The following is a 72,089-nucleotide window of genomic DNA, read 5'->3' as shown; positions in this document are numbered from 1 at the left end:
AACATAGTCAATAACACAGTAGGGGGGAAAAGAAAGTCTATATACAGTGTGTGCAAATGGAATGAGGAGGTAAGGCAATAAATAGGCCATAGTAGCGAAGTAATTACAATTTAGCAGATTAATACTGGAGTGATAAATGAGCAGATGGTGATGTGCAAGTAGAAATACTGGTGTGCAAAAGAGCAGAAAAGTAAATAAAAAACAATATGGGGATGAGGTAGGTAGATTGGGTGGGCTAATTACAGATGGGCTATGAAAATAAGGAGATGACAATTAAGTTACAGGAGATGATCATTACAGGTAACATTTAGGCTACAGGAGATGATCATTACAGGAAACATTTAGGCTACAGGAGATGATCATTACAGGAAACATTTAGGCTACAGGAGATGATCATTACAGGTAACATTTAGGCTACAGGAGATGCTCATTACAGGAAACATTTAGGCTACAGGGGATGATCATTACAGGAAACATTTAGGCTACAGGGGATGATCATTACAGGAAACATTTAGGCTACAGGAGATGATCATTACAGGAAACATTTAGGCTACAGGAGATGATCATTACAGGAAACATTTAGGCTACAGGAGATGCTCATTACAGGAAACATTTAGGCTACAGGAGATGATCATTACAGGAAACATTTAGGCTACAGGAGATGATCATTACAGGTAACATTTAGGCTACAGGAGTTGATCATTACAGGAAACATTTAGGCTACAGGAGATGATCATTACAGGAAACATTTAGGCTACAGGAGATGATCATTACAGGAAACATTTAGGCTTTAGGCTAGGAGATGATCATTACAGGAAACATTTAGGCTACAGGAGATGATCATTACAGGAAACATTTAGGCTACAGGAGATGATCATTACAGGTAACATTTAGGCTACAGGAGATGATCATTACAGGTAACATTTAGGCTACAGGAGATGTCATTAGATGTAACATTTAGGCTACAGGAGATGATCATTACAGGAAACATTTAGGCTACAGGAGATGATCATTACAGGTAACATTTAGGCTACAGGAGATGATCATTACAGGAAACATTTAGGCTACAGGAGATCATCATTACAGGTAACATTTAGAGGTTCATTTAATTTAATTCATTTTAGCTATGCTGCTTGTAAAATGATTGCAGTTTTTCCCATAGATAAACAGAACATGGATGCTCTATGTACAGTATCGCTGACCCTGGATAAGTTAGCGACTGAGCTAACACAGCTAACCTTTTTAGGTCAATAATATTCCGTTTTTATTTTAAAAAATTGTTGGCTTTATAATCATGAGAGAAAGTGAACTAGTTAGTAACTAGCTAATTAGTTGTAGCTAGGTAGCTTAGAACGTTAGCTGACTTTTCTTAAAACAAACCTCATTGTGGCTTGCTACTTCTTATCTCTCATGCTAGCCTTTACAGCCAAATATCACTTCAGAAACATCAACATTTAAAATATTGATACAGTCAGCATTGTAGACCATTTCCCCCCTCTTGCTGCAGCTTTAGTTCATTTAGAAACAACAAAGAAATGTTGTGAAAACCAGCGTGCTGCAAACGTTCTAAAATAGTTTGTCACCAGTGGTAGTTTTGTTTATAATATATAATAATAATATAATAATATAATAATAATATATAATAATATATGCCATTTAGCAGACGCTTTTATCCAAAGCAACTTACAGCCATGTGTGCATACATTCTACGTATGGGTGGTCCCGGGAATCGAACCCACTACCCTGGTGTTACAAGCGCCATGCTCTACCAACTGAGCTACAGTCCTCTGTTGCTCCTACGGCACAAATCTGCTGAGCAATTTTGGAGCTCCGCCTAAGCAAGGCATTTCATTGGTTTGACGTGTTGCGAGGCGTGACTGATTTACACCAGGTTCCGACCAGTCTTTAGCTGATTTCTGCCATGGAACTTATTCTTCTATGATATGCCGCAACCTACTGTGCTGGAGTTTGCAATCAATCATGGTCTTCCTAATTCTGTACCACTAAGACAATTTAATTTTAAAAAACAGGATAAATCCCTAACAGGACCAGCAGATGCACTACTGTTCCCTGGTTGTCACACCCTGACCTTAGAGATCCTTTTAATTCTCTATTTTGGTTAGGACAGGGTGTGACTATGGGTGGGCAATCTAGTTTTCCTATTTCTTTGTTTGGCCTGGTATGGTTCCCAATCAGAGGCAGCTGTCTATTGTTGTCTCTGATTGGGGATCATACTTAGGCAGCCTTTTTTCCACCTTAGTTTGTGGGATCTTGATTCTGTATAGTTGCTGTCTAGCCTGCAGAACTGTACGGTCGTTTTATATTTTGTTGTTTTTCGGTGTTCATTTGAATAAAAGTAAGATGTTCGCCTACCACGCTGGTTCGCCTACCATGCTGGTTGGCGGAGCCAGGTTTCAGACCAGAACCAACTCCCCGCACTCGCTTAAAGGAGCATGCGACCGTTCAGGCACCATGTTATGTGGTGATACGCACTGTCTCCAGTGTGCATTCACAGCCCGGTGCGATCTCCTCGCACTTGCCGTGCGAAAGTGAGCATTGAGCCAGGATGGGTTGTGCCGGCTCAGCGCTCGTGGTCTCCAGAACGCCTCCTCGGACCAGGATATCCTGTGCCGGCTCTACGCACTGTGTTTCCAGTGCATCCCCCCAGCCTTGTATGCCCTGTGCCAGCGCCCCGCACTTGCCAGGCTAAAGTGAGCATCCAGCCAGGACGGGTTGTGCCAGCTCTACGCTCCAGACCTCCAGTGTCGCCTCCATGGCCCAGTATATCCTTTGCCAACTCCACGCACCAGGCCTCCAGTGCGCCTCCGCAGTCCGGAGCCTCCTGTGAGGGTTCCCAGTCCGAAGCTTCCAGTGATGATCCATGGCGCGGAGCCTCCGGCGACGATCCACGGCCCGGAGTCCCCGGCGACGATCCACGGTTCGATTCCTCCGGCGATGATTCATGGTCCGGAGCTTCAGGCGACGATCTCCGCACCAGAGGCGCCACCGAAATTGCCGGAGCCACGAGAGGAGCGGGGTCTGCGTCCCGCACCGGAGCCACCACCGAGGGTAGATGGGGGGGGTACTGTCACGCCCTGACCTTAGAGATCCTTTTAATTCTCTATTTTGGTTAGGTCAGGGTGTGACTAAGGTGGGCATGACTAGGGTGGGCAATCTAGTTTTCCTATTTCTTTGCTTGGCCTGGTATGGTTCCCAATCAGAGTGTCCCGTCATCCCAGGATCAGATAGGGCCAAGTAGTGGAATAGTGGTGAGGTTTTAATGGGTGAAGGGTTAGTTGGTATAGTGTTGAGGTTTTAATGGGTGTAGGGTTATTTGGTATAGTGTTGAGGTTTTAATGGGTGTAGGGTTAGTTTGTATAGTGCTGAGTTTTAATGGGTGTAGGGTTAGTTGGTATAGTGTTGAGGTTTTAATGGGTGTAGGGTTAGTTGGTATAGTGCTGAGTTTTAATGGGTGTAGGGTTAGTTGATATAGTGTTGATGTTTTAATGGGTGTAGGGTTAGTTGGTATAGTGTTGAGGTTTTAATGGGTGTAGGGTTAGTTGGTATAGTGCTGAGTTTTAATGGGTGTAGGGTTAGTTGGTATAGTGTTGATGTTTTAATGGGTGTAGGGTTAGTTGGTATAGTGCTGAGTTTTAATGGGTGTAGGGTTAGTTGGTATAGCAGTGAGGTTTTAATGGGTGTAGGGTTAGTTGGTGTAGTGTTGAGGTCTTAATGGGTGTGTAATGGGTGTAGGTGTCATGTTTTGTCATTGATTATCATGCCTTGTCCCTGTTCTTCTCCTTCTATTCGTTTCCCTCTGCTGGTCTTATTAGGTTCTTTCCCTCTTTCTATCCCTCTCTCTCCCCCTCCCTCTCTCACTCTCCCGCTCTCTCTTCTCTCTATCGTTCCGTTCCTGCTCCCAGCTGTTCCTATTCCCCTATCAATCATTTAGTCTTCCCACACCTGTTCCCGATCCTTTTCCCTGATTAGAGTCCCTATTTCTCTCCTTGTTATTCGTTTCTGCCCTGTCGGTTCCTTGTCTAGAATTCACCGTGCTGTGTTTGTGTATCGCCCTGTCGTGTCGTGTTTTCCTCAGATGCTGCGTGGTGAGCAGGTGTCTGAGTCTGTTTGGTTCAAGTGCCTTCCCGAGGCAACCTGCTGTTCACCTGCTGTTCAAGATCGAGTCTCCAGTTTGTCCTCGTCTTTTCGAGTGAAAGTTGTGTTTTTTTGATTGTATTTACTTTACTGGATTAAAGACTCTGTTTTCGCCAAGTCGCTTTTGGGTCCTCTTTCACCTGCATGACAGAAGGAACCGACCAAGGAATGGACCCAGCGACTTCAGACGCTCGTTACACTGCCGTCGAGATCCAAGGAGCCATGCTCGGCAGACACGAGCAGGAATTGTCTGCTGCTCGCCATGCCGTGGAGAACCTGGCCGCTCAGGTTTCCGACCTCTCTGGACAGTTCCAGAGTCTTCGTCTCGTGCCACCTGTTACTTCCTGGCCTGCCGAGCCTCCAGAACCTAGGGTTAATAACCCACCTTGCTACTCCGGGCAGCCCACTGAGTGCCGCTCCTTTCTCACGCAGTGTGAGATTGTGTTCTCTCTCCAACCCAACACATACTCTAGAGAGAGAGCTCGGGTTGCTTACGTCATTTCACTCCTTACTGGCCGGGCTCGAGAATGGGGCACAGCTATCTGGGAGGCAAGGGCTGATTGCTCTAACAAGTACCAGAACTTTAAAGAGGAGATGATTCGGGTTTTTGACCGTTCAGTTTTTGGTAGGGAGGCTTCTAGGGCCCTGGCTTCCCTATGCCAAGGTGAACGGTCCATAACGGATTATTCTATTGAGTTTCGCACTCTTGCTGCCTCTAGTGAGTGGAACGAGCCGGCGCTGCTCGCTCGTTTTCTGGAGGGACTCCACGCAGTGGTTAAGGATGAGATTCTCTCCCCGGGAGGTTCCTTCAGATGTGGACTCTTTGATTGCTCTCGCCATCCGCATAGAACGACGGGTAGATCTTCGTCACCGGGCTCGTGGAAGAGAGCTCGCATCAACGGTGTTTCCCTGCTCCGCATCGCAACCATCTCCCTCCTCTGGCTCAGAGACTGAGCCCATGCAGCTGGGAGGGATTCGCATCTCGACTAAGGAGAGGGAACGGAGGATCACCAACCGCCTGTGCCTCTATTGCGGAGTTGCTGGACATTTTGTTAATTCATGTCCAGTAAAAGCCAGAGCTCATCTGTAAGCGGAGGCTACAGGTGAGCGCAACTACTCAAGTCTCTCCATCAAAATCCTGTACTACTTTGTCGGTCCATCTACGCTGGACCGGTTCGGGTGCTACATGTAGTGCCTTGATAGACTCTGGGGCTGAGGGTTGTTTCATGGACGAAGCATGGGTTCGGAAACATGACATTCCTTTCAGAGAGTTAGAGAAGCCTACGCCCATGTTCGCCTTAGATGGTAGTCATCTTCCCAGTATCAGATTTGAGACACTACCTTTAACCCTCACAGTATCTGGTAACCACAGTGAGACTATTTCTTTTTTGATTTTTCGTTCACCGTTTACACCTGTTGTTTTGGGTCATCCCTGGCTAGTATGTCATAATCCTTCTATTAATTGGTCTAGTAATTCTATCCTATCCTGGAACGTTTCTTGTCATGTGAAGTGTTTAATGTCTGCCATCCCTCCCGTTTCTTCTGTCCCTACTTCTCAGGAGGAACCTGGCGATTTGACAGGAGTGCCGGAGGAATATCATGATCTGCGCACGGTCTTCAGTCGGTCCCGAGCCAACTCCCTTCCTTCTCACCGGTCGTATGATTGCGCGCCCTCCGAGCATGCGCAGACCAGCTGGCCGGTGTGTTTACGGACATATTCAATCAATCCCTATACCAGTCTGCTGTTCCCACATGCTTCAAGAGGGCCACCATTGTTCCTGTTCCCAAGAAAGCTAAGGTAACTGAGCTAAACGACTACCGCCCCGTAGCACTCACTTCCGTCATCATGAAGTGCTTTGAGAGACTAGTCAAGGACCATATCACCTCCACCCTACCTGACACCCTAGACCCACTCCAATTTGCTTACCGCCCAAATAGGTCCACAAACGATGCAATCTCAACCACACTGCACACTGCCCTAACCCACCTGGACAAGAGGAATACCTATGTGAGAATGCTGTTCATCGACTACAGCTCGGCATTCAACACCATAGTACCCTCCAAGCTCGTCATCAAGCTCGAGACCCTGGGTCTCGACCCCGCCCTGTGCAACTGGGTACTGGACTTCCTGACGGGCCGCCCCAGGTGGTGAGGGTAGGCAACAACATCTCCTCCCCGCTGATCCTCAACACGGGGGCCCCACAAGGGTGCGTTCTGAGCCCTCTCCTGTACTCCCTGTTCACCCACGACTGCGTGGCCACGCACGCCTCCAACTCAATCATCAAGTTTGCGGACGACACAACAGTGGTAGGCTTGATTACCAACAACGACGAGACGGCCTACAGGGAGGAGGTGAGGGCCCTTGGAGTGTGGTGTCAGGAAAATAACCTCACACTCAACGTCAACAAAACTAAGGAGATGATTGTGGACTTCAGGAAACAGCAGAGGGAACACCCCCTATCCACATCGATGGAACAGTAGTGGAGAGGGTAGCTAGTTTTAAGTTCCTCGGCATACACATCACAGACAAACTGAATTGGTCCACTCACACTGACAGCGTCGTGAAGAAGGCGCAGCAGCGCCTATTCAACCTCAGGAGGCTGAAGAAATTCGGCTTGTCACCAAAAGCACTCACAAACTTCTACAGATGCACAATCGAGAGCATCCTGGCGGGCTGTATCACCGCCTGGTACGGCAACTGCTCCGCCCTCAACCGTAAGGCTCTCAGAGGGTAGTGAGGACTGCACAACGCATCACCGGGGCAAACTACCTGCCCTCCAGGACACCTACACCACCCGTTGTTACAGGAAGGCCATAAAGATCATCAAGGACATCAACCACCCGAACCACTGCCTGTTCACCCCGCTATCATCCAGAAGGCGAGGTCAGTACAGGTGCATCAAAGCTGGGACCGAGAGACTGAAAAACAGCTTCTATCTCAAGGCCATCAGACTGTTAAATAGCCACCACTAACATTGAGTGGCTGCTGCCAACACACTGTCATTGACACTGACCCAACTCCAGCCATTTTAATAATGGGAATTGATGGGAAATGATGTAAATATATCACTAGCCACTTTAAACAATGCTACCTTATATAATGTTACTTACCCTACATTATTCATCTCATATACATATGTATATACTGTACTCTACAACATCGACTGCATCCTTATGTAACACATGTATCACTAGCCACTTTAACTATGCCACTTTGTTTACTTTGTCTACATACTCATCTCATATGTATATACTGTACGCGATACCATCTACTGTATGCTGCTCTGTACCATCACTCATTCATATATCCTTATGTACATGTTCCTTATCCCCTTACACTGTGTATAAGACAGTAGTTTTGGAATTGTTAGTTAGATTACTTGTTGGTTATCACTGCATTGTCGGAACTAGAAGCACAAGCATTTCGCTACACTCGCATTAACATCTGCTAACCATGTGTATGTGACAATAAAATTTGATTTGATTTGATTTGATTTGATGATTGTAGTATTGATCTCCTTCCGGGGACCACTCCTCCTCGGGGTAGACTATACTCTCTGTCGGCTCCCGAACGTAAGGCTCTCAAGGATTATTTGTCTGTGTCTCTTGACGCCGGTACCATAGTGCCTTCTTCCTCTCCGGCCGGGGCGGGGTTCTTTTTTGTTAAGAAGAAGGACGGTACTCTGCGCCCCTGCGTGGATTATCGAGGGCTGAATGACATAACGGTTAAGAATCGTTATCCGCTTCCCCTTATGTCATCAGCCTTCGAGATTCTGCAGGGAGCCAGGTGCTTTACTAAGTTGGACCTTCGTAACGCTTACCATCTCGTGCGCATCAGAGAGGGGACGAGTGGAAAACGGCGTTTAACACTCCGTTAGGGCATTTTGAGTACCGGGTTCTGCCGTTTGGTCTCGCCAATGCGCCAGCTGTTTTTCAGGCATTAGTTAATGATGTTCTGAGAGACATGCTGAACATCTTTGTTTTTGTCTATCTTGACGATATCCTGATTTTTTCTCCGTCACTCGAGATTCATGTTCAGCACGTTCGACGTGTTCTACAGCGCCTTTTAGAGAATTGTCTCTACGTAAAGGCTGAGAAGTGCTCTTTTCATGTCTCCTCCGTTACTTTTCTCGGTTCCGTTATTTCCGCTGAAGGCATTCAGATGGATTCCGCTAAGGTCCAAGCTGTCAGTGATTGGCCCGTTCCAAGGTCACGTGTCGAGTTGCAGCGCTTTTTAGGTTTCGCTAATTTCTATCGGCGTTTCATTCGTAATTTCGGTCAAGTTGCTGCCCCTCTCACAGCTCTTACTTCTGTCAAGACGTGTTTTAAGTGGTCCGGTTCCGCCCAGGGAGCTTTTGATCTTCTAAAAGAACGTTTTACGTCCGCTCCTATCCTCGTTACTCCTGACGTCACTAGACAATTCATTGTCGAGGTTGACGCTTCAGAGGTAGGCGTGGGAGCCATTCTATCCCAGCGCTTCCAGTCTGACGATAAGGTTCATCCTTGCGCTTATTTTTCTCATCGCCTGTCGCCATCTGAGCGCAACTATGATGTGGGTAACCGTGAACTGCTCGCCATCCGCTTAGCCCTAGGCGAATGGCGACAGTGGTTGGAGGGCGACCGTTCCTTTTGTCGTTTGGACAGACCATAAGAACCTTGAGTACATCCGTTCTGCCAAACGACTTAATGCCCGTCAAGCTCGTTGGGCGTTGTTTTTCGCTCGTTTCGAGTTTGTGATTTCTTACCGTCCGGGTAGCAAGAACACCAAGCCTGATGCCTTATCCCGTCTGTTTAGTTCTTCTGTGGCTTCTACTGATCCCGAGGGGATTCTTCCTTATGGGCGTGTTGTCGGGTTAACAGTCTGGGAATTGAAAGACAGGTTAAGCAAGCACTCACGCACACTGCGTCGCCGCGCGCTTGTCCTAGTAACCTCCTTTTCGTTCCTGTTTCCACTCGTCTGGCTGTTCTTCAGTGGGCTCACTCTGCCAAGTTAGCTGGTCATCCCGGTGTTCGAGGCACTCTTGCGTCTATTCGCCAGCGCTTTTGGTGGCCGACTCAGGAGCGTGACACGCGCCGTTTCGTGGCTGCTTGTTCGGACTGCGCGCAGACTAAGTCGGGTAACTCTCCTCCTGCCGGTCGTCTCAGACCGCTCCCCATTCCTTCTCGACCATGGTCTCACATCGCCCTAGACTTCATTACCGGTCTGCCTTTGTCTGCGGGGAAGACTGTGATTCTTACGGTTGTCGATAGGTTCTCTAAGGCGGCACATTTCATTCCCCTCGCTAAACTTCCTTCCGCTAAGGAGACGGCACAAATCATTATCGAGAATGTATTCAGAATTCATGGCCTCCCGTTAGACGCCGTTTCAGACAGAGGCCCGCAATTCACGTCACAGTTTGAGGGAGTTCTGTCGTTTGATTGGTGCGTCCGTCAGTCTCTCTTCCGGGTTTCATCCCCAGTCTAACGGTCAAGCAGAGAGGGCCAATCAGACGATTGGTCGCATACTACGCAGCCTTTCTTTCAGAAACCCTGCGTCTTGGGCAGAACAGCTCCCCTGGGCAGAATACGCTCACAATTCGCTTCCTTCGTCTGCTACCGGGTTATCTCCGTTTCAGAGTAGTCTGGGTTACCAGCCTCCTCTGTTCTCATCCCAGCTTGCCGAGTCCAGCGTTCCCTCCGCTCAAGCGTTTGTCCAACGTTGTGAGCGCACCTGGAGGAGGGTGAGGTCTGCACTTTGCCGTTACAGGGCACAGACTGTGAGCCGCCAATAAACGCAGGATTAAGAGTCCAAGGTATTGTTGCGGCCAGAGAGTGTGGCTTTCCACTCGCAACCTTCCTCTTACGACAGCTTCTCGTAAGTTGACTCCGCGGTTCATTGGTCCGTTCCGTGTCTCCCAGGTCGTCAATCCTGTCGCTGTGCGACTGCTTCTTCCGCGACAACTTCGTCGCGTCCATCCTGTCTTCCATGTCTCCTGTGTCAAGCCCTTTCTTCGCACTCCCGTTCGTCTTCCCTCCCCCTCCCGTCCTTGTCGAGCGCACCTATTTACAAGGTACATAAGATCATGGACATGCGTTCTCGGGGACGGGGTCACCAATACTTAGTGGATTGGGAGGGTTATGGTCCTGAGGAGAGGAGTTGGGTTCCGTCTCGGGACGTGCTGGACCGTTCACTCATTGATGATTTCCTCCGTTGCCGCCAGGATTCCTCCTCGAGTGCGCCAGGAGGCGCTCGGTGAGTGGGGGGGTACTGTCATGTTTTGTCATTGATTATCATGCCTTGTCCCTGTTCTTCTCCTTCTATTCGTTTCCCTCTGCTGGTCTTATTAGGTTCTTTCCCTCTTTCTATCCCTCTCTCTCCCCCTCCCTCTCTCACTCTCCCGCTCTCTCTTCTCTCTATCGTTCCGTTCCTGCTCCCAGCTGTTCCTATTCCCCTATCAATCATTTAGTCTTCCCACACCTGTTCCCGATCCTTTTCCCTGATTAGAGTCCCTATTTCTCTCCTTGTTATTCGTTTCTGCCCTGTCGGTTCCTTGTCTAGAATTCACCGTGCTGTGTTTGTGTATCGCCCTGTCGTGTCGTGTTTTCCTCAGATGCTGCGTGGTGAGCAGGTGTCTGAGTCTGTTTGGTTCAAGTGCCTTCCCGAGGCAACCTGCTGTTCACCTGCTGTTCAAGATCGAGTCTCCAGTTTGTCCTCGTCTTTTCGAGTGAAAGTTGTGTTTTTTTGATTGTATTTACTTTACTGGATTAAAGACTCTGTTTTCGCCAAGTCGCTTTTGGGTCCTCTTTCACCTGCATGACAGTAGGGTTAGTTGGTGTAGTGTTGAGGTCTTAATGGGTGTTTAATGGGTGAAGGGGTAGTTGGTATAGTGTTGAGGTTTTAATGGGTGAAGGGTTAGTTGGTATAGTGCTGAGGTTTTAATGGGTGAAGGGTTAGTTGGTATAGTGCTGAGGTTTTAATGGGTGAAGTGTTAGTTGGTATAGTGCTGAGGTTTTAATGGGTGTTTAATGGGTGTTTAATGGGTATTTAATGGGTGTAGGGTTAGTTGGTAGAGAAATGTTTCTTCCCTTTTCCCCATCCTCTGTCCCTTTCCTTTTTATGTCAAGGTAATCTAGATTTTTAGATTTATTAAGATCCCCATGGCAACAGCTAGTCTTTCCTGGGGTCCGATACATAACAAAAAAGACAATAGAGACAAAAGAAGATGTGGCAAAGAATTTACATACATTTAAAAACATGAATGTGTGTGTGTGTGTGTGTGTGTGTGTGTGTGTGTGTGTGTGTGTGTGTGTGTGTGTGTGTGTGTGTGTGTGTGTGTGTGTGTGTGTGTGTGTGTGTGTGTGTGTGTGTGTGTGTGTGTGTGTGTGTGTGTGTGTGTGTGTGTGTGCATATATCAGTACATACACACAACAAGTCACATAGGGGACAGTTGTTTTTTTTGATAGCAGGTTTGCTGTTCACTTGCACTATATAAGAGGGAAGGGAGTTCCATGCACTCATGACTCTGTATAATACTGTACACTTCCTTGAATTTGTTCTGGACCTGGGGACTGTGAAAAGAGTTGACTACGCAAAAAATGTGGAATTTCCAACACAATGTTTAAAAAACAAGAAAAAACAAGAAGTGACTCAGTCAGTCTTTCCTCAACTCTTAGCCAAGAGAGACTGGCACGCGTAGTATTAATGTTAGCCCTCTGATTACAATGAAGAGCAAGATGTGTCGCTCTGTTCTGGGCCAGCTGCAGCTTAACTAAGGCTTTCTTTGCAGCACTTCACCACATGGCTGGACAATAATCAAGATAAGATAAAACTAGAGCCTGCAGGACTTGCTTTGTGGAGTGTGGTGTCAAACAAGCAGAACATCTCTTTATTACAGACAGACATGTTCCCATCTTTACAACCACTCTATCTACAGTAGACAGCAACACCTCCCCCATAAACATTCCTGTCTCTTCTATAGATGTTATAACCTTGTATTGCTACTGCTGTAGCAAAGTAATTATCTAGGTGAGATTCAGAAATGGCTAATGTATTAATGTTATCCTATGTTAGCAAGTTGTAGATTTCATTGACCTTATTTCCAAGGCTACATATATTAATATGGGCTATTTTCATCCGGTTCCTGGGTATCTTCTCAGAGACAGACACAATATAGAAAAGTTCAAACAAAAGCCACATTAACACGTGTATGTGTTTAGCAGTCCATTAATCAGTTGGTGTGTGTGTGTGATTTCTTTTTTAAATTTTACCTTTATTTTACTAGGCAAGTCAGTTAAGAACAAATTCTTATTTTCAATGACGGCCTAGGAACAGTGGGTTAACTGCCTTGTTCAGGGGCAGAACGACAGATTTGTACCTTGTCAGCTCGGGGATTCAAACTTGCAACCTTTTGGTTACTAGTCCAACGCTCTAACCACTAGGCTACCCTGCCACCCTGTGATGTGGGGGTTAAAGCTACAAACCCATAGGCAGTGGTTCCAAACCTTTTTCGGTTACTGTATCACCAACTGAATTTGTCTGTGCATTTTACCAGTAGGCTTATAAACTCATGTCTTCTCAAATACCCCTGTGGATATGCCCGGCACCCTCAGTGGTCTGCGTACCCCTGGTTGGGAACTACTGGTGTAATGAATTCACACTCCAGAACGGTAGGCAGAAACGCTGGACAAGATAAGAGAAATAGATTAAAATGGGGGGCCTCACACTCCAGTACAGTAGGCAGAAACACTGGACAAGATAAGAGAAATAGATTAAAATGGAGGGGCCTCACACTCCAGTACAGTAGGCAGAAACACTGGACGAGATGAGAGAAATAGATTAAAATGGAGGGGCCTCACACTCCAGTACAGTAGGCAGAAACACTGGACGAGATGAGAGAAATAGATTAAAATGGAGGGGCCTCACACTCCAGTACAGTAGGCAGAAACACTGGACAAGATAAGAGAAATAGATTAAAATGGGGGGCCTCACACTCCAGTACAGTAGGCAGAAACACTGGACGAGATAAGAGAAATAGATTAAAATGGGGGGCCTCACACTCCAGTACAGTAAAACACTGGATAAGAGAAATAGATTAAAATGGAGGGGCCTCACACTCCAGTACAGTAGGCAGAAACACTGGACAGATAAGAGAAATAGATTAAAATGGGGGGCCTCACACTCCAGTACAGATGGACAAGATAAGAAATAGATTAAAATGGAGGGGCCTCACACTCCAGTACAGTAGGCAGAAACACTGGACAAGATAAGAGAAATAGATTAAAATGGAGGGGCCTCACACTCCAGTACAGTAGGCAGAAACACTGGACAAGATAAGAGAAATAGATTAAAATGGAGGGGCCTCACACTCCAGTACAGTAGGCAGAAACACTGGACGTAGATGAGAGATTAAAATGGAGGGGCCTCACACTCCAGTACAGTAAGAAACACTGGACGAGATAAGAGAAATAGATTAAAATGGAGGGGCCTCACACTCCAGTACAGTAGGCAGAAACACTGGACGAGATAAGAGAAATAGATTAAAATGGAGGGGCCTCACACTCCAGTACAGTAGGCAGAAACACTGGACGAGATGAGAGAAATAGATTAAAATGGAGGGGCCTCACACTCCAGTACAGTAGGCAGAAACACTGGACAGATGAGAGAAATAGATTAAAATGGAGGGGCCTCACACTCCAGTACAGTAGGCAGAAACACTGGACGAGATGAGAGAAATAGATTAAAATGGAGGGGCCTCACACTCCAGTACAGTAGGCAGAAACACTGGACGAGATGAGAGAAATAGATTAAAATGGAGGGGCCTCACACTCCAGTACAGTAGGCAGAAACACTGGACGAGATGAGAGAAATAGATTAAAATGGAGGGGCCTCACACTCCAGTACAGTAGGCAGAAACACTGGACGAGATGAGAGAAATAGATTAAAATGGAGGGGCCTCACACTCCAGTACAGTATGGAAAATGGATTAAAATGGAGGGGCCTCACACTCCAGTACAGTAGGAAACACTGAAACACTGGTACAGTAGGCAGAAACACTGGACAAGATAAAGAAATAGATTAAAATGGAGGGGCCTCACACTCCAGTACAGTAGGCAGAAACACTGGACAGATACCTCACACTCCAGTACAGTAGGCAGAAACACTGGACGAGATGAGAGAAATAGATTAAAATGGAGGGGCCTCACACTCCAGTACAGTAGGCAGAAACACTGGAGAGAGAAATAGATTAAAATGGAGGGGCCTCACACTCCAGTACAGTAGGCAGAAACACTGGACAAGATGAGAGAAATAGATTAAAATGGAGGGATAAGAGAAATAGATTAAAATGGAGGGGCCTCACACTCCAGTACAGTAGGCAGAAACACTGGACAAGATAAGAGAAATAGATTAAAATGGAGGGGCCTCACACTCCAGTACAGTAGGCAGAAACACTGGACAAGATGAGAGAAATAGATTAAAATGGAGGGGCCTCACACTCCAGTACAGTAGGCAGAAACACTGGACAAGATAAGAGAAATAGATTAAAATGGAGGGGCCTCACACTCCAGTACAGATGGACAAGATAAGAAAATAGATTAAAATGGAGGGGCCTCACACTCCAGTACAGTAGGCAGAAACACTGGACGAGATGAGAGAAATAGATTAAAATGGAGGGGCCTCACACTCCAGTACAGTAGGCAGAAACACTGGACGAGATGAGAGAAATAGATTAAAATGGAGGGGGCCTCACACTCCAGTACAGTAGGCAGAAACACTGGACAAGATAAGAGAAATAGATTAAAATGGAGGGCCTCACACTCCAGTACAGTAGGCAGAAACACTGGACAAGATAAGAGAAATAGATTAAAATGGAGGGCCTCACACTCCAGTACAGTAGGCAGAAACACTGGACAAGATAAGAGAAATAGATTAAAATGGAGGGGCCTCACACTCCAGTACAGTAGGCAGAAACACTGGACAAGATGAGAGAAATAGATTAAAATGGAGGGGCCTCACACTCCAGTACAGTAGGCAGAAACACTGGACGAGATGAGAGAAATAGATTAAAATGGAGGGGCCTCACACTCCAGTACAGTAGGCAGAAACACTGGACAAGATAAGAGAAATAGATTAAAATGGAGGGGCCTCACACTCCAGTACAGTAGGTGGTGGCATATCCACCATTCAGTTGGTTTCAATTCGACAATACACAGTTAAAGAAGAAGAAGTGGTTAGCAAGAGAAAGATATCTGGCTATCGTTGGACATATCGGTTACACCTGAAGTTGATCAATCATGTCAGTGAAATCGTGTTGTATTTACAGTACGGGAGTGATTTCTATTCTAACTTTAATAGCCGGCATAGTTCTGGTGCTTTCGCAGGTGTTTCAAAATATCCTCAACGCGAAGATAAAAAAGGTAACGTTAAATGCTAGCCAGCGGCAAGCTAGTTATAGCAGGCCAACTTTGGTTGTCCAACCAACTAACTAAACAAGAGGCTAATTGTATTTTAATTTTAACGTCCAGTAATGTAATCTAATGCAGTTTACAGTACCGTAGTTTGTCAGTTTAAGCTGGCTTGCTAGTTAACTCGTTGTAGTCTACTGACGTTAAAATACTGTAACGACCCTGGGTCCTTACAATACTTTGTGTACAGTAAGCTTAGGACGATTGTTTTATTTGTACTGTGTTTTTTAGTCACTGTGAACGTAACAAGCTATTTGTTTTTGTCTGAATTGAATGCATTGACATACCTATCCAGTCAAAATATGAATGTTGTTTCAATATACAGTACCAGTCAACATTTTGGACACCTACTCCAGGGTTTTCCCTTTATTTGTACTATTTTCTACATTGTAGAATAATAGTGAAGACATCAAAACTATGAAATAACACATATGGAATCAAGAAGTAACCAACAAAGTGTTAACAAAAAAAAAAAAAAAACTAAATATATTTCATATCTGAGATTCTTCACAGTAGCCACCCTTTGTCTTGAGGACAGCTTTGCACACCAATGGCATTCTCTCAACCAGCCTCATGAGCCAGTCACCTGGAATGAATTTCTTTACGCCTTAATGTGTTTGAGCCAATCAGTTGTTGTGACAAGTTAGCAGTGGTATACAGAATATGGCTCTATTTGGTAAAATACCAAGTCCATATTATGTCAAGAACAGCTCAAATAAACAGAGAGAAACGACAGTCCATCATTACTTTAAGACATGAAGGTCAGGGAATAACGGAACATTTCAAGAACTTTGAAAGTTTCTTCAATTCCAGTCGCAAAAACCATAAAACGCTATGATGACACTGTCTCTCATGAGGACCGCCACAGAAATGGGAGACCCAGAGTTACCTCTGCTGCAGATGATAAGTTCATTAGAGTTACCTGACTCAGAAATTGCAGCCCAAATAAATGCTTCGGAGTTCAAGTAACAGACACATCTCAACATCCACTGTTCAGAGGAGACTGTGTGAATCAGGCCTTCGTGGTCGAATTGCTGCAAAGAAACCACCACGAAAGGACACCAATAAGAAGAAGAGACTTGCTTGGGCAAAGAAACACAAGCAACGGACATTAGACTGGTGGAAATGTTGTCCTTTGCTCTGGAGCCCAAATTGGAGATTTTTGGATCCAACTGCTAGGTGAACAGATGATCTCTGTATATGTGGTTCCCACCGTGAAGCATGGAGGAGGAGGTGTTATGTCTTTGTGAGACACAGAGTAGGTGAACGGATGATCTCTGTATATGTGGTTCCCACCGTGAAGCATGGAGGAGGAGGTGTGATGGTGTGGGGGTGCTTTGCTGGTGACACTGTCTGTGATTAGTTTAGAATTCAATTCACACAGCATTCTGCAGTGATACGCCATCCGGTCTGGTTTGGGCTTAGTGGGACTATCACTTGTTTTTCAACAGGACAATGACCCAACACACCTCCAGGCTGTGTAAGGGCTATTTGACCAACAAAGAGAGTGATGGGGTGCTGCATCAGATGACCTGGCCTCCACAATCATCCAACCTCAACCTAAATTAGATGTTTTGTCATGAGTTGGACCGCAGAGTGAAGGAAAAGCAGCCAACAAATGCTCAGCATATGTGGGAACTCCTTTAAAACTGTTGTAAAAGCGTTTCAGGTGAAGCTGGTTGAGAAAATACCAAGAATGTGAAAAGCTGTCATCAAAGCAAAGTATGGTAACTTTGAAGAATCTGAAATATAACATATATTTTTGATTTAACGCTTTATTTTAGAAAAACATTTTTTTGGTTACTACATGATTCCATATGTGTTATGTCACAGTCTTCACTATTGCTCTGCAATGTAGAAAATAGTAAAAAATAAAGAAAAACCCTTGAATGAGTAGGGTGTCCAAGCTTTTGACTGGTACTGTGTGCTATGTTGTAGTTAGGCGGACAAACAAATGTTTTAAGTTGGCTACTACTACTGTTCACGGTAGCTACCTGGTTCAATCATCTGTCATGGGATTCAAGCTTTCATATAGGCTTTTGTGGTCACAAGTACTTGATCTAGCTATGTGTTTACTAACCAGTGCACGTTGCACCCTTCAGGAGATTGTGCTCAGGAATGGCACACATGCATTTGATGTGTGGGAAAACCCACCTCCTCCAGTCTACATGCAGTTCTACTTCTTTAATGTGACCAACCCGGCAGAGGTACTGAAGGGAGAGCGGCCTGCTGTTCTCGAGGTCGGACCTTACACGTACAGGTGAGATGTGGAGCAATTCATTGACAACGAGTAAAACTGTCACAGGCTATTAGATGAGATGCAGTCGGAGGAAAAGATGACCACATCCTAAGCCATTTAAAAAAAGACAAAAAAATCTGTTCTGACAGTTGTCATGTGATAGTCATTGTCAATAAATAGGAAGGAACTCAGCTGATGTTGCCATAACTGGTGACATCATGTCATGTCCTAACTTAACAGGATCAGGGGGTTTTGTGCTAAATGTGTTCCTCTGTGAATGAACCCAGCTTTGGATAGGAGGCTTTGTTGGCCTCTCTCTTGGCAGCATTGAACCCTAGCCCCGATAAGACAGTTATTACTGAGGCGATCAAGTCAGCACTAAGCCTTGGTCTCTATGGCTGCGTTTACACAGGCAGCCCAATTCTGATCTATTACCCTGTTATTTGTCTTTTTGACCAGTCAGATTAGATATTTTGCCAACAACTGGCATGATAACACAAACAGATCTAGGACCAGGCTAATGTTTCCTTACACTTTTACCGTAACATCTTATCTGGCTTGCCCTCATCAGACATATCTTTGTCTTCAGCACATTCTTCACGGCTCTTGCCATCACTCACTGTGTTTTGTAATGTTTCCTTGCTCAGGGAGTTTCGTCCAATGGAGCGAGTGAATTTCCTGGAGAATGGAACCAAAGTGTCAGCTGTCAACACTAAGACCTATGTGTTTCAGTCTGACATGTCCAAAGGACCAGAGAGTGACCTGATCAGGACAGTCAACATCCCAGCTATGGTAGGCTACAACACAAACACACTTCCCTAGTCAGAAGAATCAAGGCCCTGGCTGTGGTAAGGTTAGCTATAATAAATCAAACTGCCTCTTTTGTGTATGGAACTTAGAGAGAGTGTTCTGATTGAAGAGAGTTGTAGCAGAGGCACCACGACGAGATTTACATAGTACAGTATATTCATCAACGTTTCAATTTACATTAGCAACGGAATGTCATGCGCCGAGAGAGGGTTCGTGGGCTTAGCTCAAATTTACCGTAAAGATTCCAGTGTAGCCAGTAAAGCGCTCTGCAATGTCTCTCTGCAATGTCTCTCTGCAATGTCTACCCAAACGGATCCGCAACAGCTCGGACGGCACTCCGCTTGCGTAGCTCTCTACGTAGTTCTACATACGGTACTTTTTTTGTGGCTTAATTTGTTTGGAACATGATACAAAGGGAGCTCCATTTGTGTAGACTGTGAAATCACTACGGAGATAAACATTAACCTTAAACATGCTTTTAACAAACTATTCAACTATGCAGCAAATATTCATCCTAACCATATTACACTTTTGAATAATGCAACGATTCACAGGCATGTGCAGATAATTAAAGGGTTTATTTTCTCGTCTGTACATTTCAGCTTCAATATAAAAGCACAGAGCTAGCTAAAACTAACACGCTTCATCAAGTAATGTTAGTGATTTTTATGTATTTATTTTTGCAATTCGTTCCAATTATTGGCAGCAGAGAACTGGAAGGAAAGGTGGCCAAAGAAGGTGTTGGCTTTGGGGATGACCAGTGAAATATACCTGGAGCAGGTGCTACGGGTGGGTGTTGCTATGGTGACCAGTGAGCTGAGATAAGGCGGAGCTTTACTGAGCAAAGACTTATAGATGACCTGGAGCCAGTGGGTTTGGTGACGGCGATGTCATTTACAAAATTCAAAGTCAAGGATCGGTAGGATGGTCAGTTTTACGAGGGTATGTTTGGAAGCATGAGTGAAGGAGGCTTTGTTGTGAAATAGGAAGCCAATTCTCGATTACATTTTGGATTGGAGATGCTTAATGAGTCTGGAAGGAGAGTTTACAGTCTAGCCAGACACCTAGGTATTTATAGTTGTCCACATATTCTAAGTCAGGGCCGTCCAGAGTAGTGATGCTAGGCGGGCGGGTGGGTGCGGGCAGCGATCGGTTGAAGAGCATGCAGGATGTTTGAGTCACGGAGTTGGTAGGTGTTCAGACTTCAAGTTGAAATTTTATTGTCACATGCAGAAGTACAGTGAAATGCTTAACTTGCCTGCGCTACCCAGTAATCAATATAAGCATAGTATAACCAGGGCTCTAAAGATCGACAAAGTATTTCGCTGTGCGACCAGGAATTTTATTTTGGGAGCACTTGTCGATTTATGGCAAAAATCTTCCAGATCATAATTGTTGTAATGATAAGGCTTCGTTGTTTTAGAGTGCCCCAGAGAAACAAGCGAGTGCATATTAGTTATCGTCATGGTTGCACCATGACCACAGCGAAAACGTCTTCCTTCATTCATGCATTTATCTGCTGAAAAAGCTATCCGTTTTCAATTGGTAGCACATTATTTATTTTTATTTAGAGCCCCGATAATGAAATTATAAAGAATATATACTTACCGTTGAAGTCGGGAACTTAGTTTGGAGTCATTAAAACTTTTTTTTTTGTGTGTGTGAATTTTATCCCCTTTTTTTCTCCCCAATTTCATGGTATCCAATTGTTGTAGTAGCTACTATCTTGTCCCATCGCTACAACTCCCGTACGGGCTCGGGAGAGACGAAGGTTGAAAGTCATGCGTCCTCCGATACACAACCCAACCAAGCCGCACTACTTCCTAACACAGCGCGCATCCAACCCGGAAGCCAGCCGCACCAATGTGTTGGAGGAAACACCGTGCACCTGCCAATCTTGGTTAGCTCGCACTGCGGCCGGCCCGCCACAGGAGTCGCTGGTGCGCGATGAGACAAGGACATCCCTACCGGCCAAGCCCTCCCTAACCCGGACGACGCTAGGCCAATTGTGCGTCGCCCCACGGACCTCCCGGTCGCGGCCGGTTACGACAGAGCCTGAGCACGAACCCAGAGTCTCTAGTGGCACAGCTGACTAAAACATGTTTTTTAACCACTCCACAAATTTCTTGTTAAAACTATAGTTTTGGCAAGTCGGTTAGGACATCTACTTTGTGCATGAGAGAAGTAATTTTTCCAGCAATTGTTTACAGACAGATTATTTCACTTATTCACTGTATCACAATTCCAGTGGGTCAGAAGTTTACATACACTAAGTTGACTGTGCCTTTAAATAGCTTGAAAAGTCCAGAAAATGTCATGGCTTTAGAAGCTTCTGATAGGCTAATTGACATAATTTGACTCAATTGGAGGTGTACCTGTGGATGTGTTTTAAGGCCTACCTTCAAACTCAGTGCCTCTTTGCTTGACATCATGGGAAAACCAAAATAAATCAGCCAAGACCTCCACAAGTCTGGTTCATCCTTGTCAGCAATTTCCAAACTACTGAAGATACCACGTTCATCTGTACAAACAATAGTACGCAAGTATAAACACCATGGGACCACGCAGCCGTCATACCGCTCAGGAAGGAGACTCTTTCTGTCTCCTAGAGATGAACATACTTTGGTGCGAGAAGTGCAAATCAATCCCAGAACAACAACAAAGGACCTTGTGAAGATGCTGGAGGAAATGGGTACAAAAGTATCTATATCCACAGTAAAACGAGTCCTATATCGACATAACCTGAAAGGCCGCTCAGCAAGGAAGAAGCCACTGCTCCAAAACCGCCATAAAAAAGCCAGACTACGGTTTGCAACTGCACATGGGGACAAAGATCGTACTTTTTGGAGAAATGTCCTCTGGTCTGATGAAACAAAAATAGAACTGTTTGGCCATAATGACCTTCGTTATGTTTGGAGGAAAAAGGGGGAGGCTTGCAAGCCGAAGAACACCATCCCAACCGTGAAGAACACCATCACAACCGTGAAGCACGGGGTTGGCAGCATCATGTGGTGGGGGTGCTTTGCTGCATGAGGGACTGGTGTACTTCACAAATAGATGGCATCATGAGGAGGAAAATGATGTGGATATATTGACGCAACATCTTAAGACCTCAGTCAGGAAGTTGAAGCTTGGTCGCAAATGGTTCTTCCAAATGGACAATGACCCAAAGCATACTTCCAAAGTTGTGACAAAATGGCTTAAGGACAACAAAGTCAAGGTATTGGAGTGACCATCACAAAGCCCTGACCTCAGTCCTATAGAACATTTGTGGGCAGAACTGAAAAAGTGTGTGCGAGCAAGGAGGCCTACAAACCTGACTCAGGTACACCAGCTCTGTCAGGAGGAATGGGCCAAAATTCACCCAACTTATTGTGGGAAGCTTGTGGAAGACCCAAAACATTTGACCCAAGTTAAACAATTTAAAGGCAATGCTACCAAATACTAATTGAGTGTATGTAAACTACTGACCCACTGGGAATGTGATGAAAGAAAAGTTGAAATAATTAATTCTCTACTGTTATTCTGACATTTCACATTCTGAAAATAAAGTGATGATCCTAACTTACCTAAGGCAGGGAATTTTTACTAGAATTAAATTTCAGCAATTGTGAAAAACTGAGTTAGCTAAGGTGTATGTAAACTTCCGACTTCAACTGTACATACAGGGCTCCAGAGTGGCACAGCGTTCTAAGGCACTGTTTCTCAGTGCAAGAGGTGTCACTACAGTCCCTGGTTCGATTCCAGGCTGTATCACATCCGGTCGTGATTGGGAGTCCCATAGGGCGGTGCACAATTGGCCCAGCACCATCCTGGGTTAGCTTGTGAATGATGAATCATTCTGTTCTGACTATTTTCTTTCTCTCTCTCTGTTCCCAGACGGTGATGGAAAAATTCAAGGATATGTCAGTTATTGCCAATATCATCTCATCTTACATGAAGTCGGTGAATGAAGGCCTGTTCACTACACACACTGTGGGAGAACTGCTTTGGGGCTATGAGGATGGCCTTCTCAAAGCTCTGAAAGTAGTGGACCCTACATTAGATGACGTGTTTGGACTATTCTACAAGGTTTGATTCTCACTCACTACTCAATACGGACTGTATCGTTGGTTGTAATATGTTGATTGATGTTAGATATTTGTAATTGTGCGTTTTTTAAAAAGTGGTTGGTTATTTAAGTGCTGTGGTAATAATGTTTTGTAAATAGTCACTTCCATAAAGCAAGTATAGAATTAGATCTATGAAAGCCTTGTCATGTAAATGTCTATAGAAAACATTGTTTCAGAGTCAACACACTGTTTTACATGTCAACGATTTTGAGTCTCCAGATCAGTATTCTGTTTTTATGAACTCACGAAGGAGGTGGGCGTTTCATGGTGGTTCTGTTTTTGTATTTCAGCAAAATGCTACAGATGACGGAGAGTATGTGTTTCTGACCGGTCAGCAGAGTTATAAGGACTTTGCCGTTATAGATCAGTGGAAAGGTCAAAGGTAAGCCTTCTATAGAACATTCCACACCGTACTATGTTATAAACATATAAATCCGAAAGTATTAGGCCTCCTATTGTCAAGAATGACCATAAACACAAACTCATTTCATCTGTAATCTAATTGTTCAGTTTGTGTACAGACCCCTAGACTTTTTCCACATTTTGTTACGTTACAGCCTTATTCTAAAATGGATTAAATATGATTTTTTTCCCCCCTCAACAATCTACACACAATATCCCATAATGACTGCATAAACAGGTTTTTGGCTTTTTAAAAACAAAAAACGGATACCTTATTAAATAGCCACCTGTTAAATAGCCATCACTAGCACAGAGTGGCTGCTGCCTAAACACACACTACTGGTCAAAAGTTTTAGAACACCTACTCATTCAACTGTTTCTTTTTTTACTATTTTCTACATTGTAGAATAATAGTGAAGACATCAAAACTATGAAATAACACACATGGAATCATGTAGTAACCAAAAAAAGTGTTAAACAAATCAAAATATATTTGAGATTCTTCAAATAGCCACCCTTTGTCTTGATGACAGCTTTGCACACTCTTGGTATTCTCTCAACCAGCTTGACCTGGAATGCTTTTCCAACTGTCTTGAAGGACTTCCCACATATGCTGTGCACTTCTTGGCTGCCGTTCCTTCACTCTTTTGGTACAACTGATCCCCAACCATCTCAATTTGGTTGAGGTCGGGGGATTGTGGATGCCAGGTCATCTGATGCAGCACTCCATCACTCTCCTTATTGGTCAAATAGCCCTTACACAGCCTGGAGGTGTGTTGGGTCATTGTCCTGTTGAACAACAAATGATAGTCCCACTAAGCCCAAACCAGATGGGATGGAGTATCACTGCAGAATGCTGTGGTAATCATGTTGGTTAAGTGTGCCATGAATTGTAAATCATTCACAGACGGCGTCACCAGCAAACCACCCACACACCTAAACACCACCACTTCCATGCTTTACTGTGGGAAATACACATGCGGAGATCATCCGCTCACCCACACCGAGTCTCACAAATACATGGCAATTGGGACCAAAAATCTCCAATTTGCTCTGGAGTCCACACGACAGATTTCCACTGGTCTGATGTCCATTGCTCGTGTTTCTTGGCCCAAGCAAGTCTCTTCTTATTATTGGTGTCCTTTAGTAGTGGTTTCCTTGCAGCAATTTGACCATGAAGGCCTGATTCACACAGTTTCCTCTGAACAGTTGATGTTGAGATGTCTTTTACCTGAACTCTAAAGCATTTATTTGGGCTGTAATTTGTGAGGCTGGTAACTCCTAAAGAACTTATCCTCTGCAGCAGCGATAACTCTGGGTCTTCCATTCCTCTGGCGGTCCTCCATGAAAACCAGTTTCATCATAGCGATTGATGGGTTTTGCGACTGCAATTGAAGAAACTTTTAAAGTTCTTGAAATGTTCCGTATTGACTGACCTTCATGTCTTAAAGTAATGATGGACTGTCGTTTCTCATTACTTATTTGAGCTGTTCTTGACAGAATATGGACTTAGCTCTATTTGGTAAAATACCAGATTCTGTATACCACCCCTACCTTGTCACCACACAACTGAATGTCTCAAACACATTAAGGAGTAAAGAAATTACACAAATTAAGGTTAGTGATGTCTAGGTTAGTGATGTCTACACACAGGCTACTGTCTAGGTTAGTGATGTCTAGGTTAGTGATGTCTACACACAGGCTACTGTCTAGGTTAGTGATGTCTAGGTTAGTGATGTCTAGGTTAGTGATGTCTACACACAGGCTACTGTCTAGGTTAGTGATGTTACATTTACATTTTTACATTTAAGTCATTTAGCAGACGCTCTTATCCAGAGCGACTTACAAATTGGTGCATTCACCTTGTGACATCCAGTGGGACAGTCACTTAACAATAGTGCATCTAAAACTTAGGGGGGGTGGGGTGAGAGGGATTACTTAACCTATCCTAGGTATTCCTTAAAGAGGTGGTGTTTCAGGTGTCTCCGGAAGGTGGTGATTGACTCCGCTGTCCTGGCGTCGTGAGGGAGTTTGTTCCACCATTGGGGGGCCAGGGCAGCGAACAGTTTTGACTGGGCTGAGCGGGAGCTGTACTTCCTCAGTGGTAGGGAGGCGAGCAGGCCAGAGGTGGATGAACGCAGTGCCCTTGTTTGGGTGTAGGGCCTGATCAGAGCCTGGAGGTACTGAGGTGCCGTTCCCCTCACAGCTCCGTAGGCAAGCACCATGGTCTTGTAGCGGATGCGAGCTTCAACTGGAAGCCAGTGGAGAGAACGGAGGAGCGGGGTGACGTGAGAGAACTTGGGAAGGTTGAACACCAGACGGGCTGCGGCGTTCTGGATGAGTTGAAGGGGTTTAATGGCACAGGCAGGGAGCCCAGCCAACAGCGAGTTGCAGTAATCCAGACGGGAGATGACAAGTGCCTGGATTAGGACCTGCGCCGCTTCCTGTGTGAGGCAGGGTCGTACTCTGCGGATGTTGTAGAGCATGAACCTACAGGAACGGGCCACCGCCTTGATGTTAGTTGAGAACGACAGGGTGTTGTCCAGGATCACACCAAGGTTCTTGGCGCTCTGGGAGGAGGACACAGTGGAGTTGTCAACCGTGATGGCGAGATCATGGAACGGGCAGTCCTTCCCCGGGAGGAAGAGCAGCTCCGTCTTGCCGAGGTTCAGCTTGAGGTGGTGATCCGTCATCCACACTGATATGTCTGCCAGACATGCAGAGATGCGATTCGCCACCTGGTCATCAGAAGGGGGAAAGGAGAAGATTAATTGTGTGTCGTCTGCATAGCAATGATAAGAGAGACCATGTGAGGTTATGACAGAGCCAAGTGACTTGGTGTATAGCGAGAATAGGAGAGGGCCAAGAACAGAGCCCTGGGGGACACCAGTGGTGAGAGCGCGTGGTGAGGAGACAGATTCTCGCCACGCCACCTGGTAGGAGCGACCTGTCAGGTAGGACGCAATCCAAGCGTGGGCCGCGCCGGAGATGCCCAACTCGGAGAGGGTGGAGAGGAGGATCTGATGGTTCACAGTATCGAAGGCAGCCGATAGATCTAGAAGGATGAGAGCAGAGGAGAGAGAGTTAGCTTTAGCAGTGCGGAGCGCCTCCGTGATACAGAGGAGAGCAGTCTCAGTTGAATGACTAGTCTTGAAACCTGACTGATTTGGATCAAGAAGGTCATTCAGAGAGAGATAGCGGGAGAGCTGGCCAAGGACGGCACGTTCAAGAGTTTTGGAGAGAAAAGAAAGAAGGGATACTGGTCTGTAATTGTTGACATCGGAGGGATCGAGTGTAGGTTTTTTCAGAAGGGGGTGCAACTCTCGCTCTCTTGAAGACGGAAGGGACGTAGCCAACGGTCAGGGATGAGTTGATGAGCGAGGTGAGGTAAGGGAGAAGGTCTCCGGAAATGGTCTGGAGAAGAGAGGAGGGGATAGGGTCAAGCGGGCAGGTTGTTGGGCGGCCGGCCGTCACAAGACGCGAGATTTCATCTGGAGAGAGAGGGGAGAAAGAGGTCAGAGCATAGGGTAGGGCAGTGTGAGCAGAACCAGCGGTGTCGTTTGACTTAGCAAACGAGGATCGGATGTCGTCGACCTTCTTTTCAAAATGGTTGACGAAGTCATCTGCAGAGAGGGAGGAGGGGGGGGAGGGGGCGGAGGATTCAGGAGGGAGGAGAAGGTGGCAAAGAGCTTCCTAGGGTTAGAGGCAGAAGCTTGGAATTTAGCGTGGTAGAAAGTGGCTTTAGCAGCAGAGACAGAGGAGGAAAATGTAGAGAGGAGGGAGTGAAAGGATGCCAGGTCCGCAGGGAGGCGAGTTTTCCTCCATTTCCGCTCGGCTGCCCGGAGCCCTGTTCTGTGAGCTCGCAATGAGTCATCGAGCCACGGAGCGGGAGGGGAGGACCGAGCCGGCCTGGAGGATAGGGGACATAGAGAGTCAAGGGATGCAGAGAGGGAGGAGAGGAGGGTTGAGGAGGCAGAATCGGGAGATAGGTGGGAGAAGGTTTGAGCGGAGGGAAGAGATGATAGGATGGAAGAGGAGAGAGTAGCGGGGGAGAGAGAGCGAAGGTTGGGACGGCGCGATACCATCCGAGTAGGGGCAGTGTGGGAGGTGTTGGATGAGAGCGAGAGGGAAAAGGATACAAGGCAGTGGTCGGAGACTTGGAGGGGAGTTGCAATGAGGTTAGTGGAAGAACAGCATCTAGTAAAGATGAGGTCGAGCGTATTGCCTGCCTTGTGAGTAGGGGGGGAAGGTGAGAGGGTGAGGTCAAAAGAGGAGAGGAGTGGAAAGAAGGAGGCAGAGAGGAAAGAGTCAAAGGTAGACGTGGGGAGGTTAAAGTCGCCCAGAACTGTGAGAGGTGAGCCGTCCTCAGGAAAGGAGCTTATCAAGGCATCAAGCTCATTGATGAACTCTCCGAGGGAACCTGGAGGGCGATAAATGATAAGGATGTTAAGCTTGAAAGGGCTAGTGACTGTGACAGCATGGAATTCAAAGGAGGCGATAGACAGATGGGTAAGGGGAGAAAGAGAGAATGACCACTTGGGAGAGATGAGGATCCCGGTGCCACCACCCCGCTGACCAGACGCTCTCGGGGTGTGCGAGAACACGTGGGCGGACGAAGAGAGAGCAGTAGGAGTAGCAGTGTTGTCTGTGGTGATCCATGTTTCCGTCAGGGCCAAGAAGTCGAGGGACTGGAGGGAGGCATGGGCTGAGATGAACTCTGCCTTGTTGACCGCAGATTGGCAGTTCCAGAGGCTACCGGAGACCTGGAACTCCACGTGGGTCGTGCGCGCTGGGACCACCAGAGTAGGGTGGCCGCGGCCACGCGGTGAGGAGCGTTTGTATGGTCTGTGCAGAGAGGAGAGAACAGGGATAAATCGACACATAGTTGACAGGCTACAGAAGAGGCTACGCTAATGCAAAGGAGATTGGAATGACAAGTGGACTACACGTCTCGAATGTTCAGAAAGTTAAGCTACGTAGCAAGAATCTTATTGACTAAAATGATTAAAATGATACAGTACTGCTGAAGTAGGCCAGCTGGCAGTGGGTGCGTTGTTGACACTACACTAATCAAGTCGTTCCGTTGAGTGTAATAGTTTCTGCAGTGTTGCTATTCGGGGCTAGCAGGCTAGCTAGCAGTGTTGTTTACGTTACGTTGCGTTAAAAGAACGACAATAGATGGCTAGCGAACCTAGAAAATCGCTCTAGACTACACAATTATCTTTGATACAAAGACGGCTATGTAGCTAGCTAAGTAGCTAGCTACGATCAAACAAATCAAACCGTTGTACTGTAATGAAAATGAAGTGAAAATGTGATACAACCTGTGAATGCGACCGGGTAGTTGAGTTCTATACAGAAGACGTTGGCTAGCGTTGGCTAGCTGTTGGCTAGCTAGCAGAGTCACCTACGTTAAGGACGACAAATAGCTGGCTAGCTAACCTCGGTAAATTAAGATAATCACTCTAAGACTACACACTCTAAACCTAAACAACACAATTATCTTGGATACGATGATACGATGATACGAAGACAGCAAAGACAGCTATGTAGCTAGCTGACACTAAACTAATCAAGTCGTTCAGTTGAGTGTAACAGTTTCTCCAGTGCAGCTAATCAGTGGACGTTAGCTAGCTGGCTAGTGAAGACTAGTGAAGACTACGTTAGGACGGCGAAATACGATAATTACGCAATTATCTTTTGATACAAAGACGGCTATGTAGCTAGCTGAGAAGAAATTGCTAAGATAAGACAAATCAAACCGTTGTGATATAATGAAATATAATGAAAAAGTTATACTACCCGTTGGAGCGACGTGCAGATGCGACCACTCGCTCCAACCGGAACCGGAACAAAAATGTCTAGGTTAGTGATGTCTAGGTTAGTGATGTCTAGGTTAGTGATGTCTAGGTTAGTGCTGTCTAGGTTAGTGATGTCTAGGTTAGTGATGTCTACACACAGGCTGTTGTCTAGGTTAGTGATGTCTAGGTTAGTGATGTCTACACACAGGCTACTGTCTAGGTTAGTGATGTCTAGGTTAGTGATGTCTAGGTTAGTGATGTCTACACACAGGCTACTGTCTAGGTTAGTGATGTCTAGGTTAGTGATGTCTAGGTTAGTGATGTCTAGGTTAGTGATGTCTAGGTTAGTGATGTCTAGGTTAGTGATGTCTAGGTTAGTGATGTCTACACACAGGCTGTTGTCTAGGTTAGTGATGTCTAGGTTAGTGATGTCTAGGTTAGTGATGTCTAGGTTAGTGATGTCTAGGTTAGTGATGTCTAGGTTAGTGATGTCCAGGTTAGTGATGTCCAGGTTAGTGATGTCTAGGTTAGTGATGTCTAGGTTAGTGATGTCTAGGTTAGTGATGTCTAGGTTAGTGATGTCTAGGTTAGTGATGTCTACACACAGAGCAGTTACTCATTCGGCGCATCTCATTATGAATGAAGACAGGGTGCAGAACTTAAATCAAAAGGAATATTTAGTCTCTAGTCTATTGTGCCGCACCTGTTATCCACAGCTTCTGAGGTTGCAGTGGAGATTGGCTGAGTGCACTGTAATTAACTAATAACTGTAATTTTAGATGGCCGTTTCTTAGCCTCGTTAAACCTGATCTCACGTTTTTTGTTTTTACCTCAGGTGAAACAAAATGTGAGTGTTCTGGTCAGTGTGGTTTCGCAAGGCTAAATGTGATCTAGATTTCACAGAAGGCGAATACAGTCAGAATCCATTTGAAGTGATAACCGTGATAACAATGTGTTCTCTCTGCATGCAGCTCTCTGAATTGGTGGACCACAGATGAGTGTAACATGATCAATGGGACCAATGGGGCCTCCTTTCATCCAATCATCACCAAGAACGAGACCCTCTACATGTTTTCCTCTGATCTCTGCAGGTTGGTTTTGGGTCTGAACTCTCATGTCTCTGTCATGGGTGCTTCCTCTACGTTTACATTATTTTCAGAGTTTGTCATCACAAGTTACTATTATTCAGCCTGTTTGCAAATTAAATACATTTAACTAAAATGCATGAGTTGAGTATAGGCCTGTTACGGGGGTTTGTATTACCGCCACACCGGCGGTCACGAGTCATGGCCGCAGTCAATTTCCACGTGACCGTTTTAGTAACTAGACTTCTCCTCGCTCTGATGCTGCTGATGGTCATTAGTAGTCTACCAAACTAGCAAACTACCTGGTAGTCAGCACTCTATTGTCCCTCGAATCACTCGGACAGCTCACGTTGCGCAACATTTCTATAGGCTATGCAATTGAGTGAGAATCCAGTTTTGATGGCCTCTATTAAAAAGAAGAGGCTCCTATCAGCTTTCTATAGGCTAGGCTGACTATTTCTATTTATCAACTTTCCTAATATTTAGCACATTGCTTCTCTTTACAATAGGAGTATAGCCTACCTGACTGGCATTAAAATGAACCACGGGCTATTTAAGTGCATAGATGACATGTATTTTTTGCCCCTGTTTTGAGAAAGGTGCATGATAATGGTCCATTCCAAATAAATACAAATTCACACATATAGTAGTATATGTACAGACAAGATGAAATCAAGAATCGTATGGTGGGTGACAATATTAGCCTATCACTTGTGAATGATATATTATCGCTTTTGAACGATGCCCAGCTTGTGTGCAGTAAGGCAGGAAACGGCGCATGCCGGTTCCTCTAACATCAATATGCGCCCCGGAATTCAATAAGGTTGCGCACAGTTGCGTCTCCGACATGTCTGTCTTCACTTGTAGCCTGTGAGAAAGACCTGATCACTTGAAGGGTATTGGCTAATATGAATTCCTGAGAGAGCCATGTGAGGTGAGATGTCCGCCGGAGCACGCAGTCCCGTGTGTCTCAGTTGGTAGAGCATGGCACTTGCAATGCCAGTGTTGTGGGTTCAATTCCCACGGGGGACCAGTGCGAAAACATATATGAATATATATGCACTCACTACTGTAAGTTGCTCTGGATAAGACCGTCTGGATAAGACCGTCTGCTAACTGACTAAAATGTAAGGGAATTATAATGATTAAATTCAGCCTAAGGCCACAACGACCACTGGCCGCAAAAGGAATGAATTGTTTTAGGGGGCATTTACAGCCCCACAAAGAGCATGTCGCAGGGTAATTGGAGGCATTATCAAGTGCTTGTCAAATTGTGAATGAGAGACTGAAGTGCGTACAGCCGGCACAAAAAAACAAAGCAGAGCTTTGCCTTTTCATGCAACTTAAAAAAAATATCATTAGTCTCATCATACAGCCTTAGAATGTATTATGGGTCTCCCGAGTGGCGCAGCGGTCTAAAGCGCTGCAACGCAGTGCTAGAGGTGTCACTACAGACCTGGGTGCGATCCCGGGCTGCATCACAACCGGCCGTGATCGGGAGTCCCATAGGGCAGTGCACAATTGGCGTGGGGGTGCTTTACTTGACTCATCGCTCTCTAGTGACTCCTTGTGGCGGGCCGGGTGCCTGCAGGCTGACCTCAGTCGTCAGTTGAACGGTGTTTCCTCTGACACATTGGTGTAGGCTGGCGTCCAGGTTCAGTGGACGGGTGTTAAGAAGTGCGGTTTGGTGGGTCACGTTTGGGAGGACGCATGACTCAACCTTTCGCCTCTCCCGTTGGGGAGTTGCAGCGATGAGACAAGATCGAAATTGGGGAGAGAGAAATTTTTTTCCAAAACATAATAGCCCAACGTTTTGTATCACAACTAAAGTTGCATAAATAACTCGAAATTAAGCATATAGGGGGACCTAATTCCTTTGTTAACCCTTAATACAGAATAGCCACATGTGCGCACTCAAATGGTTTGGAGAAAATATTTTTATTTCTATTTTCATTCAGTTGTATTTATACTATAAAATAATACCATGGATTTTCTAAGCAAGTGTGTATCCCACATTTAAAAAAAGGAGAGCCGCACACTCGTTAAGAGCTCAGATGCAATAATGTTACACTATTTAAAATGTAGATGTTCTAAAGGTCTGTGTCAGTGGCATGTGAGCTATTCGTGGAAGCCAGGAGATGTTAAATGTGTTTGTGTTTTGGGTCCTTGAGACCGGCAGTTATTTGCTTGACAATCACCGGCTGACAATTTCATGACTGCCACAGCCCTAATTGACTATTCACAAGGATAAAAGTCGTTGCAAAAAGACAGAACAGTAGTTTAAAATATACAGGTTAATAGGGTGTGATGAAGTCAAACTGAATGCATGAGGCGGCAGGTAGTCTAGTGGTTAGAGTGTAGAGGCGGCAGGTAGTCTAGTGGTTAGAGCGTAGAGGCGGCAGGTAGTCTAGTGGTTAGAGCGTAGGGGCGGCAGGTAGTCTAGTGGTTAGAGCGTAGAGGCGGCAGGTAGTATAGTGGTTAGAGCGTAGGGGCGGCAAGTAGTCTAGTGGTTAGAGCGTAGAGGCGGCAGGTAGTATAGTGGTTAGAGCGTAGAGGCGGCAGGTAGTATAGTGGTTAGAGCGTAGAGGCGGCAGGTAGTCTAGTGGTTAGAGCGTAGAGGCGGCAGGTAGTCTAGTGGTTAGAGCGTAGAGGCGGCAGGTAGTCTAGTGGTTAGTGCGTAGAGGCGGCAGGTAGTCTAGTGGTTAGAGCGTAGAGGCGGCAGGTAGTCTAGTGGTTAGAGCGTAGAGGCGGCAGGTAGTCTAGTGGTTAGAGCGTAGGGGCGGCAGGTAGTCTAGTGGTTAGAGCGTAGGGACGGCAGGTAGTTAGAGCGTAGAGGCGGCAGGTAGCCTAGTGGTTAGAGCGTAGAGGCAGCAGGTAGTTAGAGCGTAGAGGCGGCAGGTAGTCTAGTGGTTAGAGCGTAGAGGCAGCAGGTAGTTAGAGCGTAGAGGCGGCAGGTAGTCTAGTGGTTAGAGCGTTGGACTAGTAACTGAAAGGTTGCTAGATCGAACCCCCGAGCTGTCAAGGTAAAAATCTGTCCTTCTGCCCCTGAACAAGGCAGTTAACCCACTGTTCCTCGGTAGGCCGTCATTGAAAATAAGAATTTGTTCTTAACTGACTTGCCTGGTAAAATATCTATTTTTTAAATCAAGTTCTGGTTTCACAGGACAGTCTGTACAGAGTTGTCCCAACAAAGTTACTTCTCTCAATAGCTTTCATGTTTCAGAATGCTTTTAATGAGGTTTACATTCCACTAACACTCCTGTAATTACTGAACCCAGAACAAAATCTTGCATGAGTTGGCGAGCTTGCTACTCCATGTGTTTGTAAACATTTATGCATCTCCTCTTTCACAGTAGATTAATCTGTGCTCTGTTCATTGTCAGATCTATCTATGCTATCTATGAGGAGGAGAGCAGTGTGATGGGTGTCCCAGGCTACAGGTTCTCTCCACCCAGCAAGGTATTTGCCAACACAACAGAGAACGCTGGTTTCTGCTCCCCACCAGGGAACTGTCTGGGCTCTGGCGTGCTCCAAGTCAGTGCCTGCAAACAAGGTAATAATATACAATGTCTTTTCTGTGCCACTTGGCACTCAATTTTATACATTGAGTGCATATGTTTTTTATGTGATCCCTACAGGGGTTGAACCCGCAACCTTGTCGGTACTAGTCAATGCCACGCTCTTATCAACTGAGCCACTCCTAGTCAGGACTGTAACCATATGGATTCAAAACATCATCTGTCTGAGGTCCATTATTAATTAACCCAATGAGGTGGGGGGGGGAAACGTCATCTGTCTGAGGTCCATTATTAATTAACCCAATGAGGTGGGGGGGAAACATCATCTGTCTGAGGTCCATTATTAATTAACCCAATGAGGTGGGGGGAAACATCATCTGTCTGAGGTCCATTATTAATTAACCCAATGAGGTGGGGGGAAAACGTCATCTGTCTGAGGTCCATTATTAATTAACCCAATGAGGTGGGGGGGGGAAACCATCTGTCTGAGGTCCATTATTAATTAACCCAATGAGGTGGGGGGAACGTCATCTGTCTGAGGTCCATTATTAATTAACCCAATGAGGTGGGGGGAAACGTCATCTGTCTGAGGTCCATTATTAATTAACCCAATGAGGTGGGGGGAAACGTCATCTGTCTGAGGTCCATTATTAATTAACCCAATGAGGTGGGGGGAACGTCATCTGTCTGAGGTCCATTATTAATTAACCCAATGAGGTGGGTGGGGGGAAACGTCATCTGTCTGAGGTCCATTATTAATTAATCCAATGAGGTGGGGGGGCGGGAAACGTCATCTGTCTGAGGTCCATTATTAATTAACCCAATGAGGTGGGGGGGAAAACGTCATCTGTCTGAGGTCCATTATTAATTAACCCAATGAGGTGGGAAAAAACGTCATCTCAATGTTGTATCATATTTCCTAGACGCTCCGATCGTCATGTCTTCTCCACACTTCTACCAGGCAGATGAGAAGTTTGTCAAAGACATCTTCGGGATGAAACCAAACAAGGAGCAACACGAAACCATCATAGATATCAACCCGGTATGTAAACTCAACAAAAATATAAATGCAACATGTCACAATTTTTAAAAGATTTTTTACTGAGTTACAGTTCATATAAGGAAATCAGTCAATTTAAATAATTTCGATAGGTCCTAATCTATGGATTATCACATGAATGGGAATACAGATATGCATCTGTTGGTCACAGATACCTTTAAAAATAATTTAAAAAAATAAAAAAGTAGGGGTGTGGATCAGAAAACCAGTCAGTATCTGGTGAGACCACCATTTGCCTCATGCAGCGTGACACATCTCCTTCACACAGAGTTGATCAGGCTGTTGATTGTGGACTGTGGAATGTTGTCCCACTCCTCTTCAGTGGCTGTGCGAAGTTGCTGGATATTGACGAGAACTGGAACGCGCTGTCGTACACGTCGATCCAGAGCATCCCAGACATGCTCAATGGGTGACATGTCTGGTGAGTATTCAGGCCATTGGAGAACTGGGACATTTCCGCTTCCAGGAATTGTGTACAGATCCTTACAACAGGGCTGTGCATTAATCATGCTGAAACATGAGGTGGCGGATGAATGGCACGACAATGGGCCTCAGGATCTCGTCACGGTATCTCTGTGCATTCAAATTGCCATTGTGTTTGTAGCTTATGCCTGCCCCATACCATAACCCCACCGCCACCATGGGGCACTCTGTTCACAACATTGACATCAGCAAACACCATACCATAACCCCACCGCCACCATGGGGCACTCTGTTCACAACGTTGACATCAGCAAACACCATACCATAACCCCACCGCCACCATGGGGCACTCTGTTCACAACGTTGACATCGGCAAACCGCTCGCCCACACGTCTGTCATCTGCCCGTACAGTTGAAACCTGGATTCATCCGTGAAGAGCACAGTTCTCCAGCGTGCCAATGGAATGTGAGCATTTGACCACTGAAGTCGGTTAAGACACCAGTGAGGACGACGAGCACACAGATGAGCTTCCCTGAGACGTTTTCTGTGCAGAAATTCATCAGTTTCATGTCCGGATGGCTGGACTCAGACAATTCCGTGGGAGAAGAAGCCGAATGTGGGGAGGACCTGGTCTGACGTGGTTACACGTGATCTGTGTGTGAGGCCAGTTGGATGTGCTGCCACATTGTCTAAAATAATCTTGGATGCGGCTTATGGTAGAGAAATGAACGTTCTCTGGCAACAGCTCTGGTGGACATTCCTGCAGTCTGCATACCATTTGCACTCTCCCTCAAAACTTGAGACATCTGTGGCATTGCGTTGTGACACAACTGCACATTTTAGTGGCCTTTTATTGTCCCCGGCGCAAGGTGCACCTGTGTAATGCTGTTTAATCAGCTTCATATGCCACACCTGTCAGGTGGATGGATTATCTTAGCAAAGGACAAATACTCACGAACAGGGATGTAAACAAATGTGTGCACAGAATTTGATAGAAATAAGCCTTTTGTGCCTATGGAACATTTCTGGGATCTTTTATTTCAGCTCTTGAAACATGGGACCAACACTTTACATACTGCGTTTTATATTTTTGTTTTGTGTATAACCTTTTTCCAAAAGTACCTTACCTCTGGCATCTGCATGTTTTCAGTTTGACCACTAGAGGGAACACTTACCACTTCAGTAGAACACGTCATAATTTTCAGAGCATTTTATTCTGGGTGATACAAGGATCATTTTTTATTTAATTTTTTACTACAGAAGGATAATCTCACTAATTCACACAAAGTGGACACACATATACTATGATGCTCAGGAGACAAATTACAGTAACTACCTAAATCTTGCCTTTAAGAAAAGCTTGTTTTTTCATTGCAAGATGTTTTGCAACGGTGTGCACTAATGAACACGACCCAGTGCTCTTCCTGAGCCAAGACCAGTCAGAGGCAGTGTGTATAAAGTCCTTCCTGTTGATAAGCTGTTGTTTATAGAGCTGTTTGTGGTGCAGTTGGAGTGGCTTAGTACCAGGCGTAGAGACACTAAAGATAAGAGACTAGGGTTGTGTCCCAAAATGGCACCATATTCCCTATATAGTGCACTACTTTAGACCAGAGCCCTATGGAACCCTATTCCCTATATAGTGCACTACTTTAGACCAGAGCCCTATGGAAACCTATTCCCTATATAGTGCACTACTTTAGACCAGTGCTCTGCAGGGCAGACGACAGTTAGAGCTGGGTAGGTGTTGTTGGTTTCTTGTAATGTTCTGCTTGTGTCAGAAATGACACCCTGTGTGTGTGTGTGTGTGTGTGTGTGTGTGTGTGTGTGTGTGTGTGTGTGTGTGTGTGTGTGTGTGTGTGTGTGTGTACTACATTTAAACAGAGCCCAATGTTTCTGGGAAACAGGCCTATAATATATAAACACATTTTTGCCAAATATATCTTGATTTAAAATATATTTTTTATTTAACTGGGCAAGCCCGTTAAGAACTTTCTTATTTACAATGACGGCCTACACCGGCCAAACCCTGACGACGTTGGGCCAATTGTACGCCGCCCTATGGGACTCCCAATCACGGGCGGTTGTGATACAGCCTGGAATTGAACCAGGGTCTGTAGTGACGCTGCGCCACTCGGGAGCCTAAGTTGTGATGCTTTGTTTTTAATGTAGGTTTTTAATTAGGCTGCTTCTACGGCAACCGCTACAGGAACAAAGATTTATTTTTCACGTTGTCGCCTCAGTTACTGTCCCAACGCTCTAACTGCCAGGCTACCAGCCACCCACATCGTAAAAATATATAATACAATACATCAATACGTTGGATAAGGTACTGGCACTGACCTGTATATACTTCCTGTTTCTTTAACTCTCATCGTAGTTCTTGTGATGGTTTTAATTCTTCATTAAATTTGTTATTCTATTATCATTATCATTATTGTTTTGTTGGGAAAGATGTCTCAAGGTGATAATTCCACTGTGCTGTTTTACACCTGTTCTATCCTGTGTACGTGGCAACGAAACTTTGAAACACACACACACACACACACACCACACACCACACACCACACACACACACACACACACACACACACACACACACACACACACACACACACAGACACAGACACAGACACACCACACACACACACACACACACACACACACACACACACACACACACACACACACACACACACACACACACAGACCACAGACCACAGACCACAGACCACAGACCACAGACACAGACACAGACACAGACACAGACACAGACACACACCACACACACACACCACACACACACACACACACACACACACACACACACACACACACACACACACACACACACACACACACACACACACACACACACAAATATTGTACATTTTATAGTGTACACAATGTGTTGTACTAAATTGGTCGATGCTGGTTTATACATATAAAGTGACTGGTACTAGGAACTTATAAATACTTATGGTAATATGTACATCTAAACAGTCATTTATAAATACTTATGGTCATATATACATCTAAACAGTAATTTATAAATACTTATGGTAATATATACATCTAAACAGTAATGTATAAATACTTATGGTAATATATACATCTAAACAGTAATTTATAAATACTTATGGTAATATATACATCTAAACAGTAATGTATAAATACTTATGGTAATATATACATCTAAACAGTAATTTATAAATACTTATGGTAATATATACATCTAAACAGTAATGTATAAATACTTATGGTAATATATACATCTAAACAGTAATGTATAAATACTTATGGTAATATATACATCTAAACAGTGATGTATAAATACTTATGGTAATATATACATCTAAACAGTAATTTATAAATACTTATGGTAATATATACATCTAAACAGTAATGTATAAATACTTATGGTAATATATACATCTAAACAGTAATTTATAAATACTTATGGTAATATATACATCTAAACAGTAATTTATAAATACTTATGGTAATATATACATCTAAACAGTAATTTATAAATACTTATGGTAATATATACATCTAAACAGTAATTTATAAATACTTATGGTAATATATACATCTAAACAGACATTTATAAATACTTATGGTAATATATACATGAGGAGTAGTAGTGACCAGTAGCAGTTTTTTTTCAAAATTGTATTTTTCCTTTATTTTACTAGGTAAGTCAATTAAGAACAAATTCTTATTTACAATGACGGCCTACGCCGGCCAAACCCCGACAACGCTGGGCCAATTGTGCACTGTCCTATGGGACTCCCAATCACGAGCAGTTGTGATACGGCCTGGTATCAAATCAGGGTCTATAATGACGCCTCTAGCACTGAGATGCATTGCCTTAGACCGCTGCGCCACTCAGGAGCCCAGATGAATACTAATACTAATCAGTGATTATTGTCTGAGTGGGTAGAGACCTGTGGATGGGCATAAAGTCAGTGTGGATAGTCTGGGAGAGCAGTAGTTGTTAGCCATTTTAATGCAAGTAAGCATTTTTCGTCATGAGTCTTGTTCTGCAGAGTGGTCACAAGCTGAAACAACCACATAGACATAACATCAGATTTGAACCCTAACCACGCTGCTAATCCAAGTACCTAACCCTATCTTTAAATAACATTTTGCCAGCTTGAGTTACCGGATTTGGAAGAGTTCCGTGTATATTTCTGTGTGTTTCCGAGCCTCTGTTATGGACTTAGGAACTATGAAGAGACCCCTGGTGGAATGTCTTGTGGAGGGTATGTAGCTGTATGTTAGCTGTTTGAACAGACAGTTCTGTGCTTTCAACACGTCAATACTTCTCACAAAGACAAATAGTGTTGCAGTCAATCTGTCCTCTACTTTGAGCCAGGAGAGATTTAACACAAACTCAGCAAAAAAGGAAACGTCCTCTCACTGTCAACTGCGTTTATTTTCAGCAAACTTAACATGTGTAAATATTTGTATGAACATAACAAGATTCAACAACTGAGGCACAAACTGAACAACTTCCACAGACATGTGACTAACGGAAATGGAATAATGTGTCCCTGAACAAAGGGGGGGGGGGCAAAATCAAAAGTAACAGTCAGTATCTGGTGTGGCCACCAGCTGCATTAAGTACCGCAGTGCATCTCCTCCTCATGGACTGCACCACATTTGCCAGTTCTTGCTGTGAGATGTTACCCCACTCTTCCACCAAGGCACCTGAAAGTTACTGGACATTTCTGCGGGAAATGGCCCTAGCCCTCACCCTCCGATCCAACAGGTCCCAGACATGCTCAATGGGATTGAGATCCGGGCTCTTCGCTGGCCATGGCAGACCACTGACATTCCTGTCTTGCAGGAAATCACGCACAGAACGAGCAGTATGGCTGGTGGCATCGTCATGCTGGAGGGTCATGTCAGGATGAGCCTGCAGGAAGGCTACCACATGAGGGAGGAGGATGTAGTTCCTGTAACGCACAGCATTGAGATTGACAGCAATGTCTGGTGAGGACCTGCCTTACAACAGGCCTACAAGCCCTCAGTCCAGCCTCTCTCAGCCTATTGCCGACAGTCTGAGCACTGATGGAGGGATTGTGTGTTCCTGGTGTAACTCGGGCAGTTGTTGTTGCCATCCTGTACCTGTCCCGCATTTGTGAATTTCCTCCCTCTCTGCATCCCTTGACTCTCTATGTCCCCTATCCTCCAGGCCGGCTCGGTCCTCCCCTCCCGCTCCGTGGCTCGATGACTCATTGCGAGCTCACAGAACAGGGCTCCGGGCAGCCGAGCGGAAATGGAGGAAAACTCGCCTCCCTGCGGACCTGGCATCCTTTCACTCCCTCCTCTCTACATTTTCCTCCTCTGTCTCTGCTGCTAAAGCCACTTTCTACCACGCTAAATTCCAAGCTTCTGCTTCCAACCCTAGGAAGCTCTTTGCCACCTTCTCCTCCCTCCTGAATCCTCCGCCCCCTCCCCCCCCCTCCTCCCTCTCTGCAGATGACTTCGTCAACCATTTTGAAAAGAAGGTCGACGACATCCGATCCTCGTTTGCTAAGTCAAACGACACCGCTGGTTCTGCTCACATTGCCCTACCCTGTGCTCTGACCTCTTTCTCCCCTCTCTCTCCAGATGAAATCTCGCGTCTTGTGACGGCCGGCCGCCCAACAACCTGCCCGCTCGACCCTATCCCCTCCTCTCTTCTCCAGACCATTTCCGGAGACCTTCTCCCTTACCTCACCTCGCTCATCAACTCATCCCTGACCGTTGGCTACGTCCCTTCCGTCTTCAAGAGAGCGAGAGTTGCACCCCTTCTGAAAAAACCTACACTCGATCCCTCCGATGTCAACAATTACAGACCAGTATCCCTTCTTTCTTTTCTCTCCAAAACTCTTGAACGTGCCGTCCTTGGCCAGCTCTCCCGCTATCTCTCTCTGAATGACCTTCTTGATCCAAATCAGTCAGGTTTCAAGACTAGTCACTCAACTGAGACTGCTCTCCTCTGTATCACGGAGGCGCTCCGCACTGCTAAAGCTAACTCTCTCTCCTCTGCTCTCATCCTTCTAGATCTATCGGCTGCCTTCGATACTGTGAACCATCAGATCCTCCTCTCCACCCTCTCCGAGTTGGGCATCTCCCGGCGCGGCCCACGCTTGGATTGCGTCCTACCTGACAGGTCGCTCCTACCAGGTGGCGTGGCGAGAATCTGTCTCCTCACCACGCGCTCTCACCACTGGTGTCCCCCAGGGCTCTGTTCTTGGCCCTCTCCTATTCTCGCTATACACCAAGTCACTTGGCTCTGTCATAACCTCACATGGTCTCTCTTATCATTGCTATGCAGACGACACACAATTAATCTTCTCCTTTCCTCCTTCTGATGACCAGGTGGCGAATCGCATCTCTGCATGTCTGGCAGACATATCAGTGTGGATGACGGATCACCACCTCAAGCTGAACCTCGGCAAGACGGAGCTGCTCTTCCTCCCGGGGAAGGACTGCCCGTTCCATGATCTCGCCATCACGGTTGACAACTCCATTGTGTCCTCCTCCCAGAGCGCCAAGAACCTTGGCGTGATCCTGGACAACACCCTGTCGTTCTCAACTAACATCAAGGCGGTGGCCCGTTCCTGTAGGTTCATGCTCTACAACATCCGCAGAGTACGACCCTGCCTCACACAGGAAGCGGCGCAGGTCCTAATCCAGGCACTTGTCATCTCCCGTCTGGATTACTGCAACTCGCTGTTGGCTGGGCTCCCTGCCTGTGCCATTAAACCCCTTCAACTCATCCAGAACGCCGCAGCCCGTCTGGTGTTCAACCTTCCCAAGTTCTCTCACGTCACCCCGCTCCTCCGTTCTCTCCACTGGCTTCCAGTTGAAGCTCGCATCCGCTACAAGACCATGGTGCTTGCCTACGGAGCTGTGAGGGGAACGGCACCTCAGTACCTCCAGGCTCTGATCAGGCCCTACACCCAAACAAGGGCACTGCGTTCATCCACCTCTGGCCTGCTCGCCTCCCTACCACTGAGGAAGTACAGCTCCCGCTCAGCCCAGTCAAAACTGTTCGCTGCCCTGGCCCCCAATGGTGGAACAAACTCCCTCACGACGCCAGGACAGCGGAGTCAATCACCACCTTCCGGAGACACCTGAAACCCCACCTCTTTAAGGAATACCTAGGATAGGTTAAGTAATCCCTCTCACCCCACCCCCCCTAAGTTTTAGATGCACTATTGTAAGTGACTGTCCCACTGGATGTCATAAGGTGATTGCACCAATTTGTAAGTCGCTCTGGATAAGAGCGTCTGCTAAATGACTTAAATGTAATGTAAATGTAAATGGGTGTACTGATCCTGTGCAGGTGTTGTTACACGTGGTCTGCCACTACGAAGACGATCAGCTGTCCGTCCTGTCTCCCTGTAGCGCTGTCTTAGGCGTCTTACAGTACAGACATAGCAATTTATTGTCCTGGCCACATCTGCAGTCCTCATGCCTCCTTGCAGCATGCCTAAGGCACGTTCACGCAGATGAGCAGGGACCCTGAGCATCTTTCTTTTGGTGTTTTTCAGTAGAAAGGCCTCTTTAGTGTCCTAAGTTTTCATAACTGTGACCCTAATTGCCTACCGTCTGTAAGCTGTTAGTGTCTTAACGACCGTTCCACAGGTGCATGTTCATTAATTGTTTATGGTTCATTGAACAAGCATGGGAAACAGTGTTTAAACCTTTTACAATGAAGATCTGTGAAGTTATTTGGATTTTTTCAAATTATCTTTGAAAGACAGGATCCTGGAAAAGGGGATGTTTCTTTTGTTGCTGAGTATATATGTTATTGATATTAGCCCTCCTTGTAGATTTAATGGCCAGCCGTACTGCTCTGTTCTGGGCCAACTGAAATTTGTTGTGTATTTCCCTCTTTGCAGCATTTGACCATATAACTGGGCAGTAGTCCAGGTGTGATAAAACTAGGGCCTGTAGGACTTGTTTAGTTGATTGTGATGTCGAGAAAGCAGAGCAGCGCTTTATCACGGTCGGACCTATCCCCATCTTAGCAGGTCGGACCTATCCCCATCTTAGCAGGTCGGACCTATCCCCATCTTAGCAGGTCGGACCTATCCCCTTCTTAGCAGGTTGGACCTATCCCCATCTTAGCAGGTCGGACCTATCCCCATCTTAGCAGGTCGGACCTATCCCCTTCTTAGCAGGTCGGACATATCCCCATCTTAGCAGGTCGGACCTGTCCCCACCTTAGCAGGTCGGACCTGTCCCCACCTTAGCAGGTCGGACCTGTCCCCACCTTAGCAGGTCGGACCTGTCCCCACCTTAGCAGGTCGGACCTGTCCCCACCTTAGCAGGTCGGACCTGTCCCCACCTTAGCAGGTCGGACCTGTCCCCACCTTAGCAGGTCGGACCTGTCCCCACCTTAGCAGGTCGGACCTGTCCCCACCTTAGCAGGTCGGACCTGTCCCCACCTTAGCAGGTCGGACCTGTCCCCACCTTAGCAGGTCGGACCTGTCCCCACCTTAGCAGGTCGGACCTGTCCCCACCTTAGCAGGTCGGACCTGTCCCCACCTTAGCAGGTCGGACCTGTCCCCACCTTAGCAGGTCGGACCTGTCCCCACCTTAGCAGGTCGGACCTGTCCCCACCTTAGCAGGTCGGACCTGTCCCCACCTTAGCAGGTCGGACCTGTCCCCACCTTAGCAGGTCGGACCTATCTCATTGAACATCTCATTCCAAAATCATGTGTATTAATATGGAGTTGGTCCACCCTTTGCTGCTATAACAGCCTCCAGTCTTCTGGGAAGTCTTTCCACTAGATGTTGGAACATTGCTGCGGGGACTTCCGTTCAGCCACGAGCATTAGTGAGGTCAGGCACTGATGTTGGGCGATTAGGCTTGGCTCGCAGTCGGTGTTCCAATTAATCCCAAAGGTGTTCGATGGGGTTGAGGTCAGAACTCTGTGCAGGCCAGTCAAGTTCTTCCACACCGATCTGTACAAACCATTTCTGCATGGACCTCGATTTGTGCACGGGGGCAATGCCAAGCTAAATCAGGAAAGGGTCTATTGCCACAAAGTTGGAAGCACGGAATAGTCTTGAATGTAATTTTACTGTTTCTTCTTTGGTTTATTCACACAAGTTCTCAATTTACAGTATGTTTGCCAGGAGTCTGTGCATCCAGACTTATTTGTGTTACAATAATGAGTGAAGAGGTGTGGAGTCAGGCGCAGAGAGCAAAAGATGTGGAAAAACAACACGCTTTAATGTCCCGAAACATAACATGTACAAAAGTGAAAACACAAATGAACAGAAATATAAACGGACAGCGTGAAACCCAAATGCCAACAAAAATACACTGAAACAACAAAACAGACCAACAAGCCCGCACGAAACAGAAGCGGGCTAAACAGACTATATATAACCCTATCCTAACAACCAAACTAGAAACAGGTGCTACCAATTAGACAAAACTAAACGAACACAGAACAACGGATCGGCGATAGCTAGTAGACCGGCGACGACGACCGCCGAGCGCCACCCGAACAAGAAGGGGAGTCACCTTCGGTAATATTCGTGACAATTTGTCATTCCTTTTTCCTTTTTCCTCGTCATAAATCCACAGGGATTTAGCAGTTCTAACAGACAGTTTCTTAACCGCATACTTCTACTAACGCAACCTCTGAGCGAGTCCGCGATCTATAAAGTTTCCAGCTGCGCCTGAATCTACCAGTGCCTTATGCTGGAGAGAAGGAGAATCATTTAGGAAACAAATTAATAAGAACAGGTGACCAACAGGAAACTCTGGGAGAGTGTGGTGCTTACTCACCTGGGGTGACCGATGAGTGTTCTGCCTGCCCTCATGATTCCCAGATGAATTCCTCCAGCACCGACCAGACGTGTGCCCTCTCCGGCCACAACTGGTACAGGAGGAGCTTCCTCCTCCGATCTCCCTTGACGCGGTACCTCCTAGCTCCATCGGGATAGGGGCAGGAGGATCAGGAGGTAGAACTGACAGGACCCTTTCAGAACGTCCACGAGCAGCTAGCAGATGGTCCAACCGGATCGACAGGTCTATCAGTCCATCCAGGCCAAGTGTAGTATCCCGACAGGCCAGCTCCCTACGGACGTCCTCTCTCAGGCTACACCTGTAATGGTCTATCAGGGCCCTGTCGTTCCACCCTGCTCCCGCAGCCAAGGTCCGGAACTCCAGCGCGAATCTCTCACCCGCCGCACGACCCTCTGGAGGGTGATCGAACACGGCCCTGAAACGGCGGATGAACTCCGGGTAGTTGTCTTTCGCCGAGTCGGGCCCATTCCAGACCGCATTAGCCCACTCCAGGGCTCTACTGGTCAGGCAGGTGATGAGGACCCCTACTCTCTCCTCCTCCGAGGGGGCCGGTCGAACGGTGGCCAGGTAGAGGTCTAATTGCAGCAGGAATCCCTGGCACCCTGTCGCTGCTCCATCGTAATTCCTCGGAGGCGTCATGTGCAGAGCGCTGGAACCGGATCCAGATGGGGGAAATGGTAGAGTTGCTGGTGGGAGGGTCGGTGGGGTAGTAGGGAAACCATTCCTCTCCCAACGATCCATCCTCTCCATCATCTGATCCATCGCTGATCCTAGGCGATGGAGGATGGATGTGTGATGATGGACTCTCTCCTCCATAGTGGGAAGAGGAGTGGTCGCTGCTCCTGCTGACTCCATATCGAGGTGCGGGCTTCTGTTACGATAATGAGTGAAGAGGTGTGGAGTCAGGCGCAGAGAGCAAAAGATGTGGGAAAAACAACACGCTTTAATGTCCCGGAAACATAACATGTACAAAAGTGAAAACACAAATGAACAGAAATATAAACGGACAGCGTGAAACCCAAATGCCAACAAAAATACACTCAAACAACAAAACAGACGAACAAGCCCGCACGAAACAGAAGCGGGCTAAACAGACTATATATAACCCTATCCTAACAACCAAACTAGAAACAGGTGCTACCAATTAGACAAAACTAAACGAACACAGAACAACGGATCGGCGATAGCTAGTAGACCGGCGACGACGACCGCCGAGTGCCACCCGAACAAGAAGGAAGGTGACCTTCGGTAATATTCGTGACAATTTGTCATTCCTTTTTCCTTGTCCCTCGTCATAAATCCACAGGGATTTAGCAGTTCTAACAGACAGTTTCTTAACAGGTGCATGCTTATCAATAACTGGAAGAAGAATGTGCCATATGGTTGCTCCTCACATGAATCACTACAGAACCTCTGGTATGATCTCTTACACTATATTAGGCCCAACCTTTGGAACTTTGGTTTTCATACATATTGCTACCATGTTATGATCACTAGATCCGATCGGTGTGGATACTGCTTTAGAGGACATTTCTGCAGCATTAGTAAAGATGTGATCAATACATGTGGATGATTTCATTCATGTGCTGTTTTCTAAATTTCAAACTGAACTGGTTACAGTTTGAAGCTTCTTGATTGGACAGCTTGATGAAAACCAGTCAATATTTAGGTCACCCAGAAAATATACCTGTTGACTTCACATACATTATCAAGCGTTTCACACACATTATTCAGATACTGACTGTTCGCGTTCAGTGGTCTAATAGAATAGGCAACCTGAGAAGTAGTATTCATTCATAACCCTGATTTGTTTCCACAGCTTACAGGCATCGTACTTCAGGCTGCTAAGAGACTTCAAGTGAATGTGTTTGTGGAGAAGATTCCTGTGTTTAGGTAAGCAAAGACTATCTCAAACCAAACCATTCCCTAACGGTTATATCTTCACATTTTACTCACACACTTGAATTTGAACAGGTACAATGTACACCAAAATCACAAGTCTCAGTACACTTGGTAAAATATCTTTGTACCATATTTAGCCAACAGCTAATTTCCCAGGCAGGTGAACATATACAATGCATTTGTAAAGTATTCAGACCCCTTGATTCTTTTCCCACATTTTGTTACGTAGCCTTACCTTGTTCTAAAATTGATTAAATAGTCCCCCCCCCCTAATCAATCTACACACAATACCCCATGATGACATCACAATACCCCATGATGACATCACAATACCCCATGATGACATCACAATACCCTGTCATGACATCACAATACCCCATGATGACATCACAATACCCCGTCATGACATCACAATACCCCAAGATGACATCACAATACCCCATGATGACATCACAATACCCCATGATGACATCACAATACCCCATGATGACATCACAATACCCCATGATGACATCACAATACCCCGTCATGACATCACAATACCCCATGATGACATCACAATACCCCATGATGACATCACAATACCCCGTCATGACATCACAATACCACGTCATGACATCACAATACCCCATGATGACATCACAATACCCCGTGATGACATCACAATACCCCGTGATGACATCACAATACCCCGTGATGACATCACAATACCCCGTCATGACATCACAATACCCCGTCATGACATCACAATACCCCATGATGACATCACAATACCCCCGTCATGACATCACAATACCCCATGATGACATCACAATACCCCATGATGACATCACAATACCCCATGATGACATCACAATACCCCATGATGACATCACAATACCCCGTCATGACATCACAATACCCCGTCATGTCATCACAATACCCCATGATGACATCACAATACCCCATGATGACATCACAATACCCCGTCATGACATCACAATACCCCATGATGTCATCACAATACCCCATGATGACATCACAATACCCCATGATGACATCACAATACCCCATGATGACATCACAATACCCCATGATGACATCACAATACCCCATGATGACATCACAATACCCCATGATGACATCACAATACCCCGTCATGACATCACAATACCCCGTCATGACATCACAATACCCCATGATGACATCACAATACCCCATGATGACATCACAATACCCCGTGATGACATCACAATACCCCGTGATGACAAAGCAAAAACAGATTTGTATGAATGTATAACAGTTTGAAATGCACCAGTTAAGATTTTAATTTTGATTTCAACGTGAGCATAGGCTCTCGTTCAGGGATCTACTAGATTCAGCAGCGGAACTATTTTTCTTGGGGGAAGGGGGGGTCTGAACATAATTACAAATAATTTGTAGACAGCAAATTTACCGCAAGAAGCCCAAACGGATATATTTGACTAAAACACAATGTCAAACCTTGCTTACCTTTTTGTATACGATCACACACAGTATATATCTCTCTGTCTCTTATGTGTGGGATTACTTTGGAACATATTTCCAAAATGTAAAATCATTTGGAGCTGGTGTTTTTACAATCTTTTATATCCAACAAATGTATTTTTTTTTTTTTTAAGATATAGATTTTGTTAAATTAAAATCACCCGCGGGTCGCTAGTTGGGGAACCCGGATGTAGTTGTTTTAACAGAATAGCTGAGCTCAGATTTACTCAAAAGGGCATAGGCTCTCAATGCAGTGTAGGCATAGGCTATAGGGCTGGAGTTTTTTAATATTTTGTTCAACTTTTCAAAAATGTATTCAATGGGGTTCACAGTGAGGACGGAACACCCCCTATAAGCCTGCTATCTCCTTTCTCAGTGTTCTAAACAGCGTTCTGTTATCCCTCCTGATGGGGTTCACAGTGAGGACGGAACACCCCTTAGAAGCCTGCTATCTCCTTTCTCAGTGTTCTAAACAGCGTTCTGTTATCCCTCCTGATGGGGTTCACAGTGAGGACGGAACACCCCCTATAAGCCTGCTATCTCCTTTCTCAGTGTTCTAAACAGCGTTCTGTTATCCCTCCTGATGGGGTTCACAGTGAGGACGGAACACCCCTTAGAAGCCTGCTATCTCCTTTCTCATTGTTCTAAAAGGCGTTCTGTGATCCCTCCTGATGGGGTTCACAGTGAGGATGGAACACCCCCTAGAAGCCTGCTATCTCCTTTCTCATTGTTCTAAAAGGCGTTCTGTGATCCCTCCTGTTTCTCAGATATAATCGCCTGTAAGATTATATAAACACTTTAATGACATGGTCCGGTACTTTCGCAACTAAGTTTTATTGTTATAATATATATATATATATATATATATATAAAAAATATTAAACCTCCTGCGTTTGGCCATATGTGTCTGTGTATTTCGTACGTTCGTAATCTATGAGCAGAATTACTGGTTTGCCTCGATTAGTCACAAAATCCCTATTTTGAAAGAGCCTGTTTTCTTGAAGATGTGTCGTGCCATTTTCTCTACAGCCGCCTAGTAATCTTGAGTTCTAGCCAATGAACTTCAGTCCCTCTAATTTGAGTGACAGCAAAAGTCCTGGCCAGCGTTATCCAATGAGGTTACAGGGCAGGCCCAACAGAGGGGGAGAGAGAGACGTGACATCGGAGGCCATTTTCGGGGACCGTTTTTTGCTACTTTCAGAACTACTGGTTGAAAAGTATACAAAAGTAGCAGAGAATCTCTTTAAATATAAAGTTTTCCTAATCTATTTCTCAGCTTTAAAAAAATAAAATAATGTTTGTTTAGTTTTTTTATAAATCTTTGTGGAGAGAGAAGTGAAACTCGTATGTCAGACGTCCTCGTCTGCTGTGGCCCAATTTAGTGATCAGTTACACTGTTTAAACACACTAGTTAGCTAGTTAAAGCAGATCCTGTGTGTGAACAAGCATTGTGTGTATGTGTGCGAGCAGTGTGATGTGTGTCCTTGCCAAGTGCAGTTGCTGCAACAGATGGACTTTTGACAGAGGAGAGGGGGGAGGAAGTAAATATATCCCACTAAATATATCCCAGATTACAGAACAGTGTTGGAAACTAAATGACTCCAGCCCCCCCAATATACAAGAAACAACATGTAGGATATTATAAATGCCATATTAGTAGAGGAACAAAATGACCCCAATTTGACCCCAGAAAGACCTCAAAGGAACCTGCAAGTAAGCATTTCATTGGACGATGTATACCATGTGTATCCTGTACTTACTTGAATTTAACCTTGAGCATTACTGGGAGGTCTGTGGTTGAGATTGCACTAAGGGGATGTGAGTAAAACCAAATTGCCTTCTTAGTCATTTGGCGTTTTCACTGAGTGTGAGCTAACAACCCCACCCACCTATTGACTCTATAGATAAGTCATGTAAGCATACCAGAATGCATACCCAACATTTAACAAGGTATGGGGTCAGAATGCAGACCCTGGCTGAGTGGTACTTTTTTTTCAAGCCTTTTAGATGTAGCCTAAAATATTTCACACGTACCGTATTTATATACATGTGTGAATTGGAAATGTGTTTTATATATATATAACGTGTGAAATATTTTAGGCTACATCTAAAAGGCTTGAAAAAAAAGTACCACTCAAAAAAAAAAGTACCACTCAGCCATATATATATATATATATATATATATATAACGTGTGAAATATTTTAGGCTACATCTAAAAGGCTTGAAAAAAAAGTACCACTCAAAAAAAAAAGTACCACTCAGCCATATATATATATATATACACCAAGTCCCCGTGAAACACTCTCGGAGAGTGGGGTCACGGCCAGGGTCAGTCATTATCTACGGCGACCGTTGAGCAGTCCCTTACTTGACAGATTTCTCATCTTGTCGGCTCTGGGGTTTGAATTCGCCACCTTTCAGTTTACTGGCTCAACGCTCTAATCGCCAGGCCTCCCGGCAGGACACCCCCGGCAGGACACCCCCAGCATGCTCACACAAGCTTCCTGTAGGTAGTCTCTTCCGACCAGTCTGACCTGTTGTTTTTTTAAATAAAAAAAAACGAAATTACCAATCAATTAAAGTGATTTTCTCCAACCACAATAACAATGCCGACAGTCATCAGACTACAACGTATAGCCTTTAGTAGAGACGGACTGTGGCCAAGACTTCCTGAAGAATTGTTAATTGCGCTGTTATCATTACTCCATTGGTGACCTTCGGTCAGTCAAAACTCATCAACATCTGACATGGTCACCAGGGTGTGAACAACAGTGTTTGTAAGTCTGAAGTGCACTCTGACTCCCGGACAGGTGCTCTTTCCTCACATCATTGATTGTGATGAGGATTTGATATGCACGTACTGGTTGTATCATCGTGTGGATCCTTGTTAGCTCTGATGGTCCATCAGACCTGGGTTCAATTACATTTAATAAATAAAGTATCTTTTAACACTTAGCTTTTGTTTTAGTCAGCCTGTAGTGCCATGGTTTGCGAACTATTCTATTGGTTCCATTGCACCAGGCTCAATCAAGCCACGCTAGTAAAAGGATTTGAAAGGATTTCAAATAGTATTTGAACCCAGGTCTGGTGTCCACCATGCGTTCATCTGACCTTATCGTAACCCCTACTTTACTTGTATTTTTCTGATTTGTTCGTCACTAAATTAAGTAATTAGCTAAAAAAATATATTTATTTTAAGACTGAGTTAATTGAGTTTCCATGATGGTTTGTTATAAAACAAAACATCAGTTTGTTGTTTCCAGTTAGTCCTGCTGGTCTAACTACCACCAGATTTACAGGTTATGGGGTATGGAATGGTTATGGGGTATGGAATGGTTATGGGGTATGGAATGGGTATGGGGTATGGAATGGTTATGGGGTATGGAATGGGTATGGAATGGTTATGGGGTATGGAATGGTTATGGGGTATGGAATGGTTATGGGGTATGGAATGGTTATGGGGTATGGAATGGTTATGGGGTATGGAATGGTTATGGGGTATGGAATGGTTATGGGGTATGGAATGGTTATGGGGTATGGAATGGCTTGCTGATGATTGTGATGTTGGCAGGCTTCATCTTGTTCAGAGCACTGACAAACACACCTTACTATAGTAGTGTATTAAGTTTAAAATGTAAATGGCTAACAAGAAGGTTTGGGCGGTATCTAGATTTTCATTTAGTCATACCATCCTTCTCGCATCCCGGGATTTACGATATTACCGGCATATTACCGGCATAATACACAAGGGGGTGCTAAAATCACAAGAAAAGCCCACTGGGGCCTCTATTACCACAATTAGCACAAACTAATAATAGCGAAATCACATAGACACTGTTAGCTAAATGCTAACGAGTGAAAATGAACAAACTAATTGCGAAGACTGGCAAATCCAGCTCATCAAGTTATACAAGCATAGCCAGTGGCTACCGGATGTTATTTTCAGTGATATCTGCCAGAAGTCAAAGAGCTCTGGATAAGTTATCTTTATAGCTGCCATTTTTGTCCCTACTAGGTGTTTTCTTCTTCTCTCTTCTTCTCTCTCTCTTCTTCTCTCTCTCTCTTCTTCTCTCTTCTTCTCTCTTCTTCTCTCTTCTTCTCTCTCTCTCTTCTTCTCTCTTCTTCTCTCTTCTTCTCTCTTCTTCTCCGCGTACACATGCTGCTCTTCCTTCAGAAAATCATGCATCACAACTTTGTTAATTTGAACAATTTACCTTGTTCTCTTTCACTTGTAAATGTCCACGGCCAAACATTTAGTAGTAAGTTGCATATGTGTAGTTCCATCACCTCGTGTGCTGCACCACAGAGACTCTCCGATAGATATAGAACTCTATGGATTCACCAGCTCCCTCTTTCTACTGTTGTACTATTTACTAATTAACACGTGACTGGCTCAACTTTACTGGGGGGGGGGGGGGGAACTATGGTAAGCTTCATAATGTGACTGGCTCAACTTTACTGGGGGGGAACTATGGTAAGCTTCATAATGTGACTGGCTCAACTTTACTGGGGGGGTCTATGGTAAGCTTCATAATGTGACTGGCTCAACTTTACTGGGGGGGACTATGGTAAGCTTCATAATGTGACTGGCTCAACTTTACTGGGGGGGGAACTATGGTAAGCTTCATAATGTGACTGGCTCAACTTTACTGGGGGGAACTATGGTAAGCTTCATAATGTGACTGGCTCAACTTTACTGGGGGGGACTATGGTAAGCTTCATAATGTGACTGGCTCAACTTTACTGGGGGGGGGACTATGGTAAGCTTCATAATGTGACTGGCTCAACTTTACTGGGGGGGAACTATGGTAAGCTTCATAATGTGACTGGCTCAACTTTACTGGGGGGAACTATGGTAAGCTTCATAATGTGACTGGCTCAACTTTACTGGGGGGACTATGGTAAGCTTCATAATGTGACTGGCTCAACTTTACTGGGGGGGGGGACTATGGTAAGCTTCATAATGTGACTGGCTCAACTTTACTGGGGGGGGGGGACTATGGTAAGCTTCATAATGTGACTGGCTCAACTTTACTGGGGGGAACTATGGTAAGCTTCATAATGTGACTGGCTCAACTTTACTGGGGGAACTATGGTAAGCTTCATAATGTGACTGGCTCAACTTTACTGGGGGGAACTATGGTAAGCTTCATAATGTGACTGGCTCAACTTTACTGGGGGGGACTATGGTAAGCTTCATAATGTGACTGGCTCAACTTTACTGGGGGGGGGACTATGGTAAGCTTCATAATGTGACTGGCTCAACTTTACTGGGGGGGGGGGGGGGGACTATGGTAAGCTTCATAATGTGACTGGCTCAACTTTACTGGGGGGGGGGGGGAACTATGGTAAGCTTCATAATGTGACTGGCTCAACTTTACTGGGGGGGGGGGGACTATGGTAAGCTTCATAATGTGACTGGCTCAACTTTACTGGGGGGGGACTATGGTAAGCTTCATAATGTGACTGGCTCAACTTTACTGGGGGGACTATGGTAAGCTTCATAATGTGACTGGCTCAACTTTACTGGGGGGGACTATGGTAAGCTTCATAATGTGACTGGCTCAACTTTACTGGGGGAACTATGGTAAGCTTCATAATGTGACTGGCTCAACTTTACTGGGGGGGAACTATGGTAAGCTTCATAATGTGACTGGGTCAACTTTACTGGGGGGGAACTATGGTAAGCTTCATAATGTGACTGGCTCAACTTTACTGGGGGGGAACTATGGTAAGCTTCATAATGTGACGGGTGAAATGAGGAACGCAATCTGCTTTTTCTCCAAAAGGCATTACACAAGTTGACTGCAGGTATTAACTTAAGTCGCTACAAATATTCAAATTGTTTTGAAAATCTTTCCAAAAAATTTGAGGGTATTGAAAAACCATCCTGTGGCTTTTCCCAAATACCACGGTATAACGCCCAAACCTAGTAACAAGCAGGTTCTAAAATTACAACCGAGTAAATGCATTCTGAAAATAGATTTGCATAGTGCGGAATATACGTCCATTCTTAAAGTGATTTCATGCAATGATCATACAGGGAAAAACTAAGGGGACGTGACTGCCTGGCAAACTAAAGTTGAATTTCCTAATTTCCTTAAAATTAGGTCAATGTTAGGGGTTAAAGTTCAAGTTGGGGTTAAGGTCAGTTTCAAATCAAATCCAATGTTATTGATCCCTTATACATATTTAGCAGATGTTATTGATCCCTTATACATATTTAGTAGATGTTATTGATCCCTTATACATATTTAGTAGATGTTATTGATCCCGTACACATATTTAGTAGATGTTATTGATCCCTTATACATATTTAGCAGATGTTATTGATCCCGTACACATATTTAGCAGATGTTATTGATCCCTTATACATATTTAGCAGATGTTATTGATCCCTTATACATATTTAACAGATGTTATTGATCCCGTACACATATTTAGTAGATGTTATTGATCCCTTATACATTTTTAGTAGATGTTATTGATCCCTTATACATATTTAGTAGATGTTATTGATCCCTTATACATATTTAGTAGATGTTATTGATCCCTTATACATATTTAGCAGACGTTATTGATCCCTTATACATATTTAGCAGATGTTATTGATCCCTTATACATATTTAGTAGATGTTATTGATCCCTTATACATATTTAGCAGATGTTATTGATCCCGTACACATATTTAGCAGATGTTATTGATCCCGTACACATATTTAGCAGATGTTATTGATCCCGTACACATATTTAGCAGATGTTATTGATCCCGTACACATATTTAGTAGATGTTATTGATCCCTTATACATATTTAGCAGATGTTATTGATCCCGTACACATATTTAGCAGATGTTATTGATCCCGTACACATATTTAGCAGATGTTATTGATCCCGTACACATATTTAGCAGATGTTATTGATCCCTTATACATATTTAGTAGATGTTATTGATCCCTTATACATATTTAGCAGACGTTATTGATCCCTTATACATATTTAGCAGATGTTATTGATCCCTTATACATATTTAGTAGATGTTATTGATCCCTTATACATATTTAGCAGATGTTATTGATCCCGTACACATATTTAGCAGATGTTATTGATCCCGTACACATATTTAGCAGATGTTATTGATCCCGTACACATATTTAGCAGATGTTATTGATCCCGTACACATATTTAGTAGATGTTATTGATCCCTTATACATATTTAGCAGATGTTATTGATCCTGTACACATATTTAGCAGATGTTATTGATCCCGTACACATATTTAGCAGATGTTATTGATCCCGTACACATATTTAGCAGATGTTATTGATCCCGTACACATATTTAGCAGATGTTATTGATCCCGTACACATATTTAGCAGATGTTATTGATCCCGTACACATATTTAGCAGATGTTATTGCGGGTGTAGCGAAATGCTTGTGTTCCTAGTTCCAACGGTGCAGGTTTAGGTTTGACGTCGGAATGTCTGGAAGTCACGTCCCTTTTTGTCTCACTATGATCAAACAATGGCTTTAGATTCTAAAGTTGTTCTAACATTTTGTCCTCCATTCTCTTTGCAGCCAAACAGGTGATATCAGGACTCTGGTGTTTCCTGTACTCTATCTCAATGAGGTAAGCTGGGCGTGGTCATTATTTCACGCAATGTATCTACTATTTACATACATCTTCATACATTGTGCCTACTGGCAGATTGACAACACCTCTGATGGCCCAGCATATAGCTTCATTTAGTTCAGTTCCCCTTGTGCTGTTGTTTTCGAGTATGTTTTGCGGTGTCCACGTTCGTATAATGTATTGATGTTCTTTTTAGTTTGGCATGTGATTTAACTAATTATCTGAATAAGCGATTGTTCCCCACTTGGTCAAAGTTTAAAAAATCCTGATCCAAAAACATAAATAGAATGACACATGGCTCACAACAATGCTGAACATTTTAGATGAGAAAACATGATACATGCTCAGCCAGGAATGTCCTTAAGTCTTACACCAGTTATCTGGAGCAAAGGTAACTGAATAGCAGACCACTCCTGCATCAGGCTTCATAACATTTGTTATGACCACCTTATGTAGGCCTTAAACACTCTGTCACTTTAGGGAACTAAGAAGGTTCACCACTCGTGCTGTCTCATCAGTGCTAAGAAACATATTTGAACAGAGGGGGTTTTTAGGGGGAAGCTTTGAATAGGTCAGTAGTAATATGAGAAGAGTGCAGTTGCTGAACTTATGTAGATACGCTAGATTACCAAAAGTATGTTCGTCAAACATCTCATTCCAAAATAATGGGCAGTAATATGGAGTTGGTTACCCGCTTTGCTGCGATAACAGCCTCTACTTTTCTGGGAAGGCTTTCCACTAGATGTTGGAACTTTGCTGCAGGGACTTGTGGGTGATTAGTCGGCGTTACAATTTATCCCAAAGGTGTTCGATGGGGTTGAGATCAGGGCTCTGTTTGGCCAGTCAAGTTCTTCCACAACGATCTCGACAAACCATTTCTGCATGGACCTTGCTTGGTGCATTGTCCTGCTGAAACAGGAAAGGGACAGACTGTTGCCACAAAGTTGGAAGCACAGAATCGTTTAGAATGTCATTGTATGCTGTAGTGTTAAGATTTCCCTTCACTGGAACAAGGGGCCTAGCCCGAACAATGAATACAGTTGTTTCTATCTTCCACTATACGATAAGTTTTAAAAAATGTAGGGTCTGGATTTTAGGCCGGTAGCAACCACCACAGGGTGTCCGTTCAGAACACGAGGAAAACCAAAACAAATTTGGTCTTGGAAAGGAGATGAGCTGGCCATTTTTACAGAGAGTGAGAGTCGAAAACCGCAGGACAAGTGGCCATTTGATTAATTGTTCAGCAGTCATCAATCAAATGTATTTATAAAGCCCTTCGTACATCAGCTGATGTCACAAAGTGCTGTACAGAAACTCAGTCTAAAACCCCAAACAGCAAGCAATGCATGTGTAGAAGCACAGTGGCTAGGAAAAACTCCCTAGAAAGGCCAGAACCTAGGAAGAAACCTAGAGAGGAACCAGGCTATGTGGGGTGGCCAGTCCTCTTCTGGCTGTGCCGGGTGGAGATTATAACAAAACATGGCCAAGATGTTCAAATGTTCATAGATGACCAGCAGGGTCAGATAATAATAATCACAGTGGTTGTAGAGGGTCCTCAGGAGTAAATGTCAGTTGGCTTTTCATAGCCGATCATAGAGTATCTCTACCGCTCCTGCTGTCTCTAGAGAGTTGAAAACAGCAGGTCTGGGACAAGGTAGCACGTCCGGTGAACAGGTCAGGGTTCCATAGCCACAGGCAGAACAGTTGAAACTGGAGCAGCAGCACGACCAGGTGGACTGGGGACAGCAAGGAGTCATCAGGCCAGGTAGTCCTGAGGCATGGTCCTAGGGCTCAGATCCTCCAGGAGGGGAGGGAGAGAGAGAATTAAGAGGGAGCATACTTAAATTCACACAGGACGCCAGATAAGGCAGGAGAATTACACCAGATATAACAGACTGGGCCAACCAGGCATGATATAACCCCACCCACTTTGCCAATGCACAGCCCCCACACCACTAGAGGGATATCAACAGACCACCAACTTACTACCCTGAGACAAGGCTGAGTATAGCCCACAACGATCTACTTCACCGCACAAGCCCGAGGGGGCACAAAACCGGGGAGGAAGATCAAGTCAGCATGGACGACCACCAGTAAGCCAGTGACTCAGCCCCCGTAATCGGGTCAGAGGCAGAGAATCCCAGTGGAGAGAGGAGAGCCGGCTGGGCATAGACAGCAAAGGCGTTTTTTTTTTTTCGCTCCAGTGCCTTGCCATTCACCTTCGCACACCTGGGCCAGACTACAATCAATCATAGGACCCACTGAAGAGATGAGTTCAAGAAAGACTTAAAGCATCTTAGCGTTTTTGTTTTGTTTTTTATTATACATTTTCAGGGTCAATAAAAATGTTAAATATGTTTGGCTTTTTCCAGAGAGGCTTTATTACTGCCACTTTTAGTGAGTTTGGTACACATCCGGTGGATAGAGAGCCATTTATTATGTTCAACATAGGAGGGCCAAGCACAGGAAGCAGCTCTTTCAGTAGTTTATTTGGAAATTGGTCCAGTATGCAGCTTGAAGGTTTAGAGGCCAAGACTATTTTCATCAATGTGTCAATAAATACAGGATTATAAAACTTGAGTGTCTCCATTAATCCTAAATCCTGGGAGTGTTGTGCAGACTCAGGACAACTGAGCTTTGGAGGAATATGCAGATTCAAAGAGGAGTCCGTAATTTGCTTTCTAATTATAGTTTCATCGAAGAAGTTAATGAATTCACTGCTGAAGTGAGTCATCCTCTCTTGGGGAATGCAGCTTTTTAGTAGCTTTGCGACAGTATCAACAATACATTTTGGATTGTTCTTATTCTCCTCAATTAGGTTGGAAAAATAGGATGATGGAGCAGCAGTGAAGGCTCTTCGATATTACGCGGTACTGTCTTTCCAATTGTCTGGAAGCTTGCTTCATGGCTCGTGTATTTTCTATATACCAGGGAGCTAATTTTTTTGTGGAAAATTATTTTTAGAGGTGCGACTGCATCTAGGGTATTACGCAAGGTTAAATTTAGATCCTAGGTCTGATCCGATTATTTGTTGTGATTGCAAAAGTAATAAAATGGTGGTCCGATGAGAAACACACAGATCCACAATATTTATTCCACGGGTAAAAACTAGATTCAGGGTATGACTGTGGCAATGACTTGGTCCGGAGACATATTAGACAAAACCCACTGTCAATGATTGTTCCAAAATCCCTTTGGAGTGGGTCTGTGGACTTTTCCACGTGAATATTGAAATCAGCAAAAATTAGAATATTATCTGCTATGACTACAAGGTCCGATAGGAATTCAGGGAACTCTGCGAGGAACGATGTGTATGGCCCAGGAGGCCTGTAAACAGTAGCTATAAAAAGTGTTTGAGTATGCTGCATAGATTTCATGACTAGAAGCTGAAAAGATGAAAAAGCAGTCATTTTGGGGGGGGGGGGGGGGGGGGGGGGGGGGGGGGCTAAATTGAAATTGCTATCGTTAATGTTAGCAACATTTGCGGGATGCGCGGTGGATATAGTGACTAGTGTAAACAGGAGGAGAGGCCTCATTTAAACACATTCAATTCATCAGGCTTGAGCCATGTTTCAGTCAGGCCAATCACATCAAGATTATGATCAGTGATTAGTTCATTGACTATAACTGCCTTTGAAGTGAGGGATCTAACAGTAAGGGGCCCTTTTTTGTTTTTAGATGTGAGAGATCACAATCTCTTTCAATAATGACAGGAATGGAGGGTCTTTATTCCAGTGAGATTGCTAAGGCGAACAGCGTCATGTTTAGTTTTGCTCAACCTAGATTACGGCGCAGACAGTCTCAATGGGGATAGCTGAGCTGACCTCACTGACTGTGCAAGTGGCAGACTTCACTGGCTGTCTCATTGTGGTGGTAGAGGAATTTGAGCCCTGTCTATGTTGATAAGATGAGAGCACCACTCCAGCTAGGATGGAGTCTGTCACTCCTCAGCAGGCTAGGCTTGGTCCTGTTTGTGGGCGAGTCCCAGAAAGAGGGCCAATTTTCTACAAGTGCTATGTTGAGGGAGGGGCAGAAAAGTTTTCAACCAGCAATTGAGTTGTGAAACTGCTGTAGAGCTCATCACTCTCCTTAACTGGAAGGGGGCCAGAGACAATTACTTAATGTCGATACATCTTTCTAGCTAATTTACACACTGAAACTATGTTGCGCTTGGTGACCTCTGACTGGTTCATCCGAACATCGTTGGTGCCGACATGGATAACAATATCTCTATACTCTCTACACTCACTAGTTTTATCTTTAGCCATCACTGTCTTCAGATTAGCCTGAACGTCGGTAGCCCTGCCCCCTGGTAAACAGTGTATGATCGCTGGATGATTCTTTTTAATTCTAATACTGCGGGTAATAGAGTTGCCAATGACTAGGGTTTTCAATTTGTCAGAGCTAATAATGGGAGGCTTCGGCAGCTCAGAACCCGTAACGGTTGGAGGAGAGACCAGAGAAGGCTCAGACCCTGTAACGGTTGGAGGAGAGACCAGAAAAGGCTCAGACCCCATAACGGTTGGAGGAAAGACCAGAGAAGGCTCAGACCCCGTAACGGGTGGAGGAGAGACCAGAGAAGGCTCAGACCCCGTAACGGTTGGAGGAGAGACCTGAGAAGGCTCAGACCCCGTAACGGTTGGAGGAGAGACCTGAGAAGGCTCAGACCCCGTAATGGGTGGAGGAGAGACCTGAGAAGGCTCAGACCCCGTAACGGTTGGAGGAAAGACCTGAGAAGGCTCAGACCCCGTAACGGTTGGAGGAGAGACCTGAGAAGGCTCAGACCCCGTAATGGGTGGAGGAGAGACCTGAGAAGGCTCAGACCCCGTAACGGTTGGAGGAAAGACCTGAGAAGGCTCAGACCCCGTAACGGTTGGAGGAGAGACCTGAGAAGGCTCAGACCCCGTAACGGTTGGAGGAAAGACCTGAGAAGGCTCAGACCCCGTAACGGTTGGAGGAGAGACCTGAGAAGGCTCGGCCTCTGACTCCGACCCGTTGCTTAATGGGGAGAACCGGTTGAACGTTTCTGTCGGCTGAATGAACGTCACCGGTTGAACAGCATTTCTTTCCAGAAGCCTTGAGAAAGTTGTCCGGCTGCGGGGACCATGCGAGGGGATTTATACTACTATCTGTAGTTACTAGTGGCACAAGACACCGTTTCATCCTTTCATACACTGAAATTACCCTTGCCGAACGATTGCATCTGAAGCTGGGCTTGCAACACGGCTATCCTCACCATAAGGCGATAGTTCTCCTGTGTTATGAGTACAGCGACAATTAGATGGCAAAGTGTTAATGTTACTACTTAGCTTCGGCTGGTGGGGGTCCTGTAGAACCTTGTCCACATAAAGTGTCCGGGGTGAAAAAGTTGAATGACAAAAGTTGAGGGGGGCGAAGACGTTGGTAAATGTGTTAAATCTATATTTTTATTAAAAGTACAAAATAAAAATAAAAAGTTGGCAAGTATCAATAAACAGCCTTAGCAGCACGGAGACGAGTCCGGAAGAAGTCGTGACGATCTCTGTGGTTTTGTCAACAGAACATCACAGGTTATCTTACACACACACACACACACACACACACACACACACACACACACACACACACACACACACACACACACACACACACACACACACACACACACACACACACACACACACACACACACACACACACACTCTTATGTTGTTAGTTAGCACATCGCCTGACCAGTTATAACTCAACTCTGCCTCAATATAAGAGAACAGAGTTTAGCGTTCCGCAGCTATTTAACTCTTGACCTGTTACCTCTTACGTGTTACATTTTAGCCTGCAGGTATAATGCATTATGATCCTGTTATAATGCATGTTATAACTTGACATAAGCATGTATGACCCCCTTATGTCTTCTCTTCTCTCCACAGAGTGTTGTGATCGATGAGGTATCGGCCAAACAGCTGCAGGTGATCGTGGCAGAGGGCAACATAGTGGTCAACATACCCTTTATGCTGATTGGCTTAGGCATCCTCCTGGGCGTGATCTTCATGGTGGCCCAGTGTCGTCAACGGATCCCAGAGGTGAGAGGTCATAGGTCATTCATGTGTCGTAGGGTTCAGGTCCAAAGTAGTGCGTTTTTTTTATTTTTTAAAGAAGGTAAGTCGGTAAAGAAAAAATTCTTTATGACGGCCTAGGAGCAGTGGGTTAACGGCCCACAGGTGACATCTTCATGAAGTCATAGGCTACGTCAAGGTTTCCCAAACTCTGTCCTGGCCCCCCCCCCCTCCAGGTGCACGTTTTGGTTTTGCCCTAGCACTACACAGCTGATTCCAGTAACCAACTCCTTATCAAGGTTCGTTATTTGAATCAGCTGTGTAGTACTACGGCAAAAACCAAAACGTGGCCCCGGGGGGGGGGGCCCCAGGACAGAGTTTGGGAAACCTATGACTGCATGAAGATGTCATCTGTTCCATTTTAGGAGTAGTTATGTAAGTCATAAACAACTCCACCCTGTAGCTACATGTTAGTGTAATAATACCAGGAAACTGGAGGAAGAGAAGGCTTCCGACACATTATCAGGGGCTGTTGCCACAAAGAACTGTATTCAGCCAATCAGAATCGAGTATTCAATAATGGTATTAAAAAAACAAAATGTTACCTTGGCAGCATCCAGAGAACTCCCACACAGCTTTCTATGATGGATGCATGTTCCCCACTCAGGATGTTATTAAAACAATATGTGCTTAAAGAGAGTCATTACTAGGTATAGCTGGCTGGCTGTTGGTCTGTTTTCTTATCTAACGATGTACAAGGGCGAAATCAACCATCAAGAACACATGTAGGTCTCGTCAGTCAAACTTCTAAGTCAGAGTTGAGTCCCTAGACCCTTGTGTAAAACTCAGCCCTTCATACTCCAGTCCTTTTTTCTCGAGCCAAGTCTTTTTATACTTTATGCTTGAGTCCTGGGGTACACAACATGTAAGGCTCGTTATCTGAAAACAGATCTGAAATCAGATCGGACTAAATATTGATTTTTTTCTTCTTAAAATGTTCTCCTCAGAGCTCTTCTGCCGAACGCCAGCCCCTTCTGAAGTCCTAGTCCCACAAGAAGTAGAATTCGCTCCACCGGAAGTGGTATCCTGGGAGGACAGGATTAGGATTGCCATCCATGTTTTGTTAACAATATCAAGGGTTCTGACTGTGTACTATCTCCACTTTACCAGATGTAATCAGCTTCTACCCTGTAACCATAACCTCACTATTGTCTCTACTGTAAGGCTAGATCAGGAAGCGGACTGAGAATGTTTTTTAATCTTTGAAAATTAATAGTTCAAATAATTTCTAAAGTCTGACTTTTTTTAAATCCAAAATTGTTTGTTTTTTAACATGAGTTACACAGAAGCTGACTTGTACATTTTATTTAATATTTTTTCTTGCTTTTAAATGTTGTGTTTTAGGGTCACCCAGAGAGATGGAACACTGATAGTAGGGAGAGGATAGAAGCTCGGGCAGATTGCCAAGATCATGACAGCCATTGAGAGGCTGTTGAAAAGAATTGCAATATTATTATAAACTATCGCTGTCATTATTAGGATTCGGATACAACAGATGTATATTAGAGACGGGCTTCTATTTGAGCCAGGCGTCTATTTCCTTAATGCACACAACTTTTGTTCATTTCAATAGTTAATTGTTTAATTCCAGAATTCACTTCCAGCATTATAATCATTTACATACTGTCAAGTTTATTTTCTGTTAGTATGCCTTTTATTTAGAAGGGAAAAAAATGTTTCCTTGATAGAATAATGATTCTCTTCTTTGACTGTGCATTTTCAGAAGTTCTTACTTTCACCACTAACTAGAGGGCGATCTGACTGGGGGTCTGTACTCCAGAAGTTGTTGACTGTTTTTGTGCTTGCCAGTTAGTTAGCAGTTCTCAGCTGTTAGCAGCCAAATGCCAGAGGTTTCTTTTAATGGCGATTAAAAACGGATGATTGCTATAATTTGAGTCGTTACTGAATTGTTTAATGTAACAAGTCAAACCTCGTAAACAATTAATGTCAACCTCGTAAAATTATTAATTTAGAGCCCGGGCGTTTATTTGAAATGGACGTTTATTTGCTGAGATATGTGTCGTCGCCTGGCTATTAAAAGTGACAGGTGGCTATTTGAGACTTTTAATTGAAGTTCTACAGTGTATCGAAACATCCCCTGCTGACGTTAGCGCAGGGAAGTTATTCTTATATTACACACCCCGGTGACAATGTCACTTTTATATATGTTTTTATACTGCTTGTCGGCCTATGAGGAATGATCTGTCTGGTCGGCCTATGAGGAATGATCTGTCTGGTCGGCCTATGAGGTATGATCTGTCTGGTCGGCCTATGAGGTATGATCTGTCTGGTCGGCCTATGAGGAATGATCTGTCTGGTCGGCCTATGAGGAATGATCTGTCTGGTCGGCCTATGAGGTATGATCTGTCTGGTCGGCCTATGAGGTATGATCTGTCTGGTCGGCCTATGAGGATTGATCTGTCTGGTCGGCCTATGAGGAATGATCTGTCTGGTCGGCCTATGAGGAATGATCTGTCTGGTCGGCCTATGAGGAATGATCTGTCTGGTCAGCCTATGAGGTATGATCTGTCTGGTCGGCCTATGAGGAATGAGCTGTCTGGTCGGCCTAAGAGGAATGATCTGTCTGGTCGGCCTAAGAGGAATGATCTGTCTGGTCGGCCTATGAGGTATGATCTGTCTGGTCGGCCTATGAGGAATGAGCTGTCTGGTCGGCCTAAGAGGAATGATCTGTCTGGTCGGCCTATGAAGTATGATCTGTCTGGTCGGCCTATGAGGTATGATCTGTCTGGTCGGCCTATGAGGAATGATCTGTCTGGTCGGCCTATGAGGAATGATCTGTCTGGTCGGCCTATGAGGAATGATCTGTCTGGTCGGCCTATGAGGTATTATCTGTCTGGTTTGTGTGAAATAAGAGCTACAGGGTAGGGGTCAATTCCATTTAAATTCAGGTGGTTAACTGAAATTTAAAATAAAAAAATCTGGGTTGACTGAATTGAAATGGAATTTTCACCACTTCTGATTATAACTACATACCTACATACGTATAGAGGGATGCTATCAACATTTTATCAAACAGATCAGTCGTCGTTCTGCCCCTGAACAGGCAGTTAACCCGCTGTTCCCAGGCCGTCATTGAAAATAAGAATATGTTCTTAACTGACTTGCCTGGTTAAATAAAGGTAAAAAAAATATATATATAAAAAATCTGTACATACATTAGGACATGTATTTAGTCAGCAGGCATTAGAATCCACTGTTAAATATATCATTGCTAATTGATACCGTGTCGAAACAGTACTCAGTAAGAGTATAGGCGCATGAGAAAATACTGGATATTTGCATGGCAACAATGTTCTGCTGCCTGGGCTTGTGATCACTGAGAGAAGTGGCAAATCATATGCTGATATTCCTGCTTCGGGAATCTGCATTTGAAAACGTTTCCAATTTCTTTATTTTTGTGGTGAACCAGTTTCACAACGGACAGGCATGTGTATTCTTGTCTATTTTAGCGTGATAAATAAAATATAATATATATAGATAGATATAAATAAATAGATAAAAGATTATCGGTAACATTCAACTAGCAATCTACTAACCCTAAACTTTAACCTGACCCTAAATGTAACCCTTACCCTAAACTTTATCCTGACCCTAAACGTAACCCTTACCCTAAACTTTATCCTGACCCTAAACATAACCCTTATCCTAAACTTTATCCTGACCCTAAACGTAACCCTTACCCTAAACTTTATCCTGACCCTAAACGTAACCCTTACCCTAAACTCTTAGTCTAAACCTAGTTAGTTAACACTAACCTTAGCAAGCAGTTATAACCTTAGCAAGCAGTTATAACCTTAGCAAGCAGTTATAACCTTAGCAAGCAGTTATAACCTTAGCAAGCAGTTATAACCTTAGCAAGCAATTATAACCTTAGCAAGCGGTTATAACCTTAGCAAGCAGTTATAACCTTAGCAAGCAGTTATAACCTTAGCAAGCAATTATAACCTTAGCAAGCGGTTATAACCTTAGCAAGCAGTTATAACCTTAGCAAGCAGTTATAACCTTAGCAAGCAGTTGCTTATCAACAGATGGTATATCAACAGGTAGTTTGTTGATAGTATGACCATCTGTGGAGCCTCCATGTAATGTTCACAACTCTTATGTTCCGATCACTGGTATGCATAGTTGCAGACTACTTTTTTCATATTCATTTTTCTGTCCTTCATCTGAACTAGTATGAGTTATAATTGTCATTGGACATGTGTATTATTATTTTGCTCTATGAGAGAGAGAGAGAACCTGCATGGCGTTTTTGTTGTTGTTGATTTAAGAAACAATAAAATACTTCCACTACCATGGCACAAAAAAATTCAATAATATATTTTAACATTATTTACATTTGTGTTTGTGTGTGTATATATACAAATAAATAATTTACAAATAAATAATGGCTCCATGGCATTGTCAGTTTTAAACATATCTTCCACAGACATTATTTTTTCTCGTCAATAAACTGCTTCATGTTGGTTTGAGTGCATCGTCTGTATTTTGTTTTAAAACATTTTTGTTGATTGGATAGATGAAGTATCTCCAATGGGAATGCTATTATCTGATTGGACATAATGACACAGTGTTCACGTAACTTTACAACATTTACAGCTTACTTACTGTACCTGGTACATATATATATATATTTTATCAGTTAGGAAGTGGTTATCGAGCTGTTTTTTTAACCAAATATTTGGCGAGCCAATTAAAATCCCGTGACATCAGTTTGTACAGTTAGGCATTCCATTGACAGGCTCCATTGACAGGCTCCATTGACAGGCTCCATTGACTGTTGTTCTGGCCGTGTCCAGAGTTATATATTTCAGTTCAAGATATATAAACCTGGAACGAACAGATCTTTTTCCTGTAAAGAAATGGGACAAAAATATCCAAAGATTAGAAAATGTTTTAAAAATGGAAAGAATTGTTTTGAATCGGAGCATAGCGCTGGAAATGAGTATAAACTAGTGTTATGGTTTGATTTATAGCTCTCCCTATTCAAATCCAGTACCTGCAGTATTTGGTCCCACACTCGTCGTGCTCTCTGCAGCTTGTGCCAACGGGCTTCAGAGTATTCCATCGCCAAAGGAGAGAGCGCTTGGCTCGGGTGATCAGACCCGTCCAATCCTCCGGCACAGGAGCGGTCTGCACCTTAGGAAGGTGGAGGAAGGCGAAACATCATTCTCCTTTATAAACAAATGCAGTGTGCAGGATTTTCTTTTCAGTCTCATTGAAACATGTCTCGTTGACTGAAACAGCCTGACGGAAGTCGATTCTGTAGATCTGTTACAACACAGACAGACACTGAAGCTACAACCTGCAGTAATCTGAACCTGCAGCAATGCTAGCAAATTTCCCAATACAATTGTAGACCTTGATCCAAAAGGCAAAATTCTCCCAACATTCCAGGGAGAGTGAATGAGGACTAAATCAACGTCATGTTAATGCCAAGCTGATATAGCATCAGATCAGATATAGGCTAACCTCTTCCCAGGCTCCATTGTGTATTGCATAGAGTGAACCGGCTGGTGGACAAGATCAAAGACCTAGCATCCTACCTGGATTGGGCAGAGCAGAGTCAGGAACATGAAGAGGGCAATGTACTGTGCTGTCCTCATGTTGAAGAGAGCAGAGACTAGACTCCTGAATTCCGTGTAAACTCGAGGAGCCTCGACCGGCCACTTATATTAGAGGTGCTAATCTATCTGATAAGGGTTGCCAGGGGCAACGATCATCGGTGTTGGGGGGGGCGTGTTCTATAGAACACTTTACCCGGGGTCAAAATGAGGGCATCTCCACGTCTGCAGGGTAGGTCACTGACACCCTTTTTACCACGCTATGGCTCCTATCCTCTCGGAGTTGGGTGGGTCAGACTTCGGTTCAAATAGTATTTGGAGTTTTTTTTTTTCATCGAATTTGTTGCTTTATTGAGTCTGCCTGGAGTTCCATCTAGATGGTGTTTGTACTTTTAGGACTAGACTATTCCATTCCACCAGACAACCTCCGTCAATAGCAGCTAAATTATTTGTAACAAATCAATTACTATTTGAAACCAGAACTGGTGTAGACAGAGCTGGTGTAGACTCTCACATATGCAGAGTTCAGGAGCACAGTGGTCTCACATATGCAGAGTTCAGGCGCACAGTGGTCTCACATATGCAGGGTTCAGGAGCACAGTGGTCTCACATATGCAGAGTTCAGGAGCACAGTGGTCTCACATATGCAGAGTTCAGGAGCACAGTGGTCTCACATATGCAGGGTTCAGGAGCACAGTGGTCTCACATATGCAGAGTTCAGGAGCACAGTGGTCTCACATATGCAGGGTTCAGGAGCACAGTGGTCTCACATATGCAGAGTTCAGGAGCACAGTGGTCTCACATATGCAGAGTTCAGGAGCACAGTGGTCTCACATATGCAGGGTTCAGGAGCACAGTGGTCTCACATATGCAGGGTTCAGGAGCACAGTGGTCTCACATATGCAGAGTTCAGGAGCACAGTGGTCTCACATATGCAGGGTTCAGGAGCACAGTGGTCTCACATATGCAGAGTTCAGGAGCACAGTGGTCTCACATGAATTCAGCAGCAGTACTGTATATTGGGGGTGGTTCAGTTTATAGTCTGGTGTGTTAGTGGAAGAGCCAACCATGCAGAGATATATGATTATGGTCAGTCCCAGATAAAAGTCCATGGTTCAGTGCTAGGGGTTTGGTCTAGATCTACCAAACACAGACTATATTCCATTCTTGTACTAGCTTCGTCCATTGGTGTGATTTTAGCAGACAATCCTACAAGTGTAGGAAGATTTTTTTTTTTAATATAACTTTTAACTAGGCAAGTCAGTTAAAGAACCAATTCTTATTTACAATGACCCTGGCCAATTATCTATTGCCCTATAGGACTCCCAATCACGGACGGATTTGATTTAAATGTTACCTTTATTTAACTAGGCAAGTCAGTTAAGAACAAATTCTTATTTTCAATGATGGCCTAGTGGGGCAGAACGACGGATTTGTACCTTGTCAACTCAGGGATTTGAACTTGCAACCTTCCGGTTACTAGTCCAACACTCTAACCACTAGGCTACCCTGGCACCTCTACACTCTAACCACTAGGCTACCCTGGCACCTCTACACTCTAACCACTAGGCTACCCTGGCACCTCTAGACTCTAACCACTAGGCTACCCTGGCACCTCTAGACTCTAACCACTAGGCTATCCTGGCACCTCTACACTCTAACCACTAGGCTACCTGCCACCTCTACACTCTAACCACTAGGCTACCTGCCACCCCTCCACTCTAACCACTAGGCTACCTGCCACCTCTACACTCTAACCACTAGGCTACCTGCCGCCTCTACACTCTAACCACTAGACTACCTGCCACCCCCACTACACTCTAACCACTAGGCTACCTGCCACCCCCACTACTACTCTAACCAACCACTAGGCTACCTGCCACCTCTACACTCTAACCACTAGGCTACCTCTAACCACTAGGCTACCTGCCACCCCTACACTCTAACCACTAGGCTACCTGCCACCCTAACCACTCTAACCAACCACTAGACTACCCTGCCCTGCCCCTACACTCTAACCACTAGGCTACCCTGCCGCCCCTACACTCTAACCACTAGGCTACCCTGCCGCCCCTACACTCTAACCACTAGGCTACCTGCCACCCCTCCACTCTAACCACTAGGCTACCTGCCACCTCTACACTCTAACCACTAGGCTACCTGCCACCCCTACACTCTAACCACTAGGCTACCTGCCACCCCACTACACCTCTAACCACTAGGCTACCTGCCACCCCCACTCCACTCTAACCACTAGGCTACCTGCTACCTGCCTCTACACTCTAACCACTAGGCTACCTGCCGCCTCTGGCTACTCTAACCTAACCACTAGGCTACCTGCCGCCTCTACACTCTAACCACTAGGCTACCTGCCGCCTCTAACCACTCTAACCACTAGGCTACCCTGCCACCTCTAACCACTCTAACCACTAGGCTACCTGCCTCCTCTACACTCTAACCACTAGGCTACCCTGCCACCTCTACACTCTAACCACTAGGCTACCCTGCCACCTCTACACTCTAACCACTAGGCTACCTGCCTCCTCTACACTCTAACCACTAGACTACCTGCCACCCCTACACTCTAACCACTAGACTACCTGCCACCCCTACACTCTAACCACTAGGCTACCTGCCACCTCTACACTCTAACCACTAGGCTACCTGCCACCCCTACACTCTAACCACTAGACTACCTGCCACCCCTACACTCTAACCACTAGGCTACCTGCCACCCCTACACTCTAACCACTAGACTACCTGCCTACCTCTGCCACCTCCACTACACCTCTAACCAACCACTAGGCTACCTGCCTCCTCTAACACTCTAACCAACCACTAGGCCGCCTACCCCACTGCCACCTCTACCACTCTAACCACTAGGCTACCCTGGCTACCTGCCGCCTCTACACTCTAACCACTAGGCTACCTGCCTCCTCTAACCACTCTAACCACTAGACTACCTGCCACCTCTACACTCTAACCACTAGACTACCTGCCACCTCTACACTCTAACCACTAGGCTACCTGCCACCCCTACACTCTAACCACTAGACTACCTGCCACCCCTACACTCTAACCACTAGACTACCTGCCACCCCTACACTCTAACCACTAGGCTACCTGCCACCCCTCCACTCTAACCACTAGACTACCTGCCACCCCTACATACTTTGGCTGATTTGGTTATGGTCAGGATACAAATCAATCAATTTAAGAAATTGTGCAAAAAAAAAATTAATCCGGAAAGAAAAGTCAGCAGCAGATATGTATGTGGTGATACCAGGAATTTGACACCTGCCCTGTTTTGATACACAGTAGGCATCACTAGCTACTGGAGTGGGCAACATGTCCCTCTTTTCGACAGAAGACATGTCATGTGTTGTGCAGTCCACTAGATGGCGTTTACCTTGTTTACTGTAGTCTCACTGACCAGACAGTGTTGCTCCACACAGCAGTGGTGGGAAGAACACATCTTACCCTATTGGCCAGGACAGATCAGAGGCTCCTGCTATTAAGGGATGGGGTACATATTGATTAACCCTTTGTGCTGATACTCTCACTAAAACCACGAGGCTAATTTGACATTTACAAGAGTTCCCAGTTCCAACCCTAAATTTCCCCTATAGTTTGATCGTTGACACTTCATTTTAAGACATCTTTATTACAGTGTAATGAATTTAGTGGACACTTGCCCGTTGATGACGAGCATGGTAACAAGCATAGGTCGTCCAATTTAGTGTTTCGTTTCTTCTCAGCTGCATCCGATTTAGTAAAAACTGTCACAAGGTTCTAATGTCTTGTGGACAGATTTGCTGGGTGTCCGAGATTAAAGTTTAGAGGCTCAAAAGGATCTAACTGCCTACCCGTGAATGCCCACTCTTCATATAATCTCCACTCAATGTTGTTGCTAGCACTTGTGCCCCAAAAAGTCTTCCATTTGGGTTAGCCTGGTTGAATTGACAAAACCAGATCAGATATAGGTTAACCTCACTGACAGGGGTCTACCATACGGGTGCCATCACACATTCTTTATTATTATCATTATAATTATTTTAAAACATAGGATTAATGTGTACGTTTCCCATTAGGACAACCTGAACCTCATTGTTATCAATGTAATTACTAGGTGTGTTACACCAGTTAAAATGAAGTCTATCTTCAGGACTACTTGTAATCAATTGTGTATTTATATATTCCATTACCCATCCTGGCCACTTGGCCCTTATTTTATGGCTTCTGGAAACTCCATCCAAGTGACAACATAAATCACATTAGTATGTCACAGAGTACATGTAATATCTGCATAAGTACAATGTAATTACTAGGTGCTACACAGGATTTAGCTAGTTAAAATTAAATGTATCTTGAGGTGTACTTACTTGTAATTATTGTGTACCTACAAAGTGCGTTACCCATTCTGACAATCTAACCCTAACCCTCATCTGTTTCTAAAGGGAAAGGGGGAAACCCAGTCAGTGGTACAACTGAATGCCT

The 72,089-nt window shown here is 44.8% G+C and overlaps 2 protein-coding genes and 1 non-coding gene across 3 annotated transcripts; 2 read left to right on the top strand and 1 right to left on the bottom strand.

The window, feature by feature from the left end:
• The first annotated feature begins 15,343 nt into the window (after positions 1-15,343).
• Positions 15,344-66,494, top strand: scarb2c (scavenger receptor class B, member 2c). The gene is made up of 12 exons (XM_046305213.1): positions 15,344-15,549; positions 17,700-17,857; positions 18,484-18,628; positions 22,526-22,717; positions 23,049-23,140; positions 29,933-30,052; positions 33,430-33,599; positions 34,488-34,606; positions 46,694-46,767; positions 55,861-55,912; positions 61,822-61,974; positions 62,955-66,494. Exons 1-12 carry the CDS (start codon positions 15,427-15,429, stop codon positions 62,991-62,993), a joined length of 1,437 nt encoding a protein of 478 aa, XP_046161169.1. The 5' UTR covers positions 15,344-15,426; the 3' UTR covers positions 62,994-66,494.
• trnaa-ugc lies at positions 31,005-31,078 on the top strand. Its single transcript has one exon. It is a non-coding gene; the product is annotated as a tRNA-Ala (tRNA).
• LOC123999428 (liver-expressed antimicrobial peptide 2) lies at positions 66,327-67,700 on the bottom strand. Its single transcript, XM_046305215.1, has 3 exons — positions 67,575-67,700; positions 67,028-67,167; positions 66,327-66,880 (listed from the first exon to the last, which is right to left on the bottom strand). Exons 1-3 carry the CDS (start codon positions 67,632-67,634, stop codon positions 66,844-66,846), a joined length of 237 nt encoding a protein of 78 aa, XP_046161171.1. The 5' UTR covers positions 67,635-67,700; the 3' UTR covers positions 66,327-66,843.
• Between the last annotated feature and the right edge of the window lie 4,389 nt (positions 67,701-72,089).

This window comes from Oncorhynchus gorbuscha, linkage group LG16 (genome assembly GCF_021184085.1).
Source record: "Oncorhynchus gorbuscha isolate QuinsamMale2020 ecotype Even-year linkage group LG16, OgorEven_v1.0, whole genome shotgun sequence".
NCBI classification, from domain to species: Eukaryota; Metazoa; Chordata; class Actinopteri; order Salmoniformes; family Salmonidae; genus Oncorhynchus; species Oncorhynchus gorbuscha.
The sequence above is the reverse complement of the archived record's forward strand: the minus strand, read 5'-3'. Positions and strand labels throughout refer to the sequence as shown.

Excerpts from the sequence above, each read along its gene's own strand:
- scarb2c (XM_046305213.1), top strand. The coding sequence starts at position 15,427 with ATGTCAGTGAAATCGTGTTGTATTTACAGTACGGGAGTGATTTCTATT. Across the intron at positions 23,141-29,932 it reads GATCAGTGGAAAGGTCAAAG|CTCTCTGAATTGGTGGACCA; the intron begins GTAAGCCTTCTA and ends CTCTGCATGCAG. Across the intron at positions 33,600-34,487 it reads AGTCAGTGCCTGCAAACAAG|ACGCTCCGATCGTCATGTCT; the intron begins GTAATAATATAC and ends CATATTTCCTAG.
- LOC123999428 (XM_046305215.1), bottom strand. The coding sequence starts at position 67,634 with ATGAGGACAGCACAGTACATTGCCCTCTTCATGTTCCTGACTCTGCTC. Across the intron at positions 67,168-67,574 it reads CTCTGCTCTGCCCAATCCAG|GTGCAGACCGCTCCTGTGCC; the intron begins GTAGGATGCTAG and ends CACCTTCCTAAG. Across the intron at positions 66,881-67,027 it reads TGTGGGACCAAATACTGCAG|GAAAAAGATCTGTTCGTTCC; the intron begins GTACTGGATTTG and ends ATTTCTTTACAG.